We start from the raw sequence: 72,089 nt of genomic DNA, 5'->3' as shown, positions 1-72,089 counted from the left end.
TATTATTAGTGCCAGTATGTATATATATATATATATACATACATACATACATACATACATACATACATACACACATATCCTATTTTAAATTATATTTCCCTTCATTACTTTCCAACCCCACCACCCCTTCCCTAATTGGAGTAAACTAGTGAACAACAATGCTATCTATTGGTAGCAAGAATTTTGTATAATAATTTAAATTGAAAAATTATAAGTTTTGAATCCAGCGTCGTTTTGCGTATCAATTCATAAACACTATGCCATGGAATCGGTACGTCAAAAATCTCTTCCCAACTATTTTGCAATCTATATGGGACGGCAGTCAATCCTTTGGTCCTTAAATGAAACTGGTATACTTTTTTATTAATCACAATTAGTTGACAGTTACGTTAACAGTGTGTCATGAGAGACTTACGTACACACTGCAAAACATTGCGTCAACTATTCTATGACATCATCAGTATGTGCCCGGTTACCAAGGTAAATAGTCATATAATCTTTCACTGTCAGTCACAAAACTAACCACTAGATGTCGTACCTTACCAGTTTTTATCTGGTGAGACAAGTTGTAGCTTTGGCCGCCTTCCACATCTCCAGGCACGATGTGTGAGTGGGTTTGAGAAAGACTGACCACTTCTTTCCACACAGACACATACACAAACACAGACAGACACAGACACACACACACTCACACACACAATCACACACACATACTCACAGACACACACACACTCACACACACAATCACACACACACATACTCACAGACACACACACACTCACACACACAATCACACACACACACATACTCACACACACACACACACACACACACACACACACACACACACACACACACACACACACACACACACACACACACCCTTAATTGTCAGTTGTTTGGAAACTAAATGAATTCGTTTTCCCCCTATGGCACAATAACATATCCAATGAGACTGCGTAAACTGAGAGACTGTTTGTGTTCTTGTGACAATCAAAGATAAACGATAAAATGTATGTTTCCTCCGTGGTGCCACTCGGATACATATCCGCCGTGTCAGAGCCCTGCCAAAAAGAATGATCCATTGTGCTGTTGTGTATGGAAACACAATGATGGGGACTGACATGGGATAAGTGGCTGAAGGAGGCCTAGGACCTACAGATGTAGAATCTTAATTTGATCACTCTTTTGTTGCGAGAATCTTCCTGCACGGCAGGAAATGTAAACTTGCAGTGTATATCGAGGTTTAAAAAGGCTTCTAAAGTTTGTAATTTCCACTTTAAAATGTCAGACTTGATTTGCCCTGACAAAAAATTTTATCAGCTCCTACAAAGAATGTCCATTAATTATGATTCACATAATAATTCACATTTCCAGTTGCTGCAGGATTATTTTCCTGCTGTAGCAAACTGGCTCAAATTAAGATCCTACATCTGTAGGCCACAGACTGGGCACAGGACTGCCAACATGGGCAGGAGCAGGAACCAGGCAGCAGGAGAGGTCAGCCTTAGCCCCGCCATATTGTATAAACACCATTTCTGTCTCTGAGACTGTGTTTCATTCCCTGGAAATCAAAGGTCCACTTTGAGACATTGTGTCATTCTGAGGGTCCTGCCCTGTTCTGTTCTGTTCAGCTCTGTTCTCAGTTGTTTTCCCACGGTTAATTAATAGAATGTTAAGAATGTTTCCATTTTTGTTTTATAATGGGACATAGGGAGAGAGAAGAGGAGATCATCAACGTTGCCACTCATCAAGATAAATAGAAGTGATTGAAACGTGGAAACTTGGGCCCGTATCCACAAAGCTTCTCAGTGTAAGTGCTGATCTAGGATCAGTTTAGCCTTTTACGTCATAATGAATGAGATTATATGGACAGATCCTAGATCCCCACTCCTACCCTGAGACACTTTGTGGATACGGGCCCTGACAGCAGATTGCCCTTTCACCAAAGTCCTTCTACCGACTGAGGGTATGTGTGTGTTTGTGTGTGTGTGTGTGTGTGTGTGTGTGTGTGTGTGTGTGTGTGTGTGTGTGTGTGTGTGTGTGTATTGCGTGGTAGAGGACAATGCAGGGATGTGCTCTTACTGTGGCCATTCCCACGGACCATGGCCATGGAGAGAAGAGGGTTAAAGTCTTATCTCACTGTTCTCACACCAGTCAGGCTAAAGGTCAGCTTCCTTCTCTAGCCTGACCTTTCCCTCTTCCCTTCGGACAAATGTACATGTTATGTTATTTTAACATGGCTGTGGTGTTCATTTATCAAATGGGTGTGACATTCATGATGGAGGGTGTATGGATGGTGTATTTGGCAGTACTAAAACGTTACATCATTACAAAGATAATTTTTAAATGTTTTTTAGACGCTATCTTGATACCCAACAGACGTATCAACAGAATGTTGTTTGTTGTCCCATTACTTCTTGAGAAATTGTCACGCCCTGGCTCTGGGGACACTGTTATGTTGAGCCAGGGTGTGTAGATCTATGTACTCTATTTCTATGTTGGCCTGAGTGACTCCCAATCAGAGGCAACGAGTGTCAGCTGTTTGCTGGTTGTCTCTGATTGGGAGCCATATTTAAACTGTCGGTTTTTCCTTTGTTTTTGTGGGTTCTTGTTCGTGTTGGTTTGTGTTGTAACCATAGACGTCACGTTTTTCGTTTGTTGTTTTGATCGTGTGATCATTAAATAAATATAATATGTTCACCTTCAACGCTGCGCATTGGTCCGCCTCATTAGACGTTCGTGACAGAAGAACCCACCAGAACTGGACCAAGCAGCCTAGTGAGGAGCAGAGTGGGTGGACTTGGCAACAGTGGAGGCAGAGCTTCGACTGGGTCAAGCCGAATGAGGAGCTGAATGGCGGAGATTGGAAGCAGAAGAGCGAGAGTTGGGCGAGAATTATCGAGGCCTGGCCCACGGGGAGGAGAGACTCCCAGAACATTTTTAGGGGGGGGCTCACGACGTCGGACCAGCAGGAGGCCGCGATAGAGCGGCCCAGCGAGTTGCCAGAGGAGGCCGCCAGGTTACGGGGGCCACTGGTCGAAGAGGGGATGGAGGATGTAGAGGCACGGCGAGAGGTACTGGCGTGTGTTGCCAGTCCGGTCCGGCCCGTTCCAGATCCCGGTGTAGGGCCAGTGGTGTGTGTCCCCAGTACGGTCCGGTCCATTCCTGCTCCCCGCACCAAGTCTGTGGTGCGTTTCGTCAGCCCTGTCCGGCCCGTTCCTGCTCTCCGCACCAAGTCTGTGGTGCGCGTCGCCAGCCCAGTCCGGCCCATTCCTGCTCTCCGCACCAAGTCTGTGGTGCGCGTCGCCAGCCCAGTCCGGCCCATTCCTGCTCTCCGCACCAAGTCTGTGGTGCGCGTCGCCAGCCCAGTCCGACCCATTCCTGCTCCCCGCACCAAGTCTGTGGTGCGTTTCGTCAGCCCTGTCCGGCCCGTTCCTGCTCTCCGCACCAAGTCTGTGGTGCGCGTCGCCAGCCCAGTCCGGCCCATTCCTGCTCCCCGCACCAAGTCTGTGGTGCGTTTCGTCAGCCCTGTCCGGCCCGTTCCTGCTCTCCGCACCAAGTCTGTGGTGCGCGTCGCCAGCCCAGTCCGGCCTGTCCCTGCTCGACGCACCAAGCCTATGGTGTGCGTCGCCAGCCCAGTCCGGCCTGTTCCTGCTCCACGCACCAAGTCTACGGTGCGCGTCGCCAGCCCGGCCCGGCCTGTTCCTGCCACTCGCACCAAGTCTACGGTGCGCGTCGCCAGCCCGGCCCGGCCTGTTCCTGCCACTCGCACCAAGCCTATGGTGCGCGTCGCCAGCCCGGCTCGGCCTGTTCCTGCCACTCGCACCAAGCCAGGGGTGCGCGTCGCCAGCCCGGCCCGGCCTGTTCCTGCTACTCGCACCAAGCCAGGGGTGCGAGTCGTCAGCCTGGTCCAGCCCGTTCCTGCCACTCGCACCAAGCCAGGGGTGCGAGTCGTCAGCCCGGTCCGGTCCATTCCTGCTCCACGCACCAAGCCAGGGGTGCGTATCGTCAGCCCGGCTCGGCCCGTTCCTCCTCCACGCACCAAGCCAGGGGTGCGCATCGTCAGCCCGGTCCGGTCCATTCCTGCTCCACGCACCAAGCCAGGGGTGTGTATCGTCAGCCCGGTCCGGTCCGTTCCTGCTCCACGCACCAAGCCAGGGGTGCGTGTCGTCAGTCCGGCTCCGGCCAGCGGGGCCAGACCGGACCAGGGGTACTTTGGGGGGTTGGAGAGGGAGTGGGGATCAGGCCCGGAGCCGGATCCGCCGCCAAGGCGGAGTGCCCACCCGGTCCCTCCCCTGTGGTATTTAGTTGGCGCGGTCGGAGTCCACGCCTTTAGGGGGGGGTACTGTCACGCCCTGGCTCTGGGGACACTGTTATGTTGAGCCAGGGTGTGTAGATCTATGTACTCTATTTCTATGTTGGCCTGAGTGACTCCCAATCAGAGGCAACGAGTGTCAGCTGTTTGCTGGTTGTCTCTGATTGGGAGCCATATTTAAACTGTCGGTTTTTCCTTTGTTGTTTGTGGGTTCTTGTTCGTGTTGGTTTGTGTTGTAACCATAGACGTCACGTTTTTCGTTTGTTGTTTTGATCGTGTGATCATTAAATAAATATAATATGTTCACCTTCAACGCTGCGCATTGGTCCGCCTCATTAGACGTTCGTGACAGAAATGTTTGTGTTTTTTTCTCAGCGAAGACATAACGTACTGTAGAATCTTATCACAGCAGTTAACAGATAACTCTTTCTGTTATCTTCCAACAGAAGATGGTGTATGTTTTCTAGGAATACTACAGTACAGTATATCTCCTGTTTTAGCCGGCTGAAGTCAGTTGAGTCAGAATCTCCCAAATAAATGAGTATATTCATCAGACAGTTAAAAGGCAAATCGTTGACTCCCAACCCAACAGGGGTAAAAGAGCTCCAATTAGTAGTGTTATCTTCCCTCAATCCTGATGAGTTTCATGTTTGCAGGGCTCACATTTGAATCATGAAAAGCTGGTGAACTATTGAAGATGATTTTCAATTCTGTCTGCTTGAAAATGTCCTTTTGGCAATACGGTACACTCATGACACAGTATTAGGTCACACGTTCACAACCCTCCAAGGTCTTTGAGGGAGCCCCTATCTAACCTTCAAACATCCTTTATTTACTAGACTAGCAGGTCAATATTCACTGTTTATCCATTCATCTTTCTAAGTGGTGGTTTGTTTCCAGGTTAAACACTTCTAGAGTATTGAGGTTGGCTCTAAAAATACTGAACATTAATTATTACTCCCAGATGAGCCTGGTCTCATAGAGTAGACGTAAAATAGTAAACACTCAAAATAGTATGATATGTTACGTTTGGTATGGTTACTTAAGACAGAAGGTCACTTAAGAAGGCTAAGGAAGGCTAAAACAAAAGTAGGGTGGTTGGTCGGGATGAATGGGTAGGCGTATAACGCGAATGTCTAGCAACCCAAAGGTTGCATTTTCAAATCTCATCACGGACAACTTTAGCTAATTAGCAACTTTGCAACTACTTACTACATTTGAGCTACTTTGCAACTACTTAGCATGTTATCTAACCCTGCCCCTAACCCTAACTCTAACTTTAACCCTTTAACTCTTAACCCTAACCCTAACCTTAACCTTAACCTTAACCTTAACCCCTAACCCTAACCCCTAGCCTAGCTAATGTTAGCCACCTAGCTAACGTTAGCCACTTAGCCACCTAATTAACGTTACCACAACAAATTGGAATTCATAACATATCATAGGTTTTGCAAATTCGTAACATTTTGTACAAATTGCGATTCGTAACATATCATATGAATTGTAATAGTAACATGTCATACGAAATGGATGATGGACAGTCACAAATGAATACATACCAAACGAAACGTAACATATTATACTAAATGCAGTGTCCCGGATTTACATTGACTATGCTATGTCTACCCCTGAGTCCAGGTTGCCCAGTCCAGTTATTATTCCCATGCCCCTACTCTGCCTGCCTGGCTGGCTGGGTGGAAGGCGTGAGAATGTGGCAGCCTGATAGTGGCATTGTTTACTGTGCCAGCCCCAGCGTGTGAGCACTCACCCCTGCTTGTGAGGCCCTGGCCGTCACTGTGTTCGCCTGGAGCCAATGGCGTTCCCTCAGCCTCCTGGAATGGAGTTTCCATCCAGGGGCCTCCCTGGCACCAGAGTGATGCCAGCCCAGATCGCTCAACTTTGACTGAGGACTCACCCATGGTTTTGCCAGGCTCTCGCTGGGATTTTTATTGTGTTGATTTATTGTGTGTAAGTTTACACTGTCATTCATCTCCATGCCTGCCCTCTTTCCCCATTCTTTTACATTGAGATAAATATATATATGGACCATAATACCATGTCCAGTGCTCTCCAGAAACAGCTTTGATCCATTTAGAGATGAAAGGACGTTTGACTTAAAGGATGATGCTTACTGGTGCTTCCTGTGAGTGGCTCCTAAATAGCTCCTCTCACATACTGCTGTGTCGTCTGGCCCTAAACTTCTGTCTCTGTTTGTGTCTGTATACCTCAGACCACTCTGTGGAACGGCTTACAGTATTTTGAGTCAGAGGGCCTCTTTTTATTTGATTTTAAGATCAGTTCAGATTGTGGGATATCCTCCTATAGGCAGCCTAGGGGCTTTGAGAACAACACACCATCTGAAAAGAAACTGAAGGATTTTCCTCTCCGACCTTTAAAAACAAAAGACTATTGTATTGTTGAAGATTTTCCATATTACATGTTTTGCAAAATAGGTAAAGAAACCCTCTGAGTCACACAAAACAGAGAGTGTGGAGGCAGTTTGACTTTATATTACTTTGTGCCTTAACACCCTTCAGGCAGAGTCACACACGACCCACCGCTGGGCAAACAAGAGATTAGACAATCATGCTGTATCCTTGACTAATGGTATTAATGCTCAAACATGTTGAACCGGTAATTAAAAGGGATATTTGCTTATGTCCACCATGTTGCTTGTTCTGCGGTGATAGTGAAAGACGGGTGGGTTTTGGGTAATATACTTAAGCAGATAGTACACAGAGCAAAGAAGATCAGCATTGACTGACTGAAAGACTGACAGACTGACAGACTGACTGACAGAAAATCTGGTTGCTGACCATTGAGGAAGTCACATGATTTATCTGCTTTATATGTTTGGGTTTACTGAATAAAAATGTCCTCAGTTGAGACTCTTCTCTGAGATTTATAATGATGGATTGGTACAACGTAGTATTTTACAACGTTTGGATGTAGATGCAATCTGAAAGTGTCTGCTACTGACAACATTTGGGGAGAGGAATTTCAACCCAAGAGCAAAATAGTTCCTTCTGGTTATTTATATATTCTACGTTTTTTGTTTAACCAAATTAATCTTAATTTACATATTCTAAACATATAGACAAAACCTAATTTAGTAAGATAAACTGTGTGTGTTTGGATAAGCCCTCTCTCTCTCTTTATCTCTTTCTCCTTCAGAGAAAACAAGTAAAACATCATCTTCATGTTTCCTTAACCTCTCCTTTGTCATTTGCTTCTGTTGCTATTTTGGATGCTTGCTGAGACCTGCGGCATTCAGAGTATGCTTCATAAATCATTGTTTTCTTACTGCAATGCTTCATTCTTCTTTTGTGAATCAATTATAATGTGTGGTCAGAAGAACATATTCAGGGAAACAAAGAGTGGATTGTTTTCTCTTTTGACCTGTCAGTGAAAGTTTATTTGATCATGTGATTTTCATTTTCCTTGTCTGCTGGTTAATGTCAGAACACACTTGACCCACTCATCAGAAGCTGACTGGTAAGAGCTCAGTGCTAATTGTCAAGGGTTTAAGCCATCTTACTTTCTGAAGTAAATCCTAGTAAATCTTTGATAAATCCATCATAGAAACTCCCTTAATTGGGACGTTTTGCAGCTTCTACGGGTCACTGCAGGGTCAAAAAGCAGAGTGATTAGAAAAAACTCAACGATTCTGGATGAAGAGAAAACAATCCTTCCTGAGTTGATAGCACATGATAGATTGGCTAGATTGTGTGGCGTGCTAAAGTCTTTCCCAAGATGGTTGTGCTTCTTACCTTACTCCAGACTTGTTTTTCTTTACAGCACAAGGAAGTGTGTGACATGTTTAAGTGTTCCCCAATATTGTTACGCATCTTATTTTAAGTTCTAGGAGATGTCTGTGAAATGCATCAGGGCCACCGAAGCACTGCCCTAACCTGTCCTGTCTGGCTCCAAATGTGATTGAAAGGAAGATCATTTATTTTTACCACACCGTGGTGGGTTTAGGTTTGGGTTGATTTTAGCCTCTGTGTGACAATGGGGTTCCGGTGGCTTCATTAAGGAGATCAAACACAGAAGGATGACTGTGTGTAGGTCCTCTCCCTTCATCTCCTTTCCTCTCCCTTCCTCTCCTTTCCTTTCCTCTCCCTTCCTCTCCTTTCCTCTCCCTTCCTCTCCCTTCCTCTCCCTTCCTTTCCTTTCCTTTCCTCTCCCTTCCTCTCCCTTCCTCTCCTTTCCTCTCCCTTCCTCTCCCTTCCTCTCCCTTCCTCTCCCTTCCTCTCCCTTCCTCTCCTTTCCTCTCCCTTCCTCTCCCTTCCTCTCTCTGCCTCTCCTTTCCTCTCCCTTCCTCTCCTTTCCTCTCCCTTCCTCTCCTTTCCTCTCCCTTCCTCTCTATGCCTCTCCTTTCCTCTCCCTTCCTCTCCCTTCCTCTCCTTTCCTCTCCCTTCCTCTCCTTTCCTCTCCCTTCCTCTCCCTTCCTCTCCTTTCCTTTCCTCTCCCTTCCTATCTCATCCTCTCTTGCTGTTAGGAAATATTGTAAGCACAGACCAGGGTTTCCTCTACTTACTCTGTCTTACTAATGGAAAACAGAGGGACATGAACACAGAGGCTTGATGTTGTAAGCGAATTGCTGTTTTATGAGGGGGGTCTGATATTAAATGGATGATAGCTTGATCTTCTTATTGTGTTATTGAAAACGTCATTGTTTACGGGGAGGCAACACACACTAGCTGTATTCTGACAAATCTGAAGTAACTAAAAGCAATAGGGCTTTAGTAAGGACATGTACATGTGTTGTCCATGAAAAATAAAAACAAACTGCTTTCTGGTCTCCACCCTTCACTGTCCGTGCATCATAAATAAACATTAAAGTCTGTTTGCCTGTATACTTGTAGTTTAACTACCAACAGGCCTGGGTGGATGGAACTGATCTGCTCTGAACTGAGCTGTCCTCTAGAGGCATGCTGTATGAGGGTCTGCCAGTCCTGTTCTGCACACTGCACAGAGCTGTGACTGGACTCTGATGGTGGGACCACCAAGGGCCAACAAGCCAGGGGAGCTGCACCCCCTAATGTTTCTATTTATTTGTTGATCAAGAAACCAAACTGACTCCTCTGGAAATTCCTTCCTGGAACTTGGATTTTTGGTTTACTTTAAATTAGTGGAATTGTTGGATCCAGAGTATAGCAAATAAGGTTAACTGCGAGTGAATGAAATGACCACTAAACGTATTTTCCCCATATTTATTGTGCATTTTATGTCTATTTCCCTTCCTTTTTAAAAATTGGCAAACAATTAGAGGCTTTCTACTTGGCTGTTGAATTGTGTGTCTGTCAGCGAACCACTAATCAACTGCACTGTGTGTGACTAAACCGTTACATAAAACATGTCAATATCCTCTACTATATTTGTTAAATATAGTGCTTTTACAATCTAAAACCATTGCCTTTTACTGTCTTTTTGTTCTACTGACATTGTCTGTAAGGTCTGTAAACATCTTTAAATGGTTGGTTTTCTATGTTTGAACACTGTAAAGCCCCATGATGAAATAGTTTATGTTTGAACACTGTAACGGCCCATAAAGAAATAGACGGAAGGAATTCATTTGGGAAAGCTTAATAGCTCTCAGCACTGGTAGAAACACAACACTGACTATGCCTGGCTTTCAGATAAGAGCTCGATACATGAGGCGATGAGAGAAAATGTCTGGACAAATTAGGAAATTAAATATTGCTTTTGTAGCAACATAATGAACACATTTCATCGTTGTTGTTTTTTTTTTACCACCAGGCACATTGCCAGCATTAGCTCATCTATTTTGAACCTTTTCAACCCACCTCTGAGCTCTCAAAAGGGAATGTGACCAATAAATGTTATATCCATAACACTACATATCCGTATATCCATTATATCCATTATAACTATGTAATAATAACGTACGACATTTAAGTGCTGTCATGACTATATGTCAAGTAAGCTAACCGATACCCCACTGCATCCTCAATGGGCCAATCAACACATCTCCTCAATACACCCCCTTGATCCAGCGTATCCTCTGGCAGTAAACTCCTGACAGACAGACACATATAGGAAACACTTACTAACACTCACTAACCTGGTCATTGAAGTGTCTATGGTAGTTAATGCCCCTGGTCTAACCTGGTCATTGAAGTGTACAGTGCCTTGCAAAAGTATTCATCCCCCTTGGCATTTTTCCTATTTTGTTGCATTACAACCTGTAATTTAAATGGATTTTTATTTGGATTTCATGTAATGGACATACACAAAATAGTCCAAATGGTGAAGTGAAATGAAAAAAATAACTTGTTTCAAGAAATTCTAAAAAATAAATAATGGAAAAGTGGTGCGTGCATATGTATTCTTTGCTATGAAGCCCCTAAAAAGATCTGGTGCAACCAATTACCTTCAGAAGTCACATAATTAGTTAAATAAAGTTCACCTGTGTGCAATCTAAGTGTCACATGATCTGTCACATGATCTCAGTATATGTACACCTGTTCTGAAAGGCCCCAGAGTCTGCAACACCACTAAGCAAGGGGCACCATCTAGCAAGCGGCACCATGAAGACCAAGGAGCTCTCCAAACAGGTCAGGGACAAAGTTGTGGAGAAGTACAGATCAGGGTTGGGTTATAAAAAAATATCAGAAACTTTGAACATCCCACGGAGCATCCATTATTAAGAAATGGAAAGAATATTGCACCACAACAAACCTGCCAAGAGAGGGCCGCCCACCAAAACTCACGGACCAGGCAAGAAGGGCATTAATCAGAGAGGCAACAAAGAGACCAGAGATAACCCTGAAGGAGCGGCAAAGCTCCACAGCGGAGATTGGAGTGTCTGTCCATAGGACCACTTTAAGACATACACTCCACAGAGCTGGGCTTATCGGAAGAGTGGCCAGAAAAAAGCCATTGCTTAAAGAAAAAAATATGCAAACACGTCTGGTGTTTGTCAAAAGGCATGTGGGAGACTCCCCCAAACATATGGAAGAAGGTAATCTGGTCAGATGAGACTAAAATTGAGCTTTTTGGCCATCAAGGAAAACGCTATGTTTGGAGCAAACCCAACACCTCTCATCACCCCGAGAACACCATCCCCACAGTGAAGCATGGTGGTGGCAGCATCATGCTGTGGGGATGTTTTTCATCAGCAGGGACTGGGAAACTGGTCAGAATTGAAGGAATGATGGATGGCGCTAAATACAGGGAAATTCTTGAGGGAAACCTGTTTCAGTCTTCCAGAGATTTGAGACTGGGACGGAGGTTCACCTTCCAGCAGGACAATGACCCTAAGCATACTGCTAAAGCAACACTCAAGTGGTTTAAGGGGAAACATTGAAATGTCTTGGAATGGCCTAGTCAAAGCCCAGACCTTAATCCAATTGAGAATCTGTGGTATGGCTTAAAGATTGCTGTACACCAGCGGAACCCATCCATCTTGAAGGAGCTGGAGCAGTTTTGCCTTGAAGAATGGGCAAAAATCCCAGTGGCTAGATGTGCCAAGCTTATAGAGACATACCCCAAGAGACTTACAGCTGTAATTGCTACAAAAGTTGTTTGTCTTATTTCTTGTTTGTTTCAAATTAAAAATTATTTTGCATCTTCAAAGTGGTAGGCATGTTGTGTAAATCAAATGATACATACCCACCAAAAATCCATTTTAATTCCAGGTTGTAAGGCAGCAAAATAGGAAAAATGCCAAGGGGGGTGAATATTTTCGCAAGCCTATGGTAGTTAATGTGGTCCTCTGTAGCTCAGCTGGTAGAGCACGGCGCTTGTAACGCCAAGGTAGTGGGTTCGATCCCCGGGACCACCCATACACGAAAAATGTATGCACGCATGACTGTAAGTCGCTTTGGATAAAAGCGTCTGCTAAATGGCATATTATTATTATTATTATTATTATAATGCCCCTGGTCTAACCTGGTCATTGAAGTATCTATGGTAGTTAATGCCCCTGGTCTAACCTGGTCATTGAAGTGTACAGTGCCTTGCAAAAGTATTCATCCCCCTTGGCATTTTTCCTATTTTGTTGCATTACAACCTGTAATTTCAATGGATTTTTATTAGTTAATGCATAGTGGCAGCAGTATAGAGACCAATATCCAATGGCTGTCCCACCTCTAATGGTACTTAGACTGACAGCCTGGCTCCACTCTGTGTTTACAGACCCAGAGCCCTCTCTTTAGACCCTATAGTATGGTTGCTACAGTGACATGGGATTGATCGGTAGCAGAGAGCTGAAAAGAGACTGGGCAGAACGTTTGAGTTGGACTGGCCTTATTCTACACGACCTGGGTGGTGTTAATGGTAGTCAACTGAAAGTCCAGACAGTCTCAAATGCCAGTTAGATTATATAAAATATCTGAACAATAGCTTCCTCAACAGGCTTTGAGCCCCACACATACCCTTCACCCAATCAGTCTGAACCAGTCGCTTACAAAAGCCAGAGAAAGTTCCTTGTGGCAAGTGTTAGGAGGTGTCATCTCAGATGTTGAAGAGGTGTCAGGTTGAGTTTCCTCAGTGTGTTGGTGCTGGTTCACATTAGTGGTATAGTCAGGCCACCGCCACTACAGACGCTAGATGTGGTTCTTCTTAATCAGGACCCCTATCGGGTTTCTCTGTGGTGAGGCAAGGCACCACACACGCACATACACACACACACACATACACGCACACACGCACACATACACGCACTCACACACACACACACACACACACACACACACACACACACACACACACACACACACACACACACACACACACACACACACACACACACACACACACACACATACTTCCTCCATCCATCCCCTTCTCCAACGACCGCTGACTGGCTCGCTGTGTGTGGCTGTGTGTGGCTGTGTGTGGGTGTGTGTGATGATGAATGAGAATATGTATGGCCCGAGGACCTTTTCTCCATTCCTTTCTCCTCCAACAGGGTTTTTTATAGGTGTCCTATCGAGCCATGGTTTGAGGATGGCTGGGTGGTTGAGTCTAGAGACAGTTATGGATGGGGCCATGCGAGACCCTATTAGCCTACTGTTATTCATTACCGGCTAAGAGAACAGACGAGTGAGAGAAAGTCCACCGAGCCAGGGAGAGACAAGTAGAGTTAATGATGACGGCCTCCCTTGACTGGGCTGAGATGGGCCACTTCATTCTCTGATGGGTGGCTGGGTTTAATGTGTTTAATGTTGAGGTTTACAGTTTGGGGGGTTAATGTTGCTCCTAGATATAAAGCTGGTAAATGGAAAATGTGATGCTTTGTGCTGCTGAGATCTTTTGATGGATTTCAAATAGAGGGAATAAACACGTAAAATGATGAATGGGTATTCTCCATAGAGTGTCTCCTACCAGGAAGACAGAAGGGTACAGAATCCTGAGACAAATGAAACGGCAAAGGGGTAATAACTTCCACCTGCGTTTTCCACCCGAGGTCTGCCATCAACTAACCCTAACCCTAGCTTCATATCCACATCCTGGTTCAACCCTAACCTTAGCCTCAAACCTAACCCTAGCTTCATATCCACATCCCGGTTCAACCCTAACCTTAGCCTCAAACCTAACCCTAGCTTCATATCCACATCCCGGTTCAACCCTAACCTTAGCCTCAAACCTAACCCTAGCCTCATATCCACATCCCGGTTCAACCCTAACCTTAGCCTCAAACCTAACCCTAGCTTCATATCCACATCCCGGTTCAACCCTAACCTTAGCCTCAAACCTAACCCTAGCTTCATATCCACATCCCGGTTCAACCCTAACCTTAGCCTCAAACCTAACCCTAGCTTCATATCCACATCCCGGTTCAACCCTAACCTTAGCCTCAAACCTAACCCTAGCTTCATATCCACATCCCGGTTCAACCCTAACCTTAGCCTCAAACCTAACCCTAGCTTCATATCCACATCCCGGTTCAACCCTAACCTTAGCCTCAAGCCTAACCCTAGCTTCATATCCACATCCCGGTTCAACCCTAACCTTGGCCTCAATTCTAACCCTAACCCTAGCTTCATATCCACATCCCGGTTCAACCCTAACCTTAGCCTCAAACCTAACCCTAGTTTCATATCCACATTCCGGTTCAACCTAACCTTGGCCTCAATCCTAACCCTAACCCTAGCTTCAAATCCACATCCCGGTTCAACCCTAACTTTAGCTTAAATCAGCTCCTACATTTGTTTTGCTAAGTATACTGTTTGGCAACAGAATATCATACCCAGAGAAGCATTAGAATTAAAGCAACATATTTTCTCAGTATCATAGAATGTTTCAGGATTAGTCTGTGGCCAGTGTTTGTACCATTGTTTGTACCATTGTTGTTTGCACTATTCTAGAATGTAGGATTATTTTCTAAGAGAATTCTAGTATTTTAGTGTAATATAAGACTCAATACCATAGTAGCCTATAGTGTTCATGTCAAGGTTCAGGAAGAGTTTTACAGTGTTTAGTATAGAAGCTCTTTACAAGTTCCCAGTCATATCTCACAAGATATACCAAAGCAAGGACCCGTATTCAGACACATACCAGTATTCAGGAAAATAACTCAAGGCCAGTTGTCTGATCATCCTTACCCCTCGGTCAGCTGAAACATGCCTGTGATGAGAAGAGAGTAAAAAGGAGCAATGCTATGCCCATCCACGTTTCAGCACTATGGTGCTGTTTGTTTGGGCTGTCTGAGAGACAGACTGTGGAATGCAGAATGCTGTGTTTCCTCTGGTCCATTTCCATCCTATAGAGGAAGACTGACAGACAAGCACATCTCCAGGGTGTAGTGTCATGGCAACGCTGCCTCGACGCGTTCAGTAAATAGGGGTGTCATTTGTCAATCTGAGTTACACCGTCACAAAACAGATATCACGTTTGTGCATTTGTCTCTATGTGACAGGAAGTCACAATGGAAGTCGGACCCCAGGTCAATTCCACATCATAATGTCGCTGTCCCCAGGTCTATGAGTGACCCTGGTGAGTGACAGAGTTCAGGACCCCCAAACACACACAGACACACACACACTGCCGTCAGCTGGCCTTGTGTGCTCAGCGGCCCCTCACGCTACACACAGAGAGAGAGAGAGAGAGAGATGGGGGGGGGGGGGGTCAACAAAAGACCCCAGCATCGTCCAGTTCATTTGACTATACTGACCGTCTGAACGTCATCTTCCAGTCTCACCCAAACATACTGTACTATAGCTGAGCCTTGAAGACAAGACAGCACATTGACACCACCTTGATAAATGAACTAAAACACTGAAGCCTTTAGAACTGAACATAGTCATTTTGATAAATGAACCACTGAGTTCATCACACCACAGAGGCCCTCAGACAGGATGAGGTAGCTAAACCATTTGATGCATTTGTCTAGTTCATCACACCACAGAGGCCCTCAGACAGGATGAGGTAGCTAAACCATTTGATGCATTTGTCTAGTTCATCACACCACAGAGGCCCTCAGACAGGATGAGGTAGCTAAACCATTTGATGCATTTGTCTAGTTCATCACACCACAGAGGCCCTCAGACAGGATGAGGTAGCTAAACCATTTGATGCATTTGTCTAGTTCATCACACCACAGAGGCCCTCAGACAGGATGAGGTAGCTAAACCATTTGATGCATTTGTCTAGTTCATCACACCACAGAGGCCCTCAGACAGGATGAGGTAGCTAAACCATTTGATGCATTTGTCTAGTTCATCACACCACAGAGGCCCTCAGACAGGATGAGGTAGCTAAACCATTTGATGCATTTGTCTAGTTCATCACACCACAGAGGCCCTCAGACAGGATGAGGTAGCTAAACCATTTGATGCATTTGTCTAGTTCATCACACCACAGAGGCCCTCAGACAGGATGAGGTAGCTAAACCATTTGATGCATTTGTCTAGTTCATCACACCACAGAGGCCCTCAGACAGGATGAGGTAGCTAAACCATTTGATGCATTTGTCTAATATCTCTCATTTTTCACTGCAGCTGTCTCCGCCATTGTGGAGCTTTAATTTCTCTGTTTGTCAGTTTAATAAGGGATACACTCATTCACACATCTTCAGTAGTAAGACTCATGCAGGTGCGTTGGAGACGTTCCCCAAAACAGATTGCTAGCCAAGTTTGACCTTTTTATTGAAAATAAAGTCATTGTTTCGGTCTAATGAGCATGAAAGGCTATAACAGAGGTTGGTAGACCAAAACATAACTCCAATTATTTTATACAATACACACACATTAGCAAATGCTTTACAACAGATGTTCAATAGGACCTGTTTAGATTTTCCTTGTGTTATGGTAATCGCACTTTCCCAGCTGTGAGGTTTCTCTGTGGCTTACGCATGTCATACGATAGATGGGTGTCCTACTGTAATTACTACTAACCATTCCTAAAACCAAAACCAAAAGAGAGCAGCGAGGCAGGACTAAGACAACCCGCTGGCCAGCCAGGCTTTTGTGAACAAGGCATGTTACTTAGCGGAGGCGTGTTTTGTTTGCCAACACTGACATGCCCACATTTCACAGGCTCATCCATCATACTAAACTCTGCCCTTTAAAGTGAACAAGTGAAGGGAGAAATATTAAGTACACATCGCCCTTCTTCTTCTTCTTCTTCTTCTTCACAGAGGGCACGCCAAAACATACAATGACCGTTTACGATTCAAAAGAATAGGAGCATGATTATTTTGAGGGAGCTAAAGTACTAGGCCTACTGGAACAACCAGTCAAATACATCTGGCCTCAGCCAATGAGGCTCTTAAACACTGTCGTCCTGGAGACATTTAGTCTAGGGCTCCATGCTGGAAGGGGAGGTCAGTGAAGCATGTCGTGAGGTTTGACCCCAACGCCAGTTCCTATTGGCCCAGGTCAGGATTCTGGAATGTGTGGAGCTGGTGCTCTCTTCGTTTCACACCTGCTCTCTGTAAACATGACCTCTGTGGATCTAAAGGTTAACTGCCTACCCCTTTCTTAATTAGTTATGTGGTGTTTAGAGCAGGTGGCTTGTTTTGGGTGTAGGGATGTCCATTGTAAGATGCACTCTGGGTAACAGCGCATGCTATGACTAAAATGTAAACGTAAGATCGCCTTAATTAAGTTTCTCTAACAGTGTTGTATTTCCGTGTTATGCATTACGAATGTCATTATAGGGATTAATGCTGTTATAAAGGCTAATATAAGGAGCTATGAGCTGTTATGAATGCTTATAACAGGTCTTAGAATACATTATGATCTGATGGAAGGCTATATGATGGTTTATTAGGGGGTTCATTTGAATGATGTGATTGGCATAGATCCACCTCATACACACTTGATGTATGTTTCTGGAACTAGTTGTTGAAAGAATATCGTGACAGTCAATCATGCCTGATGATTTTCAGTCCCAGTTGAAAGGGTTACAGTGCTGATAAAGCTCAAACACAGCATGAGTATAGAATGTCAGTCACATAAAGCAGGGTTTGTTTTTATAAGATATTTCTATTGAGGCTTTTTCTTGGCAGTCGTTTCCCAGTCTGTATCAGAATGAACATACCAGGGAAGGATTGTTTCAATTAAATTGAAATTAAACTTAAGTACATATCATCACAGCGATTTAAATCTCGGAACACTGAGCTATCCTTTATTTACTGATTCATGGTACATGTTATCTGAACTCTGGGACATGGTTCTATTTTGATATGTCACGTCTCACTCTCACAGCATATTTAGCTCTTTAACCAATATACATTTAGGTTTCCGCTCCCAGAGACTGTAATTGTGAACTCCTTTTCTGGCCAAAGCTGTCTGAGTGATCTTAGTAGGACTACTATCAAATGCACCTTGTACATAACCCTGTAACTGTTAATGCTAAAAGCAGCAATCAAAATGGAGACGAAACTCATCAACATGCTGGGATTTCTTTTAGGTCAGAGGTCAAGGAAGGTTCACTTCTGTGTGTATAGATTACTTGTTGTCACAGATATGATGACATATTATGGCATTCTTGCACGCCATAGGTTGGGGTGTTTGGAAATGCAAGAAGGTATGAAGGGGACCATTTCTCAGTCTCAGATGGGTTATCTTTGTCCCAAGCCCATTCTCTTCTTCTGATTCCATTCAGACCTCGACATGGTTTAGAAACTCGATCCAGCATTGGATGACAAGGTAATATAAAAGATATCCAGCTTTCATGTCAAAAGAGATTTTTATTTGATTCAACTTCCATTTCCCACAATAATGTCTCAATGTTGTTTGTTCTGTAGGCTATATTCAGTTAGTTATGTAGGCTATATCCAGTTAGTTCTGTAGGCTATATCCAGTTAGTTATGTAGGCTATATCCAGTTAGTTATGTAGGCTATATTCAGTTAGTTCTGTAGGCTATATCCAGTTAGTTCTGTAGGCTATATTAATTTAGTTCTGTGGGCTATATTCAGTTAGTTATGTAGGCTATATCCAGTTAGTTATGTAGGCTATATTCAGTTAGTTCTGTAGGCTATATCCAGTTAGTTCTGTAGGCTAGATCCAGTTAGTTCTATAGGCTATATCCAGTTAGTTCCGTAGGCTAGATCCAGTTAGTTCTGTAGGCTATATTCAGTTAGTTCTGTAGGCTATATCCAGTTAGTTATGTAGGCTATATTCAGTTTGTTCTGTAGGCTATATCCAGTTAGTTCTGTAGGCTATATTCAGTTAGTTATGTAGGCTATATCCAGTTAGTTCTATAGGCTATATCCAGTTAGTTCTGTAGGCTATATCCAGTTAGTTCTATAGGCTATATCCAGTTAGTTATGTAGGCTATATCCAGTTAGTTCTGTAGGCTATATCCAGTTAGTTCTGTAGGCTATATTCAGTTAGTTCTGTAGGCTATATTCAGTTAGTTCTGTAGGCTATATTCAGTTAGTTCTGTAGGCTATATTCAGTTAGTTCTGTAGGCTATATCCAGTTAGTTCTGTAGGCTATATCCAGTTAGTTCTATAGGCTATATCCAGTTAGTTCTGTAGGCTATATCCATTTAGTTCTGTAGGCTATATCCAGTTAGTTCTGTAGGCTATATCCAGTTAGTTATGTAGGCTATATCCAGTTAGTTCTGTAGGCTATATCCAGTTAGTTCTGTAGGCTATATTCAGTTAGTTCTGTAGGCTACATAAAGTTAGTTCTGTAGGCTATATTCAGTTAGTTCTATAGGCTATATCCAGTTAGTTCTGTAGGCTATATTCAGTTAGTGTCACGGTTTCGGCCGAGGCTGCCTCTCTTCCTTGCTCGGGCAGGCTTCCGCGGTCGTCGTCCCCGGAGTACTAGCTGCCACCGTTTGTTTCGTTGTTCGTTTGGTTTTGTCTGTTTGTTGTACACCTGTTATCGTTTAGTGTTCATTATTGTGTCCTATAAGTTGTCGTTGTGGTTGTCATGTGTTGTGTATGATTGAACCTACTGTCGTTAGTCTGTGCTTCGTTTTTCCTCCTCTGTGTTTGGAGAGGGTTTTCGCACGTTTTGTGCGCATTTTGTGATTACTGTTGTTTTACGCCTGTGTGCGTAACGATCGTCTCCGGCCTCGTTTGGCTCATATTTTGAGTTGTGTTTACTAAAGTCTGTTGGACTAAGTTTCTGCGTCCTGCGCCTGATTCCTGCACCACACCCACCTACAGCACCTACTGACAGTTAGTTCTGTAGGCTATATTCAGTTAGTTCTGTAGGCTATATCCAGTTAGTTCTGTAGGCTATATCCAGTTAGTTCTGTAGGCTATATCCATTTAGTTCTGTAGGCTATATCCAGTTAGTTCTGTAGGCTATATCCAGTTAGCTCTGTAGGCTATATCCAGTTAGTTCTGTAGGCTATATCCAGTTAGTTCTGTAGGCTATATCCAGTTAGTTATGTAGGCTATATCCAGTTAGTTCTGTAGGCTATATCCAGTTAGTTCTGTAGGCTATATTCAGTTAGTTCTGTAGGCTATATTCAGTTAGTTCTGTAGGCTATATTCAGTTAGTTCTGTAGGCTATATTCAGTTAGTTCTGTAGGCTATATCCATTTAGTTCTGTAGGCTATATCCAGTTAGTTCTGTAGGCTATATCCAGTTAGTTATGTAGGCTATATCCAGTTAGTTCTGTAGGCTATATCCAGTTAGTTCTGTAGGCTATATTCAGTTAGTTCTGTAGGCTACATAAAGTTAGTTCTGTAGGCTATATTCAGTTAGTTCTATAGGCTATATCCAGTTAGTTCTGTAGGCTATATTCAGTTAGTGTCACGGTTTCGGCCGAGGCTGCCTCTCTTCCTTGCTCGGGCAGGCTTCCGCGGTCGTCGTCCCCGGAGTACTAGCTGCCACCGTTTGTTTCGTTGTTCGTTTGGTTTTGTCTGTTTGTTGTACACCTGTTATCGTTTAGTGTTCATTATTGTGTCCTATAAGTTGTCGTTGTGGTTGTCATGTGTTGTGTATGATTGAACCTACTGTCGTTAGTCTGTGCTTCGTTTTTCCTCCTCTGTGTTTGGAGAGGGTTTTGTGCGCATTTTGTGATTACTGTTGTTTTACGCCTGTGTGCGTAACGATCGTCTCCGGCCTCGTTTGGCTCATATTTTGAGTTGTGTTTACTAAAGTCTGTTGGACTAAGTTTCTGCGTCCTGCGCCTGATTCCTGCACCACACCCACCTACAGCACCTACTGACAGTTAGTTCTGTAGGCTATATTCAGTTAGTTCTGTAGGCTATATCCAGTTAGTTCTGTAGGCTATATCCAGTTAGTTCTGTAGGCTATATCCATTTAGTTCTGTAGGCTATATCCAGTTAGTTCTGTAGGCTATATCCAGTTAGCTCTGTAGGCTATATCCAGTTAGTTCTGTAGGCTATATCCAGTTAGTTCTGTAGGCTATATCCAGTTAGTGTCACGCCCTGGCTCTGGGGACACTGTTATGTTGAGCCAGGGTGTGTAGATCATGTGTTTTGTTTCTATGGGTGCTATTTCTATGTTGGCCAGAGTGGCTCCCAATCAGAGGCAACGAGTGTCAGGTGGTGCTGGTTGTCTCTGATTGGGAGCCATATTTAAACAGTCTGTTTTTCATTCGTGTTTGTGGGATTTTGTTTCTAGTCTGTTCGTGTTAGACCGTGAACTGTCACGTTATCGTTTTGTTGGTTTTGATCGTGTCTCTAAATAAAGAGTATGTTTGCCTGCAACGCTGCGCATTGGTCCTCCTCTGTCACGATCGTCGTATACAGAGGAGGACCAAGGCGCAGCGTTGCAGGCAAACATACTCTTTATTTAGAGACACAATCAAAACCAACAAAACGATAACGTGACAGTTCACGGTCTAACACGAACAGACTAGAAACAAAATCCCACAAACACGAATGAAAAACAGACTGTTTAAATATGGCTCCCAATCAGAGACAACCAGCACCACCTGACACTCGTTGCCTCTGATTGGGAGCCACTCTGGCCAACATAGAAATAGCACCCATAGAAACAAAACACATGATCTACACACCCTGGCTCAACATAACAGTGTCCCCAGAGCCAGGGCGTGACAGTTAGTTCTATAGGCTATATCCAGTTAGTTCTGTAGGCTATATCCAGTTAGTTCTATAGGCTATATCCAGTTAGTTATGTAGGCTATATCCAGTTAGTTCTATAGGCTATATCCAGTTAGTTCTGTAGGCTATATCCAGTTAGTTCTGTAGGCTATATCCAGTTAGTTCTGTAGGCTATATCCAGTTAGTTCTGTAGGCTATATCCAGTTAGTTCTGTAGGCTATATCCAGTTAGTTCTGTAGGCTATATCCAGTTATTTATTTAGGCTATATCCAGTTTGTTCTGTAGGCTATATCCAGTTAGTTCTGTAGGCTATATCCAGTTAGTTCTGTAGGCTATATCCAGTTAGTTCTGTAGGCTATATTCAGTTAGTTCTGTAGGTTATATCCAGTTAGTTCTGTAGGCTATATTCAGTTAGTTCTGTAGGCTATATCCAGTTAGTTCTGTAGGCTATATTCAGTTAGTTCTGTAGGCTATATCCAGTTAGTTCTGTAGGCTATATTCAGTTAGTTCTGTAGGCTATATCCAGTTAGTTCTGTAGGCTATATCCAGTTAGTTCTGTAGGCTATATCTAGTTAGTTATGTAGGCTATATTCAGTTAGTTCTTTCTTTCAGTCTAGTTGTGAGGTAGTGACAGACAGCAGTAGCTTTTATACTTTTCTTACTTTCTTTGCAAGGCTAGAGGTAGATCAGCTAGATTAGCTAGATCAGTGTGTGATTCCAACACCACATCTCCAGGTTGTCTACTCATTTCTCCTCCTCTGAAAGGAAAGTATGCTGGGCTGGAGGAGGTATGGCCACCTTTGGGACAACATTCCAAGGACAGAGACACAGCCTGTGTGGGCTCCATTATCCCAACAGCACCATCAGTGTGAATGCAGGCGCCTGCGGTGGGACTGAGCTAAGTCAAATACGATCTTCATGTTTCACCACGGTAGAAAGCAAGACCACCTTACCTTGAACCCAGAAGGGGCCCTGCTCCTGCCAAAAACTGCAATGGGAAGAATTTTGATGCTACTTTGTGGGTTTTGGAGGGATGGTTTCGGATAGGTTTTTAAAATTATGGACAGCAATTTGGTCGAGTCTGCTGGCTCAGTCAATTTCTATGGGACTATTTATCTCTAACCATAATCCAGCAATAAGAGAATCTCTGGGAGATTGTTTCAATTTGTAACTTTAGAAAAGTAAAAATGTTTAGCCATCTTTCAGTTTCCTCACAAACACTGTCCAAACACGCAAAAAATACCTCTCCAAAACCATTCAGCAGTTTGATTTAACCACTCGGAAAAGGGTTTAACTGCTACTGCATAAATATTTTAGATTTTGAAGGTTTGAGGAATTTATCCCTACTTATAGGATGCAGCAACTGCATAAAATATCCAATATACTAGGGGTTCTAAAGATGCATGTGTTTTAAACGCAATGATGTGTATCTCACTCTGCTTTATCCCCTCTTCCCTCACCCTTATCTGACAGCCCCTTGCTGTGCTGGAGTGTCGGTGGCGTATTAGTGACGCATCGTTCCCTAATGACACTGAATACAATCCCCAGTAGATAACCCAGGCCTAGCCAGGCCTAGCCAGGGACAATGGTCCTCACAATGGGCGGCTGAGCTGTAATGTAAATCTGAGCTGCCACTGTTTGGCCAGGACAGATAAGCCTTACTGAGTCCCTGCTAGCTTCAACTGATGAGCAGAGACATGAATCCTCACTACAAATGGACCAGACTGGCCAGAGGAGGAACTCCTATCGGAAGGGGTGTGTGAGTGTGTGTGTGTGTGTGAGAGTGTGTGTGTGTGTGTGTGTGTGTGTGTGTGTGTGTGTGTGTGTGTGTGTGTGTGTGTGTGTGTGTGTGTGTGTGTGTGTGTGTGTGTGTGTGTGTGTGTGTGTGTGTGTGTGTGTGTGAGTGTGTGTGTGTTTGTGAGTGTGTGTGTGTGTGTGTGTGTGTGTGTGTGTGTGTGTGAGTCTGTAGGCAAAGTATGAAAATCATTTATTTTTCCTTTCTTTCTTTTCAGTAACATTGTCCTCACGCAGGAGGGCAGGGAAGGGAATGCTCTGTCTGTCTTCCCCTCGCTGTGTGTGTGTGTGTGTGTGTGTGTGTGTGTGTGTGTGTGTGTGTGTGTGTGTGTGTGTGTGTGTGTGTGTGTGTGTGTGTGTGTGCTTGTCTAGCTCACGGAATTCAATGAATTGGTCAATGCGCTGGTCACGTTCTCTTTGGAGCTGAAAGCTGTGGATTGTGTGTCTATGAAAGATGTGTGTCTTTGAGTTAGAATGCGGATTTACTGTGCCATTGTGTATGCATTATTAGATCATTTGAATATGAATGAAAGAGACCTGCATCTCGACCATGAAGAGAAACCCTTTCGAGGTTCTCACACAGAGCCGTCAATCACACAGAAGTAGCCCTGGCCCTCTCTTTTTCCACCCTCTCTCCCTCTCCCCTGCCTGTACAGCGGTTACAGGGTGCTATAGGCTTCTTTGAAACCTCTCTTTCTTTTCAACAGAAGACTTGGCCCTGCCCTTACTCACTCACACTCACACTACTCCGCCCATGTCTCTGAAGGACAGAAGAGAGAGAGGCCTAACTGACTAACTAAGTAACTTCTGCCTCAGTAACAGACAGGCCTGGGCACCATGCTGTAGTAGGGGGTTGAAGGGACAGAATGTCTATGATACCCCTAGATCACACAGAAACATTCTGTTCAGCACAACTGTCTGCACGCGATGAACTAACACACAGAAAGAAGGACCTTTTATGGAATACTGCATCTCAATACAGTGTTGTGTAATGTTTCAACCATTTTGGGGTGTGTCTAACTGATAACTAGGTAAAGAGCTTAGACTGAGGAGTAGACGTTCTGTCTATGCAAATCATCGATATTACTTTCTGACAATAACACTGTAGATTTCCATTGCAATAGACTAGTTGCTATAGAGAGCGGTTAGATCTAAGAAGCTAACCTTTTAAGTTGTCCAGGCTACTGAGCCATGACCCACAATGCCGAGCGCTAGCTGCAACCCTCCTCCCTTGTCGAGGGGATGTCGGCTTGTTTTCATCTCAGCGGGAGAAACATGAATTATGGATTTCACTGTTTGAAAGGGGAAAACCAGGCCAAGGCTTTCCAATTAGTGAATCTAGCTGAATACCAAGTACAGTTTGTTGCCCTAGTATCTTGTTTAAATGGGAGCCTTTTATATATAACCCCACTGATCTAAAAAATTATATTATAATAATGCACTCAAATGTCTGTTTAAAAGGCTGCAAACATTCCTTTTGTAGTCCTGACATCAATCAGCTCAGCAGTTGGTTATTATTGAATCAAAGGTTAAATCCTATGTAGGCAAAGTATGAAAATCATTTATTTTTCCTTTCTTTCTTTTCAGTAACATTGTCCTCACGCAGGAGGGCAGGGAAGGGAATGCTCTGTCTGTCTTCCCCTCGTTGTGTGTGTGTGTGTGTGTGTGTGTGTGTGTGTGTGTGTGTGTGTGTGTGTGTGTGTGTGTGTGTGTGTGTGTGTGTGTGTGTGTCTTCCCCTCTCTGTCCTAGACACATTTTGCTGCAGATAACTCTTCTATAAACATTACTGTTGATATTTTCACAATTTACAGAGAATAGAAGCAACACCACCACCCTGTAAAAATAATCACCAAACCCATCTCTTCCCAGCATTACATGCCTGTTTTCCCATCATGGTGTCCCCTGACAGGAACAAAGGAGGGTTTTCTTCCATTTTGGACTGGCCCAGGAAGATCCCATTTGGAGAAAAAAAATGATGTGGTCTCTGTGCCCAGTTGACCCGATAGACCGAAGGTTGTCCATTCCCCAATGCCCCGTCTCCACTGATCCTTGTCCCAGTTAGCCTCACCTTTCTCTGGGTTAGGAATGGGATGTCCTCCCCTCACTGGATAAAGACTGACCAATAAGCTAACCTATAACCAGTCCAGGGACCCCCCCATGAGAGAACCACTATGTCTATTTTCACTTTACAAGCTGATTACCAAACAATGGAGCAGGGTGAAAGTTAGTTTACTAGCAGCTCAGACCGTGTATACACAGGAAGCTGTTGAATGGCCCATTAGCGCTATGCTAACAGCTAACAGCAGAAGTAGAGGCCCCACAGGGTGGTGGCCAGTGAAACATGCAAATCCACTGACCTCCGCCCTTTCCCACATGACCTCTGCAGGTGTTCACTGATTGGCCTAGGATGCTCTGTTCCAATGTTCATAGCGTACCAATTAGAAGCAATGTATTGGACATGCATTCTAAATGGTATTCTGGTATGCATATTGGAACATAGACTTTTGTCTTGGTGAATGCACTGACTACTCCTCGTGATACCAATGAAGAGTCTTATCTACCCAATATTGTTTCAGCTCTGTCCGGTCTGATTGTTATGCTGGACAGGTTTCCTTCTACAAGGGGAAACACCCTCACATACATTATGTTATGGTAATGACACTCAGACTTCGACATTTGGTACAGTGCAATTGATATCCATTTCAGTGTCATGGTTTGGAAAGTGAATCAGATATGTACAGAGCTTGTTCCCTGTTACCCCAACGGAGAGGTCAATTACCTAGATGCAGCCTATATGCAATCCATGTGTATTCATCTGTTAATTCATGTGTATAAATCTGTTCCAAGGAATCCACTGACAATCCGACACTAGCAAGAACAGGTTCCTCCAGTCTACACTGATATGGCAGCTCTCTCCAACAGTTCAACTCCAGTGCCACTCCAGAAAGACTTTCAATTGGTGGGAATTAAGATTCAGCACAGGATGGTCTGACGATTCTACTCATGTTTGTCATGGCCAGATCAGTCCGTCAGACGTCAGCGCTGCTTCACGCTCCCGCCTTCTAACAGAACAGGGGGATGAGGGAGGATGGGAGGATGAGGGAGGATGAGGGAGGATGGGAGGATGAGGGAGGGGGTGATAATGAGCCCATAACTCCTGGGCGACTGATCTGACAGCGGATCAGATCGCTGTCTCACGGCCACATTCATGGCCGTGAGAACGAGGAATCCACACACACAACCACTCATACATACACTCATACACACACACACACATACATACACACGCCTGATTTTCTGTGTCCCCGTAGGAATGAGGATATGGTGAAAGGCTATTTGTTCGGCTACATGGCTGTGCCGCCACGGAGACCTTTGGTATTCAGACGCACACTGCTCCCACGATCCGTCCATTCAGCCGGCCCTCACACAGGAGAGGGTGCGCTGCTCTTAGACCTCTCTGCCGTTGTTCTGGAAATCCCCATTGATGTTTGGACGGGAGAGTGAAACAGAGAAATAGCACAGGGATTCGTCTTAGCTGTTGTCTTACTGGATTTGTCTTACTGTCCTGACCGTCATGCCTCTTTCTATACGTTCTCCTATAGAATCCAATACACAGTGGAGAGTGCTTGATTGGGACAGGCTGGGTAGATGCCCAAACTAGTTAACCCTGAAAACCAGCTGGATACCAGATACTCATGTCTTTGAATTTCATTGACTGGACTCCCCAGATAGCCAATATCCCTAAACCAGCTTCTGAGTCAACACTCATAACAATCCATGTAACAGCTAACCTGTAAGCTTTCAAACATCATGCTGTCTCCTGTTATGCGGGATGGCCCAGAACGGCCTCTCTGCCTACCTGCTACTTCACATAACAAACATAGCCTGAGGCCCCTGGGGCAGGGGACAAGTTTAGACAGGGCTGGAGGATTCTTCCAGGAGCCATTCAGGAGCCACTGTCAGTCTGTCTGTTGCCCCATGGATCATCACACTCCACTGGGCTAATGTGGATGGGACTGCCCCTGACACAGGGGACAACCCTGCTGGAAGAGCACTGTTCCCACCAGGGAGGTGGTTTGTTTGTGTGTTTATTAAATATAATGTATTGGTTGTTGTTAGATGGAGGTTATTGGAGAAATATGATTTATTGTGATTTCAATATTTATTCTTTCATGTCCTGAATCTGCAGCAGCTAAACATATAAACTACCCCATATATACAGAGTTCTTTGGGATAAACAAGGTTTGAACAAGATTACTGTTTGTTGTGGAAAAGAAGGGATGTGTTCAATAACTTCCATGCTGTGATATCCATTAGGTTTCTTTATTTTCTTCCCATCAGCTGGTAAAACAGGTTCTACCAGGACAACAGGGTTCTACCAGGACATCAGGGTTATACCAGGACAATAGGGTTCTACCAGGACAACAGGGTTCTACCAGGACAATAGTGTTCTACCAGGACAACAGTGTTCTACCAGGACAACAGGGTTCTACCAGGACAACAGTGTTCTACCAGGACAACAGGGTTCTACCAGGACAGCAGGGTTCTAGCAGGACAACAGTGTTCTAGCAGGACAACAGGGTTCTACCAGGACAGTGCCATTTACACACATTTGGTGCGGCTTCAGACCATGGTGGGTAGAACGGTCTCTCATTGACACGGTTAGCTGACTCTGTGAACACTTGGGGTTTCTCTTCATCCAGAGACAAACTACAGGGAATAACTGGGCTGGAGCACAGTTGGTACTGATTAGGTTCTGCCACGCACGCACAGACACATGTTGTTCTAGAAGAGAACACAACCCATACAGTCTAGAACACACACAGACACGTTGTTCTAGAAGAGAACACAACCCATACAGTCTAGAACACACACAGACACATGTTGTTCTAGAAGAGAACACAACCCATACAGTCTAGAACACACACAGACACATGTTGTTCTAGAAGAGAACACAACCCATACAGTCTAGAACACACACAGACACGTTGTTCTAGAAGAGAACACAACCCATACAGTCTAGAACACACACAGACATGTTGTTCTAGAAGAGAACACAACTCATACAGTCTAGAACACACACAGACACATGTTGTTCTAGAAGAGAACACAACCCATTCATTCTAGAACACACAGACACATGTATATATATATATATATATATATATTTTTTTTTTTTGGGGGGGGTCATTTAGCAGACGCTCTAATCCAGAGCGACTTACAGTTCTAGAAGAACATTCCATACATTCCAAAACACAAATATTCCCCTCTCAGACAGAGAAGTGTGAGGCAATAATAAACTGTTTTGTGCATTTATTTGTTATTTTACACAAGAGCGTAAAAACATCAACTGACTGGCAAGAAATATGCGTTTGCATATTCAAAAAAAGTTGCAAATTATTTGCAGGTTGTGACTGAAATGTACACACAATGGCTCTTTTGTATTTATTTAGTTTAGTGAAATAAATGCAAACAAGTTGAATAAAAAGAATAATGTAACTAAAATATAACAAATTGTATATTATTTTTAACATTAGCATAACTGCCATTTATTTTTTACATTACACAGAAAGCACACCTTCATTGATTCCATTTCACACCTGTACTGTACAAAACTTCACAAAATCACTTCACCTACAGATCAACGAATATATAAATATGATATTTACAGAATAAACAATTATCTAATATTGTGGATTTGAAAGTATACTCCTGCATTCTACATAAAAAGCACCAACACTTTCTAAATGCGTCATCTAGATGAGTGTTTGGGGCTCGCTGGATCCTCCTGGCTTTATATTGAAACATACCTCAATAACCAACATACATACATCAACATAGATACATCTACTTCTCAAATTCTACAGATTGGCTTTCGTGTTCGTAATGTCTTTTTTATGGCCCCAGTGAAGACTAGAAGTTGCTTAAAGTAATAAGGATTGAAATAAAGGCTATAAAATATAGCTATAGTGTTTTCACTCTGGTCTCGGCTGTCAGTCCATTTGACATTCCTGATTTCCCTGTAAACACAGTGGCAGGTCCTTCTGCCTGTCCCTTCAGCTCTCAGGGTAATGGAGTCTGGTTGACTGACTGCCTGCTCCACATAAACACTGACAGGGAGAGCACCTCGTCTCCCTCTGCTGTGGCTCCGACCAGGGCAGGGGGAAGGGTGGGTGGGTGTGTCTGTGTTTGTTTGTTTGTTTGTTTGTTTGTTTGTTTGTTTGTGTGTGTGTGTGTGTGTGTGTGTGTGTGTGTGTGTGTGTGTGTGTGTGTGTGTGTGTGTGTGTGTGTGCGTCCGTGCGTGCGTGCGTGCGTTTACGGTGTCATTGACCCATCTGTTTGGGTGACAGCAAGTCTCCAGTTCAGAAGAAGTGCTTTCTCAAGAAGACCCCCCACCCCTGTTACTAAGCAAGGGGGAAGTTAACCAAACTCACTCAAAAAGGGGGAAATACTACAAAACGAAATGTGTAAATGAAACAGAACTTGTGTATTTGGTCTTGGTTTTTAACAGTGCGTCTGATGTGCTTGAGATGTCCTTCCCAGGGACTGCATGCAGTCAGTTAACTGTTCAGCCTGTTCAGCACGCCTTTAATAGAGTCCGTTTGGTAGAGAGTCAGTTCTCTGTGGGTTGTGTGACATCACCTCTGTGTGTCCAAGAACATTTTCCCCTCAGGGACAATAAAGTGTATCCTATCTGATCTTGTCACAGCGGCCAATCACACATTATTCTCCACCGCCGCCACGGCCGAGTACTCCGTCTCGGACACATGTGATGCGTCAATGAGCTTGGCCAGGCCCGTCTTGGTGGAATACTTGAAGATGAAGGCCTTCATGAGGTCGTAACGGTAGTTCCTGTTGATGAAGTTATAGATGATGGGGTTGATGCAGCAGTGGATGAGGCTGAAGCACTGGGTCAGGTGGAGGGACACATACAGGAAGTTCTCCAGCCTGCAGCTGAAGGGCAGGACGTTGAGGAGAGATAGAGTGTCGACCAATAGGACTCCGTGGTAGGGCAGCCAGCAGACCAGGAACACCACAATGTAGGTTAGGATGATCTTCCGGCTGATAATAAAAATAATCATTGATTAATCATTGATCATTGATTGGATTTATAAAGCGTAAGTGTGTGTGTGCGTGTGTGTGTGTGTGCACAGGGTGCGTGTGTGTAAGGGAGACACTCACCTGATGCAGCGCTCCTGATTTGAGTTGGCGCTGGAGCCGGGCGGGTTGGCGTTGGTGATGGCGCCTGCTAATAACAGGTAGAAGACGGCGATGATCGGGAACGGGATGGCGAAGCCCAGGATGATGAAGCTAAGCTGGATGCCCACCATCCACTCCCGGGGGTTGTCGGTGGGGTAGACGGGCCGGCACAGGGTGGCGTCAGAGTGTGTGGACTTGACCGCCTGGAGAAAGTAAGTGTCTGGGACAGAGGCGGCCAGCGCCAGCAGCCACACCAGGATACAGATCACCCTCCGCACCACCTTCTTCCTACGGCTGTTCCCTCCGTCTCCGAACAGCACCACGGACAGGTAGCGGTCCACGCTCATACAGGTGAGGAAGAAGATACTCCCGAAGAGGTTGACGCTGAACACCAGGTGGGTGACCTTACAGACGGCCTCGCCGAAGGGCCAGTGGCCGCGCTGTAGCAGCGAGCTGACCCAGACAGGGAGGGTAGCCACCACACAGAGGTCAGCCACAGCCAGGTTGAGGATGTACAGGTGGGTCTCATAGCGGTCTCTCTCTGAGCGGAGGTTGACCCACACCACCAGGGAGTTGGCGGCCAGGCCCACCAGGAAGATGAAGATGTAGAGGACAGAGAGGGTGTAGAGCACCGCCCCATGGCTGAACCCGGCCGGGCACAGCAGAGCCTCCACGTGGTGGGATGACATGTTGTCTCCATATTGTTCCCCCGTGAAGTTAAGCTCCTCCCACATCTCCATCAGCTCCGTCAGCTCGTTCACGCTCAGACTCATGGTGGCGCTCGCCGCAGTAGGAGGAAGGCCGTGTTGTGAAAAAGCTGGAATCCGCAATCTGTAAAACAAGAAGTTCGCTGGTTAGAGTTCGCACAAAACAAATGGATCAATTGAGGGGTTGTATGAGCTGAAATATGTCAATTTGCCAAACAAGAAATTTGCTGGGTGATCACACAAACATATGGACCAAATATGTCAAACAATCATTTGTTTAGAGGGACAACAGGCGTTATCTAAAACATCTCAAGAGGCGTCAATGACCCCAAAAATCTGAGGGGGTACAAAGTATGTGAGGACGGCTGGGGGGTGGTCCGGAGGGCGGCTAGGTGGTCCTGAAGTTGGAGAATTTTGCATTTTTCAAACACCTGAAACAGCTTTTGCCTGCAATCTACAGCCATAATCATTATGCTTCATTCTATGTAAAAATAAATATGTTTATTTTTCTGCATATCTAATCATACCTCTTGATCTGTCTGTATCCTCCTGAATGGTGGTTCTTTTTTTAAAGAAACAAAATATGCTTCTCAGCATTTCTGCTAAAATCTGGGTAAAAGATTGAAAGGAATGTGTCTTATTCAGTACATTTAGTTATTGCTTGCTTTTCTAAAGTCTACCAACCTTACAGGCATTCCAGCTAAGATAGTTAGACAAGCTAGCTACTCTAACTTGATTGATAGCCTGAAATGGCTTCTTGGTAGCTGGTTATCAGGTTGGGAGATTGGGAACCTATCTGGACTAGCTAAAGCCAACTTCATAAAATTGCAAGGTGGCTAACAGTATTACAGATTCTTTTTTGTATTTTTTATTACAGGACAAATCTGAGGGTCATGTCCCCTGTGCCCCCTATGGGCATGCCCAGAGGCGGCATGGTGGGATGCCAGGGGGTTAGATCGACCGCATGCTGTGTCCAGGAATGTTCTCAATGTTTTCCGTCTAGTTCATTAGACAGAGACATTCCTCAGGACTCCCGGGTTCCTCCTAGTCCATCAATAACAAGCAGAGTTCCTCCTAGACTCATCTGACTACTGCAAGCTGGGAGCTGAGCCACTATTTCAACTATGCCTGTATTACCACTGAATTATGAACTGAAGTAAGCCAGTAAATGGCATATTACTAAATCAAAATAAAGGGTTTTTCAGATTATACAGTTTTCAAATGTAAATGTGGAGATTTTAAAATTCACTCAAAATTTAGCATGGTCCATTTTAAGCTAAATCAAATAAATGTCACTAAATACTGTAGGTAAATGTGGAGCATGGCCATTTATGATTCCATTGTATTTGTGTACATCCATTTTTATGACCCTGAAATATGGACCTCCCAACCTCACAAGGACCTCTCAACGACATTCACTTAGCCTTGAGCACGAAGAGAGTGAAGAGAGTACTGATGCTTTCAATGTGAACCAGGAATACCTCAAGGTGATAGCGTCACGGACACTAGAACACAGCCTGCGATTGAGATATGGACAGGACGGAATGTGTGTGTGTGTGTGTGTGTGTGTGTGTGTGTGTGTGTGTGTGTGTGTGTGTGTGTGTGTGTGTGTGTGTGTGTGTGTGTGTGTGTGTGTGTGTGTGTGTGTGTGTGTGTGTGTGTGTGTGTGTGTGTGTGTGTGTGTGTGTGTGTGTGTGTGTGTGTTATGGAAGGTGAACGGTCCATCACACACTGATAAAACCTCTCACTACTTGGCTTTTACTGCAGGTCTTCATGGAATAGAGCACTTTATAAGACATGTTCAGAGTTTATACTTTATGTCTGTAAAACAAATAGCACTAATATAAATGCAATTGAAACGGATTAACTGGACTTAGCCATCAAACAACTTAATTGTTTGTTTATTTGCTTATAACATTAGCCAGATGTTTGTTCACCTAACAAAATTACTATATAGCCTTAAAAGCTTTGTGGGTAACATGAGTAGACAGACAGCTGTCTTTAAGATGACCTTAAATCACTGACAGATGAAAACTGACAGCCTGCCCCATTTGGGAGAGGGAGGGTACATCAAAACAAAAGCTGCAGAGAGCTGGATGTTTTTACTGCTATCAATCCCACCATTTGGGAATGGATAACATTAAATGCTGTGCCAGTCCTTGTAAATCTGTTTTGTTTTCACTGGTCAAACAGAGTGGCGCTTCACCTGGTTCCCTGGTCCTCCCTCTAGCCCCCCCCCCGACCCCAGGGCAGCTAGCACCGTCTGGGGCACAAAGAGCTGCCCGTGTGGACACAGCGGCTGTCACCACCACACCTCAATCCTACATCCTACCACAGACACACACACATACACACCTCCTCTCTTTCTCGCTCCTGGTCTCTCACTCATTCTCTCGCTGTGTCTTTCTGTCTTTCTCACTGTCTTTCTGTCTTTTCTGCTTTTTCCTCTCAACATACTACACCCCTTCTCTCTCTCTCCATCCCCCTCCCCCTCTCCAGACTCCATCCCCCTTCCCCTCTCCAGCCTCCCTCTCCCTTCACCTCTCCCTTCCCCTCTCCCTTCCACTCTCCCTCTCCCTCTCCCTCTCCCTTCCCCTCCCCCTCTCCCACCCCTCTCCCTCTCCATCTTCCTTTTATCTCTGGTCTCAGCAGAAACCCTGCAACTTTATATTGTTTCCCTCCTCCTCCAAGGAACTACCTCCCTTTCTCTCTCTCTCTCTCTCTCACTCTCTCTCTCTCACTCTCTCTCTCTCTCTCTCTCTTTCTCTCTCTCTCTCTCTCCTCTCTCTCTCTCTCTCTCTCTCTCTCTCTCTCTCTCTCTCTCTCTCTCTCTCCTCTCTCTCTCTCTCTCTCTCTCTCCCTCTCAATTTCAATTCAATTCAATTTAAGGGCTTTATCTCGCTCTCTCCCCCTCACTCTTTTTCACAGTGAAAATTCTACAACCATCTGTAGTAAATAAATGCATTGAAAGGTAGCCTATAGATGGTATACATCCAGCATATAGCCTGCTGAATATGTGAACGACCAAAATGGGTCAGTCTTTAGTGGAATTTTAGTGATAGTGCATAAGTCTTCTGAAGATACAGTAGATGAATGTTGTACTACTATAAACTACTTTTGTTAACGGAAATACACACTAAAACTACAGGACTTTTCCATGAATTATTTGATGTGTGATTTATTCACATAAACAGACCCACAGTTCCTAAACACGCTCCACCTCTACCTGTCAGCTATAATGTATTATGTTAAGATTTTAAAAAATAACGTTATTGTGTGCAATTTAGGTGCGTCCATCCATTGCTGTATCAATTGCTTACATACAGGGCAATCTAGAGCTGATTGGATGTAGACCAGTCTGCGGGGATATAACCCACTGTTAATCCGATAGAACCTACTGTTAATCCACACCCCCAACTGTGAGTCCCGGGGGCGCTTTTACAAATGTATGACAACTTCAGGGCACAACAAATCTCAGTGCCATGGTATGGTTGAGTAATGTCAAAGCATTCGTTTTCTAAACTCAAGAAAAACTAACAAATAACAAACATATAACAACATACAAGTTAGGAAAACTATAACTGCCTATGAAAACGAAATGTATTTTATTTTCTGTCAGTGAAAAAGTAGGATAAAATGCGCTATGGGTATTCAAAGTGTTATTTAGAAGTTACTTACAAAATGCCTTTATGTGTCCTTCGTAACTCCTTCAATCCAGAACTTGCACAAAATGTCTCCGTGAATGCTTTTGAGAGTCCCTAGACTCAATATTGAGGTTATAGTAGGCCTAATGAAGTCTGTAGGTAATACGCAAATTGACTGAGGAACTCTCCCGTTCCTGCTCTGTCGAGACTACCTCGCTTGGTCAGGGTGCACTTGTTAAATACTGCAAAGAGCAACGCCTACTAGGGTAACTAGGCAACTTGGTAAACTGATTCATTGAGGTTTCAATAAAACAACAATGGAATCAACGGACGTGCGAAACATCGGATTTCCACTCCCAACAACATAATAGAAATATAAACAGTAGTTACAGTTATTTGTGTCCGAGTACTGAAAAGTCTGACGTCCAATTAGAAAGTCAGTCGACAACGGAGCGCGTTGCTGCTATGCATTCCATCACCTTCCGGATACTATACTGATGGTGCATTGGTGCTGAATTCTTTAGGGGAAATTTCTGATAATAGATTTACGAGATTTTCTGTAGGACCATATTATCAGGATGTCATTACGGTGTAATTTAGTAGCCTATGCTAAATTCATTAAAATATTGGTAGATACTTGCCCAAATTTAATGTAAAATAGCTGCAAGAAACTGTTAGCCAGTAGGCTATGTTTTACCTGTAGACGGTTGCAGCCAACCATCCAGTCACATGCTAGCAGTCATTGCGCTAGCGCTAGTTAGCATCGGGTCACTAAACTACCTCTAACTACCTTCATTCTGGATGCAGAGCCATAAAACTGGTATCCAGGGCGGCAGGTAGCCTAGCGGTTAAGAGCGTTGGGCCACTAACCGAAAGGTCGGTGGTTCGAATCCCCGAGCCGATTAGGAGAAACTTAACCCTAATTGCTCTGGATAAGAGCGTCTGCTAAATGACTGAAATGTAGGAACTTAAATGCAATCCACAAATTCATCTGATGTAGATAAAGGGCTTCTTAACCAAATTCCCTAATAAGGCTGTCTATCAAACCAAATCCCATTTGGAGTGACCTGAGTGCGCGCATAAAAGAAAGATTGGTGTGAAAATAAGATTAGTTTGCGCTTCTAGGCAAGATGTGGATGATGGAAGGCATGAAAACAGACCAGAAGAGACACATTCCTTTATTTGACCTGCAAGTGGTTAAAGTTGAACACTTCGTAGATGAATGTATTTAGTGTTGAACTGTGTTTAATCTCTCTTGGAACAAACTAAAAGGTTTGGCGTTCTTTAGGAGCTCACCTGTTCACCTGCATGCCTTACTGGGATGAGTTTATACCCAAACATATAGGCCCTATGCCACGCTTGGCACTTGTTATCTTGATTTTGCTAAGACATCTTACCATATGCCATGCCATATAAAAACAGCACAATGTGAAATCTCATTCATTGAAATATTTGCCAATGTATTGTCTAATTTTAGGAGGGAAGGATGGACGTTTGTTTGCCAGGGAATTTGATACAGTAGATAGATTGTGTCTGACTGACAAAGCCAGGGTGCTGCACCTGGTTGAACAATGCATGTCCATCCTCACTGCATCTGACAGAACCATCGGGGCCAGTCTCTGATGTCCTGCAAGCCAACACCAGATTCGGGTACTTTCTGAGGTTGTTCCCACCGAGCCTGTGCCCATCAGAGGCAAATCCAGTGAGATTTGGTATAAAACACTCCTCTCCCCTCCACCTTATGAGCTTACAGTTGGCTACATAACTGCCCATGTTGTGTCCTTAAACCTCTCTTTTAATGATATAAAACATGTCATTGGAATATGAAAGTGCACTGTGGATCATTGATAAGTACCGTTCAAAAGTTTGTGGTCACTTAGAAATGTCCTTCTTTTCGAAAGAAAAGCAATTTTTTTGTCCATTAAAACAACCTCAAATTAATCCGAAATACAGTGTAGACATTGTTAATGTTGTAAATGGCTATTGTAGCTGGAAACGGCAGATTTTAAATGAAATATCTACATAGGCATATAGAGGCCCATTATCAGCAACCATCAGTCCTGTGTTCCAATGGCATGTTGTGTTTGCTAATCCATGTTTATCATTTTAAAAGGCAAATTGATCATTAGAAAACCCTTTTGCAATTATGTTATTACAGCTGAAAACTGTTGTGCTGATTAAAGAAGCAATAAAACTGGCCTTCTTGAGACCAGTTGAGTATCTAGAGCATCAGCAATTGTGGGTTCGATTAAAGGCTCAAAATGGTCAGAAACAAATAACTTTCTTCTGAAACTCGTCAGTCTATTCTTGTTCGGAGAAATTAAGGCTATTCCATGCGAGAAATTGCCAAGAAACTGAAGATCTCGTACAACGCTGTGTACTACTCCCTTCACAGAACTGCGCAAACTGGCTCTAACCAGAATAGAAAGAGGAGTGGGAGGCCCAGGTGCACAACTGAGCAAGAGGAAAAATACATTAGAGTGTCTAGTTTGAGAAACAGGCGCCTCACAGGTCCTCAACTGGCAGCTTCATTAAATTGTACCCGCAAAACATCAGTCTCAACGTCAACAGTGAAGAGGCGACTCCGGGATGCTGACCTAGGCAGAGTGATGGAGTGCTGCATCAGATGACCTGGCCTCCACAATCCCCCGACCTCAACCAAATTGAGATGGTTTAGGATGAGTCGGACCACAGAGTGAAGGAAAAGCAGCCAACAAGTGCTCAGCATATGTGGGAACACCTTCAATACAGTTGGAAAAGCATTCCAGGTGAAGCTGGTTTAGAGAATGCCAAGAGTGTGCAAAGCTGTCATCAAGGCAAAATGTTCTAAAACTTTTGACTGGTAGTATATAAATATATATATATATATACAAGTTATCTGAAATACTGTTCCACTTCAAACATTATAGGCCTAACTGCCAGTTTTTATGTATCCATTAGTGAACCCGTGGAAAGTTCATTTCAACAGGCTGTAGCACCTGTGTGTCACTGTCACTCTCACCATTCAGTTATTCAATATACCAGGCAAGCATGACGGATCATATAGCACTCATAATATGCCTTTGTGTTGGGGGACCACCAGGATAAAGGAAGTCCTTTGGATCTATTGATGCATTCACTGCAAATTGAATTTTACAGTATGCTGATTTTGCACATTAGAAAGCCATTAATCTATATTCAGCCAGCTCATTTGCCTAAGTGTGCATAGAGTGATGTGTGTCTGTCTTTACATGTGCTGGTACTGTTGACTAAATATTGTCAACAACTTTAGAAAAACAACTTGTGAAAATGTAGACTGAAAAAAGAGAAAGGAATGCTCTGTATAAATTCGCTTGCTGCCCGTAAAGTGAGTGCAACATCTCTTCTGCAGTAGTTCTAATCGACAGGAGCGGTCGTTTGGTCAAATCCAGTGGCAAGTCTCATTGCGCAGGCGTGGCGTTTCGTTGCTAGACACTCTGGCGCACACACAGCAAGAAAGCAAACACGCTTCAGTCGATGGGAAGCGCATCACTTTTTTGGCCAACTCTTTTAGGTACAGTATGACATCTTCAGTGTGATTGTATTGATAAAATATTCCCAAATTATTAATGTTTAAAATTATAATCTTAGTCTGTGTTATTTGCGAGTATGACGATATTTTCCCACATCAAATGCGATGTTATTGGCTACTGTTTTGTGTGATAGAGATTTTAATCTGGTCTCCCCAGCACCTACCTGTCTGACCCATGTTTTGCCTGCTGAACGGTTTCTGAGAGTCTGGAGATCCCAAGGATGGAACCGATCCAGAACAGCTGTGTTTCCACTATAATAACCTAAATATAGCTATTATCATTAAATACCCTATTTTTAAATTAGGAAATTAAAGTGAGATGTTTTCAATTTGATCAGATCATCAAGAAAAACCGAACTCACAATTCTATTGGAACCATAGCTCGTGGAATTACACGCAAGAATGTCACACAGGTATTCTATTTTGTTTTATCTACATGATGTATATCATATTGTGCAAATTCTGTAACTGTCACGATTCAGACAGACGACCAGAGGACCACAATTGCGTCACACCAGAAAGTTTATTAAACTTAAGGGAAAAGGGAAGTAGGGAGTGAATGAAGGCTCCAGGGGTAACAGGGATCCCGTCCAATGCGCTGGGTCTGTGCCCCCCCCAGTGGCAGCGATGCGTCCTATGAAGCCGGTGGTGGGTGGTCCAGAAGTCCTGGGGGGGGGGAGACACAGACACAACAGGGCGGAATGAAACCAGGCAGCAGTACAGTTCAAGGGAAATCCAAAATACGTAGTAGCAAGGCAGAAGGCTGGTCAGAGTTACCGGGATTGAAGAGTAGTCAGGAGTCGTAATGGCAGAAGCAGGTCTGGATCTCCTGAGGCAGAAGAGTATCCAAAAAACAGGCAGGTCCGGGGTCACAAAACCAGGGTGAGCCAGAAGCGCGAGCAAACAGGTTCCGGGTGTGAGCTTTGCAGACGATCTGACACCGGAGAGCTGAAAGACAGGGCCTTAAATACTGGGAGAGGTAGTGGGTAATGCAGCGCAGCTGGCAGAGTAATTAGAGCAGAGCAGAGCAGGGACAGGTGGAGCTAGTTAGGCTGAGTAGAGAGAGTGGTGAGCAGAGTGGAAGAAAACTAAGGTGGTAACCCGGTGGAGTGAGAGGCCCATGACAGAACCCCCCCCCCAAGGGACGGCCCCAGAAGTCCCAAGAGCAACACCACGCCGGGCGGGAGGAGGGGAGCCGGAGGAGGGCTAGAACTCCTCCGAACGGTCCGAGTGAACGTCCTCATCCTCGGAGGAAGCCGGAGGGCCGTGGTCGGGAGATGGGACAGGTCCCGAGACAGGATCAGGCACAGGACAGGAAGCCGAGCGGGCCGGACGGTTAGGGACCCCTCTGGGGCGGCCCCTACGGATTGCAGGTTGATCAGGATGCCGTTGGTGGAAAGCGGTGATGAGAGTCCTATCCACAATCCGACTAGCTGGCACCCAGGTCCTTTCCTCAGGTCCATAGCCCTCCCAGTCAATGAGGTACTGGAGACCCCTACCCCTCCGTCTGGACCGAAGCAGGCGGCGGACGGTGTAAACCAGACCACCATCGACGAGCCGTGGAGGAGGAGGACCAGGCGCAGCAGGGACCAGCGGACTCTCATGGATGGGCTTAATCTTAGACACATGGAAAGTGGGGTGCACCCTCAGGGAATTAGGCAGTTGGAGCCGGACAGCAGTTGGGCTAATCACTCTTATGATAGGGAATGGGCCAATGAACCGAGGTGCCAGCTTCTGCGACTCCACCCTGAGTGGCAGGTTCTTCGATGACAACCACACCCTCTGACCAACATGGTAGGTGGGAGCAGGAATTCTCCGACGGTTGGCCCCGGTAGTGTAGCTGGCAACGGATCTGAGGAGTGTGGCTCGGGCTTGTGACCAGGTGCGGCGACATCGACGGGCAAAAGCAAGTGCAGATGGGCAAGTAACCTCCTCTTCCTGGCTGGCAAATAGAGGAGGCTGGTATCCATAAACACATTGGAAAGGGGACATACCGATGGCAGAGCAGGTCAGAGAATTGTGTGCGTACTCCACCCATGTCAATTGCTGCGACCAGGAGTGGGGGTTGCGTGAAGTCATGCATCGCAGTGCCTTCTCGAGCTCCTGATTAGCCCGCTCTGACTGCCCATTGGATTGGGGATGGAATCCGGAAGTCAGACTGACTGTGGCTCCCAGCAGGTGACAGAACTCCTTCCAAAAAGCGGAGGAGAATTGTGGACCACGGTCAGAAACTACATCCTTTGGCAGTCCGTGGATCCGGAAGACGTGTTCCAGGACCACCTGGGCGGTCTCCTTGGCGGTTGGGAGCTTGGGGAGGGGAATGAAGTGTGCCATCTTGCTGAAACGGTCAACGATGGTGAGAATGACGGTCATGCCACTTGAAGGGGGCAGCCCCGTGACAAAGTCAAGGGCGATGTGAGACCAGGGACGTCTGGGCACAGGCAGGGGCTGCAGCAATCCGGCTGGGGGCTGGCAGGACGACTTGTGTTGGTTGCAGATGGGGCAGGCTTGGACGAATTCCCGTACATCCTTCCTCAGAGAGGGCCACCAGAACCTCTGGGCGAGCAGGTTGTAAGTGCGGGTGGAGCCAGGGTGACAAGCTAGGCGGGAGTCATGTCCCCACTGAACGACCTGGGACCTCAGGTCTTCGGGGACAAAAAGGCGGTCAGCTGGGCAAGTGCTGGGACCTGGCTGGTTACGGAGAGCCTCCAGCACCTGTTCCTCAACAGCCCAGGTCAGAGCTGCAACGATGCAGGGACTTGGCAGAATCGACACAGGGTCCTTGGAGGGGGTGTCATCCTTCTGGAATTGACGGGAGAGGGCGTCTGGCTTGGTGTTGCGTGATCCAGGCCGGTATGACAGAGTGAAATTAAACCTGGTGAAGAACAGGGCCCAGCGGGACTGCCTGGAGTTCAACCGTTTGGCCGTGCGGATGTACTCCAAGTTCTTATGATCGGTCCAAACGAGAAATGGAATGGTGGACCCCTCCAGCCAGTGACGCCACTCCTCCAAGGCAAGCTTCACAGCCAGCAGCTCACGGTTCCCTATGTCGTAATTGCACTCAGAGGGGGACAACCGACGTGAGAAAAAGGCACAGGGATGGAGCTTCCTATCCTCCGCAGCCCACTGAGAAATCACAGCACCAACTCCCACATCCGAGGCGTCCACCTCCACAATGAATTGCCGGTCCACATCAGGCATCTGGAGGATGGGAGCGGAGGTGAACCTCACCTTGAGGGTACTGAAGGCCTTGTCGGCTGCTGGGGTCCAGGTGAAGGGTTGCTTGGTGCTGGTTAGAGCAGTGAGAGGGGCAGCAACGGTACTGTAGTTCCGGATAAACTTCCTATAGAAGTTAGCAAACCCCAGAAACTGTTGCAGCTTCTTTCTGTTCTCCGGAACTGGCCATGAAGTGACTGCTGATACTTTGGCAGGATCCATTTGGATACTTCCCTCTGCCACTATGTACCCCAGGAAGGCCACTGTCTTGACGTGAAACTCACATTTCTCTGCCTTGGCGTAGAGGGAATTCTCCAGAAGACGATGAAGGACTTGCTGGACATGGCGGGTGTGTTCAGACAGGTTTCTGGAGTAGATTAAGATGTCATCCAGGTAAACGAAGACAAACTTGTTTAACATGTCCCGCAGTACATCATTCACTAGAGCCTGGAACACAGCAGGAGCATTGGTGAGGCCAAAAGGCATAACCAGATACTCGTAGTGGCCTGTTGGTGTATTGAATGCGGTTTTCCATTCATCTCCCTCCCGGATCCGCACTAGGTGGTAAGCGTTTCTGAGATCCAACTTGGTAAAAATAGTGGCTCCCTGGAGCAACTCAAAAGCAGAGGTGAGCAGAGGCAGAGGGTAACGGTTCTTCACTGTGATGTCGTTGAGTCCCCTGTAGTCGATGCAGGGGCGAAGAGATCCGTCCTTCTTCCCCACAAAGAAGAAGCCAGCACCAGCAGGAGATGAAGATGAACGGATTAATCCTGCGGACAGAGAGCCATTGATGTAGTCCTCCATGGACTTTCTTTCAGGAGCAGACAACGAATAAAGACGACCCTTTGGAGGAGCTGTTCCAGGGAGGAGGTCGATGGCACAGTCGTACGGTCGGTGAGGGGGCAGAGATGTGGCTCTTGCTTTGTTAAACACCTCTCTGAGACCATGGTAGCATTCTGGGACATTGGAGAGGTCAGGAGCGGAGTTAGTAGGTACTGGCCGAGGGGGTAGTGCGGCAGCAAGCAGGCAGGTTCGGTGGCAGTCCTCTCCCCACTCCCTGATCACCCCGGTCACCCAGTCGAGCTGAGGGTTGTGCCGGCGGAGCCATGGGTAACCCAGGATGAGGGGTTGGCCTGGAGAGGGGAGCAGGTGAAACTGGATAGTTTCTTGATGGTTTCCGGACAGACCCATCGAGACCGGGGCCGTGACATGAGTGACCGATCCGAGTAAGTGTCCGTCCAGTGCCCGGGCAGGAATAGGAGGTGTCAAACGGAGGTTCTCCAGTCCCAGTTGGCGTGCCAGCTTGATGTCCATTATGTTGGCTTCGGCGCCAGAATCCACCAGAGCAGCCAGGGTGTGAGTTGAGTCAGAGAGGCGGAGGTGAACTTGCAGCAGGGGTTTGCGGTCGGAGGACTGGATGGTCATTGAACTCAACCGGACTCCCCCTATGCCCGGTGAGCTTCGGCCCTTTAAAGGGCAGGTTACCACACGATGTCCATCACCTCCACAATAGAGGCAGAGGTTTGAGGTGAAGCGGCGCTGGCGCTCTGCAGGAGTGAGGGAGGCTCGCCCAATCTCCATAGGCTCAGACTGATCAAGCTGACCTGGGTGAGTGGCAGTAGATGACAGGAGCCCAGTCGGATCTCTCCGAATGCCGGTAGTAGGTGGACCTTGGCGCCCCCTCTCACGACGACGGGTCTGTATCCTTCTGTCGATCCTGACAGTCAGTGCGATGGCTTCATCAAGAGTGGAAGGCAGTTCATGGGAGACCAACTCGTCCTTGATATAGTCAGCCAAACTATGGAAGAACGCGTCCACCAACGATGGTGTGTTCCAAGAACTTCGTCTAGCCAGGGTTCGGAAGTCGATGGAATGGTCTGCGACTGTACGTCTGCCTTGTCGAATACTGAACAGTTCACGAGACGCCTCTGCGGTGGGTGAATCCAGGTCAAACACCTTCAGCATCTCCTCAGCAAACAGGTCGAAGGTTGCACATGCGGGGGTTTGACGTTCGAACTCTGCTGTTCCCCAGAGTCGAGCTCGGCCCGTCAGGTGAGTGATGGCATACCCAACTTTAGCCCCCTCCGTGGCGAAGGTCCTTGGCTGCAAGGAGAACTGAAGTCGGCAGCTAGTCAGGAATGGCCGGACCTGGGTTGAATCGCCGTTGAACCGCTCGGGGTTTCCAATCTTGGGTTCCGGAGCAGCGGCTGCAATGACCGGGGCAGGTAACTCGGGGGCTGGGCTGGTGGGCAGACTGGCTGGGGTAAGGTTGGTGAGGAGTTGAATGATCATGGCGAGTTGTTGTTGCTGCTGCTGGAACTGCTGCTCATGCTCATCGGTTTCCATGTCGGGGAAAGTGTGCGCTGAGTCCATAATGGTCAGATCGTACTGTCACGATTCAGACAGACGACCAGAGGACCACAATTGCGTCACACCAGAAAGTTTATTAAACTTAAGGGAAAAGGGAAGTAGGGAGTGAATGAAGGCTCCAGGGGTAACAGGGATCCCGTCCAATGCGCTGGGTCTGTGCCCCCCCCAGTGGCAGCGATGCGTCCTATGAAGCCGGTGGTGGGTGGTCCAGAAGTCCTGGGGGGGGGGAGACACAGACACAACAGGGCGGAATGAAACCAGGCAGCAGTACAGTTCAAGGGAAATCCAAAATACGTAGTAGCAAGGCAGAAGGCTGGTCAGAGTTACCGGGATTGAAGAGTAGTCAGGAGTCGTAATGGCAGAAGCAGGTCTGGATCTCCTGAGGCAGAAGAGTATCCAAAAAACAGGCAGGTCCGGGGTCACAAAACCAGGGTGAGCCAGAAGCGCGAGCAAACAGGTTCCGGGTGTGAGCTTTGCAGACGATCTGACACCGGAGAGCTGAAAGACAGGGCCTTAAATACTGGGAGAGGTAGTGGGTAATGCAGCGCAGCTGGCAGAGTAATTAGAGCAGAGCAGAGCAGGGACAGGTGGAGCTAGTTAGGCTGAGTAGAGAGAGTGGTGAGCAGAGTGGAAGAAAACTAAGGTGGTAACCCGGTGGAGTGAGAGGCCCATGACAGTAACCAATGTTGTGGCTAGACTATATAGGCCTATAGGACACTTGGACTTGAAAAATCCAAATTACATCCACATTTACAGACTAATATTTCCAGGAGATGCACAGCACAACCCCAAACAGAGTAAACAACTTACTCAGAGTCAGTTGTGGTCCTACTTCCTGTATGATTTCCTAACTATTAGAAGGGCTATGGGAGAGCAGCAGTTTGCAAAAGAGAGAGGAAGTCTACATTGTGTTTTGCTGTTCCCATAACAACAGACAGGCATGCTTGTATCAACCTGGCTAAGCCTTTCAAAAGCAGTTAGTCTGAGCAATATTACCCATCCCTAGATGTCATTACTGGAATGTTACCACACAGCTGTATTCACAGAAATATGTCTAGTCACTGAAGACCTGAAACAAATGAAACAAAATAGAGCCTAATCCTTTATGTACTGGTCCCCTGACCGGTATAAGCCTTTGTGATTTGTTGACCCTGTCGTTTTTTGTGTTTCAATGGTGGTACTTTGAATTATTTTGACTTAACAGCTTTGTTGCCTGGGCACTAGTTGGGTATCTGGTTGAATTGCCCGACACCCTCTCATTTTATTGTAATGTCCCCCTCAGAAATGTCCTCTCAGCCTAGTCCTCACTACTCCTCCCCCATTCCCACCCACTCTCCCCTGGCAGCTTTGATTCAACCAGTTCCCTAACAAGAGTTCCTCTGGGCCATAGAAATGCTGTCTTTAGGGTAATGACATAGGCCTCATAGGAATATGAAAGGAGCATGGTTTCACCATTGTAAGCCTCAGCTCTTTTAGATTTACCAAGGCAGCAACTATGTTAAAAGTTCAAAGAGAAAATAATTACATGTATACAGATGTAGGAGCTTAATTTGATCACTCTTTTGTGGCTGAGAATTTTCCTGCACCGCAGGAAATGCAGATGAGCTTCGTGATTCACATACATTCACTGAAAACCGACATTAACACACAGTTATATTAACAGTATTGCACTTTTCATGTAGCCTACCTTTGGCCAGCTAAAAGCTTAACCACCGATCAAGCAACATTATGGACTAAATGTTAAAATCTGTTAAAATCCTGTTGCTGCAGGATTATGTTGCTGTAACATTATAGGTCAAATTAAGATCCAACATCTGTAGGCCTATAATGGTTATTTATTGATGGCTGTTAGGGAGTGACATTAGGGATATCTAGCAGTCATTTTAGTTTTCTTCTATGGAATTGATAGTTCTATGTGTCAACAAACTCTTAGTCATTTTTCCAACAGCTAGGCTGAGGTAGGAAAGTATTTTTATACCTACAGTAGATGTAAACTATGACCAAGTAGACAAGTGCACCCCTCTCATTCCCAGGTGTTTTAGCCAGGTGGTGTTAGGCTTGTTTGAAGGTTTTGACTGACAGACCACCTGTCAGTTACTACATGACAAAGAGAGGGTTATTGACGTTCTAGTGCAAAGTGCGAGAAATAAGTGTTAGAGTCCTTCAAACCTTTTAATGGTACTTATCAGACATTACCTGGAGAGATAGCTCTGCCATCTGCCAAGGATAGCTATCCTGAAACAGGTGAGGATTCTACCTTGGCCTTGGTTCGTCGAGAAAAGTAAGATAGAAGAAAGTGATAAAGAGCCAGAAATAGGAAGAAAGAGAACCCTCCCCTCGAAATATGGCCAGTGAACTTGATCTGGATGGCTTAGTTAGTCTGGTCATTCACGTTTCCATTCACATGCAGCATGCCCCTCTCCTTCTCTCCCCCTTCTCCTTCTCTCCTCCTTTTTCTCCTTCTCCTTCTCCTTTCTGTTTCCCCTTCCCATTCCCCTCCTCCTTCACCTCCTCCTTCACCTCCTCCTCCTCCTCCACTCTCCATTCCCCTCCTCCTGCTCCTCCTGTCCTCCTTCTCCTCCTCCTTCTCATTCTCTCCTCCTTCCCCTCCTCCTGCTCCTCCTTCTCTCTCCTCCTCCTCCTCCTCTCTCCTCCTTCTCCTCCTTCTTCTTCTCTCTCCTCCTTCTCCTTCTCCCTCCTCCTTCTCCTCCTCCTTCTCCTTCTCTCTCCTCCTGCTCCTCCTTCCCCTCCTCCTTCTCCTTCTCTCTCCTCCTTCTCCTCCTCCTTCTCTCTCTCTCCTCCTCCTCCTTCCCCTCTGCCTTCTCCTTCTCTCTCTCTCCTCCTCCTCCTTCCCCTCCTCCTTCTCCTTCTCTCTCTCTCCTCCTCCTCCTTCCCCTCCTCCTTCTCCTTCTCTCTCTCTCCTCCTCCTCCTTCCCCTCCTCCTTCTCCTCCTCCTTCTCATTCTCTCTCCTCCTTCTCCTCCTCCTTCTCCTTCTCTTTCCTCCTTCTCTCCTCCTTCTCTCCCTTCTCCTCCTTCTCGTTCCCCTTCTCCTCCATCTCCTTGTCCTTCTCCTCAGCTCCTACACCAGGATGTGGGTCCAGGCCCATGGAGCCTTGGAGGACCTCCTGGTGGATGAGTTCCCTCCCACTGCCCCTCGGCCGCTGAAGGACCGGCTGCAGGTCTTCCAGGGCCTGGCCACCTTCTACCTGAAGTACCTGCAGATCTTCCGCGGCCTGGAGGCAGTCTACGACCAGATAGTTCACCCCCAGAAGAGGCGCATGGTCAGGCACGTGTTGGACGGCGTGATTGGTAGACTCCTGGAGCTCAAGAACGAGATGGTGGAGCTGGAGTTCTCAGAGTTCCACTACTTTGATGATGTGCTGCAGGACCTCAAGCTGACACCTGTGAGTCAGTGGTACTGTACCTGGGACTGAGTGATAGGACGTGAAGGGGGAGTGAGGAAAATGAGATGTGGTCCTCAAAAGGTTCAACAACAATTCCGTTTCTGTATCCTGATAGTAATTTTCAAAGTATTTGGAACATGTCTCACCCCTTTAACTCAGAGATTCTACCTATTGAATCACACACAACGACAGAGAAAGATTTATGCAATATGATATTTTGCAGGAGGACCTGGAGGTGCCCATCCCTCAGTATTTTGTGAGAGAGAAGATGCGTGTGCTGCGGGACAGAGAGAAGATGCTGGCGCATGTCATGGCTAAAGGGGGACACATTGAACAGGTTGAGCAGGTTAGAGAAACACACACTAGTTACAATCAGACTCCCTTATGTAAGCAAATATTACTACAATTGTTTCCATGGAATTCATTAAATAAATACCAGGTTACCTCAGCCTAAATAGATAGTGGGGATGTAAAATAAAGTATAAAACTAAAACATTGCTCTGGTCTCACACAGCAGATGCTTCCTCCCCAAGTTATATGCCTGGGGGACAAGGTTAACATTGCTCTGGTCTCACACATCAGATGCTTCCTCCCCAAGTTATATGCCTGGGGGACGAGGTTAACATTACTCTGGTCTCACACAGCAGATGCTTCCTCCCCAAGTTATATGCCTGGAGGACAAGGTTAACATTGCTCTGGTCTCACACATCAGATGCTTCCTCCCCAAGTTATATGCCTGGAGGACAAGGTTAACATTACTCTGGTCTCACACAGCAGATGCTTCCTCCCCAAGTTATATGCCTGGAGGACAAGGTTAACATTACTCTGGTCTCACACAGCAGATGCTTCCTCCCCAAGTTATATGCCTGGAGGACAAGGTTAACATTACTCTGGTCTCACACAGCAGATGCTTCCTCCCCAAGTTATATGCCTGGAGGACAAGGTTAACATTGCTCTGGTCTCACACATCAGATGCTTCCTCCCCAAGTTATATGCCTGGAGGACAAGGTTAACATTACTCTGGTCTCACACAGCAGATGCTTCCTCCCCAAGTTATATGCCTGGAGGACAAGGTTAACATTACTCTGGTCTCACACAGCAGATGCTTCCTCCCCAAGTTATATGCCTGGAGGACAAGGTTAACATTACTCTGGTCTCACACAGCAGATGCTTCCTCCCCAAGTTATATGCCTGGGGGACAAGGTTAACATTACTCTGGTCTCACACACCAAATGCTTCCTCCCCAAGTTATATGCCTGGAGGACAAGGTTAACATTACTCTGGTCTCACACAGCAGATGCTTCCTCCCCAAGTTATATGCCTGGAGGACAAGGTTAACATTACTCTGGTCTCACACAGCAGATGCTTCCTCCCCAAGTTATATGCCTGGAGGACAAGGTTAACATTACTCTGGTCTCACACACCAAATGCTTCCTCCCCAAGTTATATGCCTGGGGGACGAGGTTAACATTACTCTGGTCTCACACACCAAATGCTTCCTCCCCAAGTTATATGCCTGGGGGACAAGGTTAACATTACTCTGGTCTCACACAGCAGATGCTTCCTCCCCAAGTTATATGCCTGGAGGACAAGGTTAACATTACTCTGGTCTCACACAGCAGATGCTTCCTCCCCAAGTTATATGCCTGGAGGACAAGGTTAACATTACTCTGGTCTCACACACCAAATGCTTCCTCCCCAAGTTATATGCCTGGGGGACGAGGTTAACATTACTCTGGTCTCACACACCAAATGCTTCCTCCCCAAGTTATATGCCTGGGGGACGAGGTTAACATTGCTCTCATAGTGTTCTTGTCCCTCCTATGTCTATACTGCTGTCTGTGTCAGGAGGTGTCGGTTCAGACCATGTGTCTGGAGGAAGCTGTTCGGGTCCTTCAGGTTTGTGAGCGGGCACGGCAGGGACGGCTCAGGCACCGCTTCATGAAGGAGATACGGCAGGCTGAGGAAGAGGGGAGCCAGGCCACGAGCCAAACACCCACCAGCACCATGGACCCCGACCAGGCTGCCACACGCATTCAGAAGGTATGGAGTGTATAATTATTGTTTTGTTTCTCATATTTTGTCCGCAAACTTTACTTTCAATACCAGGCCCACATTTCCAATTGCTGTTGAACAGTACTAAGTAATGTTTTAATACGAGTGAACCACTAAAGACATAGCCACAAGTCAGGGAAGCTGATTCACGGGGTTAAAGTAACTCTCCAGTATTTCCAGATTTCTATGAAATATGACCTGTAATTAATTACAATATGTGTGAAATAGTTTTCCTTCCAATTTTTAAAGTATGTTAAAAAGCAGCTTTTCTGTTTTGGAATGGTTTGGGCATAAAAAATATTAATGCAGGTAGACAGACCACTGACTGGCCAGCTAATTTTCCTCAGGAGGATGACATCATCCTCTATGAGGAAATAATAAGCATTTTTGAAATGGTCTGTTTGAGATACAAGTTTGAGTTTGGTTTTTTAAAAGTGTTTTCCCCCCAATTTATGCTTTGTCCACAAAATATGAATATTGGATGAGTTAACAACATTATTTGGGTATGAGTTAACAGAATATGAACTTTTAAAAGTGAGATTTCCACTGGACATTTACTTTGATATGGTCACTCTCTCTAGTCAGAGGGTTTCCCCTGTAACTATTCCCTAGGTCGTTTCTGTAAATGAGAATGTGTTCTCAGTCAACTTACCTGGTAAAATAAGGGTAAAATAGTTAATTCCACTCTCTCCAGTCAGAGGGTTGTGGTTCATCCCACTCTCTCTAGTCAGAGCCAAACCACCTCTTGATGAATTGCACAAAGATGGGTAACAGAATTCCATCTCCATTAAACTCTGCTATACACTTGGACTGAGTCCAAGTCCAAAACGATGGCTGCTTTTACTTTGTATGGAGAAATGGGTCCAGCTATGGACTGCAGTTTATATAGTTTTCTGCCTGCATTGCAAAAAGGCACAAGAAGTTTGTCTCAACAATGTTATCTCAATGTCACCTCTCTGCTGTTGGTTGGTTCATAACCATAGCACCACCTAGATGTTCTAGGACACACACCCAGATGTCAAAACGCTGGGTTATCACATTACATGATTAGTGAGGCCATGGAAACGAACACCTAAAATCCAGACTCACTTTCAGTTCCCCCCGACCCTGCTCTCTCATCGGCCCAAGTGTTAACCATCTCTGGCCTAACAAAGCCCCATGGGCACATTGCTTTCACAGAGGAATCGGGTGTGTAGCTATTTTATGGATAGGTTGGATCATATATCATTATACCATGGCTGAGGTAATGACAAGTGGTTCTATTTACCTGACATGTTAGGGTTCATGTTCAGGCGGAGCACTGGGTGAATGTTAATCCCTGTCTTGCACAAGGGACGGTATCGATCAAACACTGTTAGACGAACCTGACTTTGTAAGCAGTACATTGGTAAAATAGGACAATACTTTTATATCAGATGTCACCAGTACTGTGACTGATCCGTAGGCTCATTCCTCTCTGCAGTAGAGCATTCCATTCCTCGTCTATGTGAGTGGGAGATATCATTGGAGCAGGCCAGCCAAAGAGAGGGGTCTCTTCTGTGTTAAAAATGCCAGATGTTATCATGAGTAGCGTCTGTCTCCTGGATGTTAGCTGCCTGCCAGCCCCCAGGTCCTGAGTGTTTGGCATTTGTTGGGCTCTGCTCAGCTCTCAGCTGTTCGTGTAATGCAGTATGGGCATGCTGGTTATAAAATCCCCTTTTATCTGGTGTGTCCTGTGTTGTGTTCTACGTGTCTCCTTTTATGTTCTAGGTTTCCTGTTTTTCTGTTGTTTTCTAGGTGTCTTGTTTTTCTGTTGTTTTCTAGGTGTCCTTTTTTTCTGGTGTGTTCTAGGTGTCCTTTTTTTCTGGTGTGTTCTAGGTGTCCTTTTTTTCTGGTGTGTTCTAGGTGTCCTGTGTTGTGTTCTAGCTGTCCTGTTTTTCTGGTGTGTTCTAGGTGTCCTTTTTTTCTGGAGTGTTCTAGGTGTCCTGTTTTTCTGGAGTGTTCTAGGTGTCCTGTTTTTCTGGTGTGTTCTAGGTGTCCTGTTTTTCCGGTGTGTTCTAGGTATCCTGTGTTGTGTTCTAGTTGTCCTGTTTTTCTGGTGTGTTCTAGGTGTCCTGTTTTTCTGGTGTATTCTAGGTGTCCTGTCTTTCTGGTGTGTTCTAGGTGTCCTGTTCTTCTGTTGTGTTCTAGGTGTCCTGATTTTCTGGTGTGTTCTAGGTTTGGCGGGGCTACAGTCAGAGGAAGAGGACCAGGAGAGAACGGCTGGAGGAGATGATATTCCTGGGAATGGTGGGTGTCCTCATTCACTGTTAACTGTTCCCTCTACCAGGACTGTGTTGGGTAACAAAGGAGCAGGGTTACTCTGAGTCAGTAAACACAGACAATCACAGACACGTCTGTATTGTGAAGGTCAGCCAATCAGTACCAGTGGTGATAACCAGACAAGTCTTGGTGCCATGGTAATTTTGTTTATCTTCCCTTTGTGCTACATCTGTTTTCTCTCTCTCTCTCTCTCTCTCTCTCTCTCTCTCTCTCTCTCTCTCTCTCTCTCTCTCTCTCTCTCTCTCTCTCTCTCTCTCTCTCTCTCTCTCTCTCTCTCTCGAGATTCAATTTCAATTTAATTTAAGGGGCTTTATTGGCATGGGAAACATGTTAACATTGCCAAAGCAAGTGAAATAGATAATAAACAAAAGTGAAATAAACAATCAATATTAACAGTAAACATTACACTCACAAAAGTTCCAAAGGAATAGAGACATTTCAAATCTCATATTATGTCTACAGTGGCTTGCGAAAGTATTCACCCCCCTTGGCATTTTTCCTATTTTGTTGCCTTACAACCTGGAATTAAAATTGATTTTTTGGGGGTTTGTATCATTTGATTTACACAACATGCCGACCACTTTGAAGATGAAAGATATGTTTTATTGTGAAACAAACAAGAAATAAGAGAAACAGAAAACTTGAGCGTACAAAACTATTCACCCCCCCCCAAAGTCAATTACAGCTGCAAGTCTCTTGGGGTATGTCTCTATAAGCTTGGCACATCTAGCCACTGGGATTTTTGCCCATTCTTCAAGGCAAAACTGCTCCAGCTCCTTCAAGATGGATGGGTTCCGCTGGTGTACAGCAATCTTTAAGTCATACCACAGATTCTCAATTGGATTAAGGTCTGGGCTTTGACTAGGCCATTCCAAGACATTTCAATGTTTCCCCTTAAACCACTTGAGTGTTGCTTTAGCAGTATGCTTAGGGTCATTGTCCTGCTGGAAGGTGAACCTCCGTCCCAGTCTCAAATCTCTGGAAGACTGAAACAGGTTTCCCTCAAGAATTTCCCTGTATTTAGCAACATCCATCATTCCTTCAATTCTGACCAGTTTCCCAGTCCCTGCCGATGGAAAAACATCCCCACAGCATGATGCTGCCACCACCATGCTTCACTGTGGGGATGGTGTTCTCGGGGTGATGAGAGGCGTTGGGTTTGCGCCAGACATAGTGTTTTCCTTGATGGCCAAAAAGCTCAATTTTAGTCTCATCTGGCCAGAGTACCTGCTTCCATATGTTTGGGGAGTCTCCCACATTTACATTTACATTTTAGTCATTTAGCAGACACTCTTATCCAGAGCAACTTACAGTTAGCAAGTGCATACATTTATTCATACTGACCCCCCGTGGGAATCGAACCCACAATCCTGGCGTTGCAAGCGCCATGCTCTACCAACTGAGCTACAGGAGGCCACTACATGCCTTTTGGCGAACACCAAATGTGTTTGCTTATTTTTTTCTTTAAGCAATTGCTTTTCTCTGGCCACTCTTCCATAAAGCCCAGCTCTGTGGAGTGTACTGCTTAAAGTGGTCCTATGGACAGATACTCCAATCTCCGCTATGGAGCTTTGCAGCTCCTTCAGGGTTATCTTTGGTCTCTTTGTTGCCTCTCTGATTAATGCCCTCCTTGCCTGGTCCGTGAGTTTTGGTGGGCGGCCCTCTCTTGGCAGCTTTGTTGTGGTGCCATATTCCTTTCCATTATTTAAATGGATTTAATGGTGCTCCGTGGGATGTTCAAAGTTTCAGATATTTTTTTATAACCCAACCCTGATCTGTACTTCTCCACAACTTTGTCCCTGACCTGTTTGGAGAGCTCCTTGGTCTTCATGGTGCCGCTTGCTTGGTGGTGCCCCTTGCTTAGTGGTGTTGCAGACTCTGGGGCCTTTCAGAACAGGTGTATATATACTGAGATCATGTGCCAGATCATGTGACACTTAGATTGCACACAGGTGGACTTTATTTAACTAATTATGTGACTTCTGAAGGCAATTGTTTGCACCAGATCTTATTTAGGGGCTTCATAGCAAAGGGGGTGAATACATATGCACGCACCACTTTTCCGTTATTTATTTATTAAAATTTTATGAAACAAGTGATTTTTTGTATTTCACTTCACCAATTTGGACTATTTTGTGTTTGTCCATTACATGAAATCCAAATAAAAAATATAAGTGTTGTAACGATGTACAAATAGTTAAAGTACAAAAGGGAAAATAAATAAGCATAAATATGGGTTGTATTTACAATGGTGTTTGTTCTTCACTGGTTGCCCTTTTCTTGTGGCAAAAGGTCACAAATCTTGCTGCTGTGATTGCACAATGTGGTATTTCACCAATTGATATGGGAGTTTATCAAAATTAGATTTGTTTTCAAATTCTTTGTGGGTCTGTGTAATCTGAGGGAAATATGTGTCTCTAATATGGTCATACATTTGGCAGGAGGTTAGGAAGTGCAGCTCAGTTTCCACCTCATTTTGTGGGCAGTGTGCACATAGCCTGTCTTCTCTTGAGAGCCATGTCTGCCTACGGCGGCCTTTCTCAATAGCAAGGCTATGCTCACTGAGTCTGTACATAGTCAAAGCTTTCCTTATGTTTGGGTCAGTCACAGCGGTCAGGTATTCTGCCACTGTGTACTCTCTATTTAGGGCCAAATAGTGTTCTAGTTTGCTCAGTTCTTTTGTTAATTCTTTCCAATGTGTCAAGTAATTATCTTTTTGTTTTGTCATCATTTGGTTGGGTCTAATTGTGTTGTGTCCTGAGGCTCTGTGGGGTCTGTTTGTGAACAGAGCCCCAGGACCAGCTTGCTTAGGGGACTCTTCTCCAGGTTCATCTCTCTGTAGGTGATGGCTTTGTTATGGAAGGTTTGGGAATCGCTTCCTTTTAGGTGGTTGTAGAATTTAATGGCTCTTTTCTGGATTTTGATAATTAGTGGGTATTGGCCTAATTCTGCTCTGTATGAATTACTTGGTGTTTTACACAGAATATATTTTTGCAGAATTCTGCATGCAGAGTCTCAATTTAGTGTTTATCCCATTTTGTGAATTCTTGGTTTGTGAGCGGACCCCAGACCTCACAACCATAAAGGACAATGGGTTCTATAACTGATTCAAGTATTTTTAGCCAGATCCTAATTGGTATGTCAAATGTTATGTTCTTTTTGATGGCATAGAAGGCCCTTGTTGCCTTGTCTCTCAGATCGTTCACAGCTTTGTGGAAGTTACCTGTGGCGCTGATGTTTAGGCCGAGGTATGTATCGTTTTTTTGTGTGCTCTAGGGCAACGGTGTCTGGTGGAATTTGTATTTGTGGTCCTGGCAACTGGACCTCTCTCTCTCTCTCGCTCTCTGTCTGTCATAGTGGTTGGGCAGCACTCACAATTACTTAACATGCTGGCTCATCCAAACTCACTGTAAGCTAATTGTAACGGTCTTGACTGATCTTATCATGATCTAATCTCTATATCTGTGTCTGATCTGCCTGGTCCTCAGGTCCCTCCAGAGCAGCAGCAGCAGAGGCCCAGCGTGGCCCAGCTGAAGGCCCAGCAGGTGGAGGCGACTCGCAGGCTGGTCCAGGAGGAGAATGAGGCTGAGTACCAGAGGGCCCTGGTCAGCATCAAGGAGTCTGTGTGTGCCGTGGACGGCCCTGACCTACGGGAAACCCTGCAGGAGCAGATCAGACAGTGGTTTATTGAGTGCCGGTGAGACAGGCAGGCAACGGGGAAGTCCATCTTCTTTCACAGTAGCTGTATCTTTTCTATTCGATCCTCTCTTTCCCAACCCGACTCTCCCTGTTTCACTGTCATGCTGCTGAGGTTACCACACCCATAGACTCCTTTCCTGGCTCCGGCCAAACCCATCACCACCAGTATGTATCTATCTCTGTTCCTGTCATGAAGAGGGGCTTGGAATGGAAAAGGGGAGGGGGGAGGACAACAGCAAAAAAAAGAGTGTGTTAGTGTGAGGCCTAATGGCTGTTAGTGTGAGGCCTAATGGCTGTTAGTGTGAGGCCTAATGGCTGATAGTGTGAGGCCTAATGGCTGTTAGTGTGAGGCCTAATGGCTGATAGTGTGAGGCCTAATGGCTGTTAGTGTGAGGCCTAATGGCTGTTAGTGTGAGGCCTAATGGCTGTTAGTGTGAGGCCTAATGGCTGTTAGTGTGAGGCCTAATGGCTGTTAGTGTGAGGCCTAATGGCTGTTAGTGTGAGGCCTAATGGCTGTTAGTGTGAGGCCTAATGGCTGTTAGTGTGAGGCCTAATGGCTGTTAGGTGCAGGATATGGCCGGAGGAAATGAGCGACAGTCAGTGTCTGTGTGTGCACATGCATGTGTGTGTGTGTCTTCCCCTCCATGTGTGTGTCTTCCCCTCCATGCGTGTGTGTGTGGAGCCCTGGGGAGTGAACAGAGAGAGAACAGCTCCCATGGGAAGGAAACAATGACCCACAATGGCCCTGGTCTCCACATTCTGCGTCCCAAATGGCACCCTATTCCCTATATAGTGTACTACTTTTGACCAGAGCCTTATGGGCCCATTTGGGACGCAACCCCAGTGTCTCAGGCCCCAGCCTGGCCTCCACGGCCCTGCCCTCTGCTGTGACCTCGGCTGAGCTGCTGACAATAATATAAGCACTGTGACGGATGGATAAGGAGGTCACACCCTCCAGGGTAGTCTAAACTCTAAACCCTGTCGGTACAGCTTCCTCAACCTGCCTGATGAGAATCTAAACCCTGTTGATACAGCTTCCTCAACCTGCCTGATGAGAATCCAAGTATTCTGGGGCCAAGAGGAGAGGGCCAGATTTGAAGGAAGTTGGAAGCTAAACGTTGGTTCACAGGGTTACTCTAAGGTTTAGGATAATGAGAGCTGGAAGGGAGGGATACATAGTTTGGCCTCCCGAAGAGCAATTCCTGTTCCAGTCATTATTTTCTCTCCACATTGAGATAACTGCTCCGTGACATGGACAACCCCTAATTAGTGGAAGTATCTGAGGCATTTCAAAAACAATTAGGAGGGTGTGCCCTCTGGTGACCTAGTTGGAGGTCTGCCATCTAACTCTCAGTGTGACATAGTACAATACATCAAGAATTATGTGTATATATCTGTAATGAAAATATTCATTTAAGAAAAGGAAATATCCCAGATTGTGCCTTTTTAAAACATGCTATATATTGTAGAGACGCCACTGGAAAGTTTCCTGACTTCCCCAATGCCGAGAATGGGGGATCAACAGCCATATTTGCACAGAAGACACCTGACCAGGTAGACTAATGACCCATGGTCCTCATCTAACCTACAGACAGTTAACAAACACTCCATTTCTTTTTCTATGCTCATGTCATTTTGTTCCTGATAGGTTGCTGCAGAATTAGCAGCGAAAGAGGAAGAGAAGAAGAGGAAAGGCAAATTAAATAAAGACCAGAAGGGTGGGAAGGACCGCAAGGATCAGAAGAAAGACAAGAAGGGGAAGAACAAACGGAAGAAAGGAGGAAAAGAAGAAGGAAAGGTAGGCTCAGACAAGGCTTGGCCAATAGTGGCTCATGCTATTAAACAGACAAGGCTTGGCCAATAGTGGCTCATGTTATTAAACAGACAAGGCTTGGTGGCAAATAGTGGCTCATGCTATTTAACAGACAAGGCTTGGCCAATAGTGGCTCATGTTATTAAACAGACAAGGCTTGGCAAATGATGGCTCATGTTATTAAACAGACAAGGGTCAGTGGCCAATAGTGGCTCATGCTATTAAACAGACAAGGGTTGGTGGCCAATAGTGGCTCATGTTATTAAACAGAAAAGGCTTGGTGGCAAATAGTGGCTCATGTTATTAAACAGACAAGGGTTTGGTGGCCAATAGTGGCTCATGCTATTAAACAGACAAGGCTTGGCCAATAGTGGCTCATGCTATTAAACAGACAAGGCTTGGTGGCCAATAGTGGCTCATGTTATTAAACAGACAAGGGTTGGTTGCCAATAGTGGCTTATGTTATTAAACAGACAAGGCTTGGCCAATAGTGGCTCATGCTATTAAACAGACAAGGCTTGGCCAATAGTAGCTCATGTTATCAAACAGACAAGGCTTGGCCAATAGTGGCTCATGTTATTAAACAGACAAGGGTTGGTGGCCAATAGTGGCTCATGTTATTAAACAGACAAGGCTTGGCCAATAGTGGCTCATGTTATTAAACAGACAAGGCTTGGCCAATAGTGGCTCATGTTATTAAACAGACAAGGCTTGGTGGCAAATAGTGGCTCATGCTATTTAACAGACAAGGCTTGGCCAATAGTGGCTCATGTTATTAAACAGACAAGGCTTGGCAAATGATGGCTCATGTTATTAAACAGACAAGGGTCAGTGGCCAATAGTGGCTCATGCTATTAAACAGACAAGGGTTGGTGGCCAATAGTGGCTCATGTTATTAAACAGAAAAGGCTTGGTGGCAAATAGTGGCTCATGTTATTAAACAGACAAGGGTTTGGTGGCCAATAGTGGCTCATGCTATTAAACAGACAAGGCTTGGCCAATAGTGGCTCATGCTATTAAACAGACAAGGCTTGGTGGCCAATAGTGGCTCATGTTATTAAACAGACAAGGGTTGGTTGCCAATAGTGGCTCATGTTATTAAACAGACAAGGCTTGGCCAATAGTGGCTCATGCTATTAAACAGACAAGGCTTGGCCAATAGTAGCTCATGTTATCAAACAGACAAGGCTTGGCCAATAGTGGCTCATGTTATTAAACAGACAAGGGTTGGTGGCCAATAGTGGCTCATGTTATTAAACAGACAAGGCTTGGCCAATAGTGGCTCATGTTATTAAACAGACAAGGCTTGGCCAATAGTGGCTCATGCTATTAAACAGACAAGGCTTGGCCAATAGTAGCTCATGTTATCAAACAGACAAGGCTTGGCCAATAGTGGCTCATGTTATTAAACAGACAGGGGTTGGTGGCCAATAGTGGCTCATGTTATTAAACAGACAAGGCTTGGCCAATAGTGGCTCATGTTATTAAACAGACAAGGCTTGGTGGCAAATAGTGGCTCATGTTATTAAACAGACAAGGCTTGGTGGCCAATAGTGGCTCATGTTATTAAACAGACAGGGCTTGGTGGCCAATAGTGGCTCATGCTATTAAACAGACAATGCTTGGTGGCCAATAGTGGCTCATGTTATTAAACAGACAGGGCTTGGTGGCCAATAGTTGCTTCAGAATTGCTTTATCCAGGCTTTTGATAAGAAGAGCTCAGTTTATTTTCTTCCCCTGAAACATAACTGATCTCAGTCTGACCTTAATGCCATTCTTCCCAAACCTTCATAAGACCGCAGCGTCTCATAACCAAACCAATAGAACGAAAGTGTAGGTGACGGGCAATAATCTTCAGTCGTATGCTTTTCCTCTTAAGTGAATTGAAGTAGACGCTTTACTGCAGCCTCTCCACCTGTTTTCCTCATGAAGGCCCAATCCCACTGCACATGCACAATTAAGACCATGAAATACACCACTCTACTAAATCAGAAGCTAAGCGGTAGAGCTTTGTCCCATGGTCTTCTCAGATGATTGAGGGTGTGGTGGAATGATGGAGACGTTTACTATGTATTTATTTAACCGCTGAAGACTGTGAAGACTGTGAGGAAACGTTTCTGATTCCAGTCAAGTATTCCTCAAAGGGTTTGTTCAAGCCAAGGATTCAGTCCCAGTCCACATCTCCCTTCCATGAACATACCCTGTGGAACAACAATATGTATCTCCCTGTCCCACCTCAAGCCAATAATACTAAGGGCTCTATTCAATCTGTATCGCTGAAGCGTTACAGATTGCTCAATATAAATGTAAAGGCAAATTCCGATTGAGCTGACATATGCAGCGTTTACCGTGAATGCAGTCTCCGCTAATGCGGGAACATTGCCTTTAAATTTAAATCACGCTCTAACACTGTACTTCCAGGATATGGATTGAATAGAGCACTAAGAGTATTCATGACTATTTTGTTGAATGATTTCTCTATGACTTTAATTGTCTTATTGAAGTAGCTAATATGTGTTCCTGAACAGAATAGCAACAGCTATTGGATAAGGAGGTCACTTTTTTCCAATCATAGTCTTTTTAACCGGGTTTACCGTACAGTCCTGGACACCCGGTTACAGAGTTTGCTTGAATAGGGTCCATAGAATAGCTTTGATAATTGTTGAGGGTGATAATGTAGGATTAAAGCCAAAAGAACTGATAAGAGATGTTGAGGAGAACAGAGCTGAGCTTTGGCAGGGCTTCTTTCCTTTGTAGTTGGGAGTCACTTTAGCCTCTCAGACAGAATGGCACAGTGTGCTTCTGAGTGAGGCGTGTGTGATTAAACTAGCACTCTGTAGTCTGTCAGAGAGTCTGAAAGCAGACTGACTGTCTCCGAGATAAGGGCCAATGTGTCTTGGTCTGTCACTCACACCTTTACCAGAGATGGATAGAGTAAAAAGAGGGCATGATACTTCTCGTTTTACAGTAAGGATAAGCCTACACACTGGGGACCTTACACTGTTCTAGAATCAATATGATGGCGTGACTAGTGGTTACTATGCAACAGGCATGACTAGTGGTTACTATGCAACAGTATCACTCATATCGACTGGCTCTGACCCCACAGACTAGAATGGAAGCATTGTTCACGTAAAACCAAGAAATGCCCCTTTCATTTGCGGTGGAGGAACATGTCACATCCACCTGACCACGTCCGAGACAGCTCATGAACCGGAGAAATACCATGGCTAGAAAGGGACATCACTTTACAGACTTCGTTCTTAGAGGAGTATTCCAGATGTGCTTGGTATGGGATGGTCGAACTCATCAAATAGACACTTGATCTCTTGGAGTTTTATAGTGCTTTCTGGTATTGTGAGTGACTGGCAGTATTATGTCTGTATCGGAGGTTAAGTTCAACATTGACTCATGGTGGTGTGAACGGTTATATTTGAAAGTCTATGGTTGTGGTCTGATTTGTTATGGGACTGCCTTAATCTTGTCCTGAACAATCCTGAACAGTCCTATAAAGATAAAGAATGAAGTGTTGTCTATAGATGAACCCCCCCCCCCCCCCACTCTTAAGCACGATGATCGACATCAGTTCCTCACTACCTGATCTGTCTCTATTAAAACCCTAGTGCGTTTTCACAGCCCTGAAACTGAACATCTGATATTCTGATCATGCCTGTTCTGGTCTTGGTCCTGGTCCTGGTTCTAGATCTGACCTGGTGTCACATCATAGATAGTCCTGGATCTGACCTGGTGTCACAGCATAGATAGTTCTGGATCTGACCTGGTGTCACATCATAGATAGTTCTGGATCTGACCTGGTGTCACAGCATAGATAGTTCTGGATCTGACCTGGTGTCACAGCATAGATAGTTCTGGATCTGACCTGGTGTCACAGCACAGATAGTTCTGGATATGACCTGGTGTCACATCATAGATAGTTCTGGATCTGACCTGGTGTCACATCATAGATAGTTCTGGATCTGACCTGGTGTCACATCATAGATAGTTCTGGATCTGACCTGGTGTCACAGCATAGATAGTTCTGGATCTGACTTGGTGTCACATCATAGATAGTTCTGGATCTGACCTGGTGTCACATCATAGATAGTTCTGGATCTGACCTGGTGTCACATCATAGATAGTTCTGGATCTGACCTGGTGTCACATCATAGATAGTTCTGGATCTGACCTGGTGTCACAGCACAGTGGAGGGCAGGTCATCTGTAGAGCAGCTTTGAACTCTATCCAAGTCATGTGGAGTCTCTGAAAACATCCACTCTCTCCACTAAATTAGCCATAAGACCCGAGACCCCTATCATTACCTTAAACAACAAGGTGCTAAAAATACAATTTCCTTTCTGCCTAGCTTAGATTGCATCTATCCTAAAATACATATAATATACATGGGACTTTGAGAAAATAATGCGAAATGAAACTACTTATAAAGCTTTAAAACTGTGTCCAGCTGTAATACATGTAATGTAATGTAATTATTTATTTCCTGTCTCTTGAAGGAGGAGGAGAAGGGCTGGAAAATGCCCCCGAGCAACTTCCTCCCTACTGTTCTGGAGGGAAACAAAATGTACAAAGGTGAGTTAGAGAGTAGGTATGAGGACCATATACATGTACAAAGATCAGTTAGAGAGTAGACATGAGGACCATAGAAATGTGGTGATTAGAGGCAATTATGAACTATTTACACAGCATTGCTAAATGGTCGAGCTGATAGGCACAGATCGGAAGGCTTCCTTCCACAGTGTTTCTCTCTGTGATGGTTCATGCTGTCTCACTGAAGACAGCGTTGTCTCTGACATTATCAACTGTTGTATAATGACAGGAGTCACAGCTTCAGTGGAGAGGGTGGTGGTTTCTGGATCTTTACCAAGGGTCTGTTGTTGGTGCTTTGACTCAGTGTGGGACCACAAATCAATCTGATCACCAGACAGACTTCCTGTCTCCCATGGTGCCCTGGGCCCTTAACGAGGAAGTGATGCGTGCCGCCCAGGCTCCTGTCTCTCAGTGACCCGTGGAGGGGTGTGTGTCCAAACCCCATGGCTGCCTTTACGCAATGACTCAGTGAGGAGCAGTTGGACCTGGAGCCTCCAAATTGTTGTTTCAAGTCAACCACCCTGCTTCCTCCAAATCCAATGGAGATTGATGAGTGACTTTGTTTTGGTGTTTTAGCTTTTTGCAGGTTTAGTCATTATCCCTTTGACAGCTATCCCCTCTTCTAGTTAAGTCAGTTTCACTCTTTTCACATTTTGATAGGTGACCAAGGGAGATTTCAACACAATGTTGAGTACTGAAGTCTGTGTTGACTGACTCCAGCTGTCTCCCCTAATGGAGAAACAATGCAGAGAAATGACAAAAGCTGCTGCTTTCCTCCTGTCGCTGCTAGATACAGGTCAGACATCCAGGAGGAACTCCACCTATCACCATATGAGCTCGTCTGGCTTCACTCTTTTACTCCTTAAAGACTTCAACCCTTTCAACAACGTTTCAGCAACCAGATGAAGATCTTGATCCTGAGTAGGGAGGGATCTGTCGGTCTGGAGGAGTCTGCATCCTCCGACCACATATATCCTGGGTCTCATCACTCCTTTCCTTATCTGACCCAGTCACCTGAGGTGGAAGGTTCTAGGTGGAATGGTGGAATGCTTCTCAGGGGGCAGCATGTGGTTTACAGCTTCTCATGTGTTATTTGGCTTCTCGTCAGTCGGTTCCACTGCTGCACAAACACCCCACAAATCACTGAGGGAAATATGGGGAATCAGTCACCACTGCTCTCCGGGCGTGTCTCGAAGGTCTACATGGTTGGTGCCAAAACAACAAACATTATTCAGAGGAGTAATGGCGTGATTATTATATTATACAGGCTTGTCCCCCAAAGCTGTGAGGAGTATTACGGATAGCACAGTAGTTTCATTTAAACGTATATGAACTCAATAGTACATATTTGGACCAGAGTTAGGGTCAGTTCCATTCTGAATTCCAGGCAGTTTAGTAATTGAAATGGAATTGACTCGGCTCATTGAACGTTCATGGGCCTGTGATATCCTTGGATGAAAGGTAACTGAATGAGGCTGAAGGGAAGTGTGTGAATAGTCGCTGTGTGTATATCTGTGCCACCGTGTCAAATTCAGCCCTTTCAAGCTGCTCTGCTACTTCCTAATCTACACAATGGGAGCATTGGAGTCAAATCACTGGGATATCCTGTTGACATCCCTATGGAGGACATAGATACGGCTTTCTCAGTGTTCCCAGCTTAATTAGATTTGTCATAACAACACAATAACACCTTTATTCAAAGATACCCATAGTTTTACACACACATATTCAGGGCATGTGGCCCATGTGGGAATTCAATTGAACCCACAACATTGGTCTTGCCAGCACTCACTGATTTTTCAAACTCAACTTTTTGGGGGGAGAGCTCAATTGTCTTTTGATCAGCATCATGCTCCAACCAACAGAACCAGCTGGAGAAATCATTACAACACTCATAGAGACTTCCATCTTACCTGTGTCTAACCCTACTCTATCAGTGACCATAGAACGGTCTCTGCTCCACCTCTGCTCTGCGTCACCTTTAATTCAGCGTTGAGAGGGTGAAGGAGAGGGTAACAGAACCTAGAACCAATAGTCAGGCAGCAGCTGTAGAGTTAGCAGGAAGTAATTCTATTCCCAGTCAACGGTGTTTAATTCTCTCCTCGTTATGATTCACCTCAGAATGTCAACTGGTACAACACAGGGCTTTAGGTTACATTCCTGTTAGAAGCAACACACACACAGACCTTTGAGATGTAATGAAGACCAGACGCTGGCCCAGCACTCTACACCTCGACAGCTCACCTCCACAACGTTTATCACGTTATGTGTGTGTGTGCGTGTGTGTGCGTATGCGTGCATGTGTGCACTGTGTAGTGAGGTCAGCAGTTTCTACAAGGCCATAGGGTGGCTTTGCCTATATCAGGGGCCAGTCTCTCTCATTACCCCAAACTAGCCCCGGTCTGAGTTAGCTGTAGGTTGACTGTGTCTAGACTCCAATATGAGGAGGAGTGATTGATTTGGAGGTTTTTATTAGGAGTGACCTCTCCTTATAGTGCCTCACAGTAATGGGAAAGGACAGGGAATAAAACACTGCAGCTGGTCCTCCTCCCACTCTCTCTCCTCCCTCTCCTCCTCTCTCTCCTCCCTCTCCTCCTCCCTCCCTCCTCACTCCTCCTCCTCCCTCCCTCATCTCTTCTCCTCCTTCATCTCCCTCTCCTCCCTCTCTCTCTTCTCCCTCTCCTCCTCCCTCCCTCCTCACTCCTCCTCCTCCCTCCCTCATCTCTTCTCCTCCTCCTTCATCTCCCTCTCCTCTCTCTCTTCTCCCTCTCCTCCCTCCCTCCCTCCTCACTCCTCCTCCCTCCCTCATCTCTTCTCCTCCTCCTTCATCTCCCTCTCCTCCTTTCTCTCTTTCACCCGTTCATCTCCCTTCAACCTCGGCATTAAAGATCCTAAAACACAGTTTGTCATTAACATTCATGGATAGCAGAATATAGCTCTTAAACCCATGTAAAACATCCAGCCTGTCAAAGGCCTGATTAAAAATAATAATAATAAACGTCAGGGTGCTTTGTAAACGGTGGTCCTGTCACATCAGCTCTGTTTTATCAGGTGTGTGTAATTGGAAAATGATTTAATGATTGGCTCGTTAGGTTGATTTAGATGTAATGAAGCGGAAAAGGTGAAGCAAATATTTACCCAGAATTCAGTGAGGGTTCAGGTCTATAGGTCCGTTCCTCTGAGAGTTTGTGTTTGTTGGGAAAACAAAAGACGGTTGACTTTCTTGCTAGTCTGACTGTTTTACTTTGACATCTTGTCCTTACACTAGTCACGGCTAAGTGTTTCATTGAGGTGATAGTCCATTGTGTGGTACTTTAGTCCTGTTATTTTGGTTTGGTTTTGTTTCCGTCCCTCTCGTTGGGTACTTTTAAAAGTTTTTTATCACTTTTTCCCACTACCTCCTCTCCTTCCCCCCATACAGCCCAGCTGGGCTGGGGGCTGGAAGGGAACCATGGACAGACAAACCCTGGGAGCGTGATTGGAACTGGAACTCTCTTCCTGTGTGCTCAGGCAAGCCAGGGCCAGCGTCACGGAGTAGCGGTTGGATGTGAACCATGGATTTAATTTCAATTTCCTGGCCAGAGGATCGTGCAATAGGAAGCGCTCATTACTTAGTAGACTCACTCTTCCTGTTCGCAGCTCAGCTCAAAACACCTTGTTTTCCCAGAGTGAAAAAGGAGAAAAAAGGACTGTGGTAGAAAGGTGTGCACCAGCATACTAATGGCTAGATATATATTGGAAGCCGAAGCACATACTGTGGGTGTAGCAGACAGAAAACCGTGGCCTTGGCAAAGGAAAACGCTGTTGATCACACTTCAGTTGAAGTGCTAGTCTTTGTCTTTCACCAACCAGGTGGTATATATATATATATATATATATATATATATAACACAGTGTATCCAATGACAGAGCAGCCTGTTCTTATGTGTGTGTGTGTGTGTGTGTGTGTGTGTGTGTGGCCGATATGTGTCGTGAGGAATCATTATATTGGATAAGCTTGACGTAAGCCAGTTTGGTCAAGTGAACTGATTAAATTGCCATTGGCTTAAATTCTCCTAATGGCAATATAGTGGACTTGAAACGCTGACCTGGCTTTTCTACCACTCACACCACTGCTTTCTCTTCAAGCCCTGTTCAGAGGCATAGCAAGGATGCCCTCTTTAAACAAACAGACAGATTGAGTTTTGAGAACACACACGAGAGAAGAGAAAAGGTAATTATATGTATCAGATTGCCTGGGGGATGTTTTGAAACGGGGGACATTAAAAAGGGGGCCTTGTGGAGGAGGAGAGGAAAGGTTGATCTCTGACCTTCCGAGAAGATCCTATTTCAAAGAGACACCGTATATGGAGGTGCCACCGGATCAAGCTGTTAAACCAATGGCCTTTGACTCCTGCCTGAACTTGACAGGTCTTCATCCGAAGGAGGGGGGGGGGGATTATCTGTCAAATGCGAAAACAAGTCGGATGTTGATAAATATCTTGTGATGGCTCTATTGCATACCATGTTAACAAAAAGGTCTCACAAAATGACACGTAAATGACCACAACCATTATCATGCCAATGCAGAGACCAAAGGAGGTCAGAGATGTTTTAGAAGAGAGATGGCAGGGCAGTTGGGGTCTTCTGACTGTAATGGCCTTTGGCTGTACCAGTGTTTTGTTCTGTCTGGCATTTTGAGTGGTTGTTATGAAGGCTCAGATCCCAATCATCCCACCTGTCTGGCTTGATGTGGAAATCTCTGCTTGGAGTTGTGCCAGGCCGGTGGCAGGAACAGGAAGTTCATTTCCTTACCAGGAAGTGGTGCCTGAGAGCGGACAGAGCAACTTGGAGAGGACAATATGCACTGCCTTAGTCACACACACACACACACACACACACACATATACAGTCAAACTCCTCCACCTGCACGTCCCTCTCTCTCTCTGGTCCTGTCTGGGAAACTTGGAGCTCCAGAGGAGACGAAGCATCAGAGTTCTGTTTTCTCTACTGACCACTCCAACATGCTTCCTCATGCTCTACTGTCAGTGATGGATGATGATATGTTTGTGTGTGTCTGTGTGTGTGTGTGTGTGTGTGTGTGTGTGTGTGTGTGTGTGTGTGTGTGTGTGTGTGTGTGTGTGTGTGTGTGTGTGTGTGTGTGTAGATGTGTGGCAGGGGCGTGATGAGACACAGAACTTCCTGCAGCGGTTTGATGCCCAGCTGGTGCGTGAGGAGAAGAGGTTGGAGGTGGAGGAGGAGGTCAGAGTTCAGGTGAGCGACTGGGCCATTGGTCTCAACACACACTCACACACAAACACACACACACTTCAATCATATGTGACCGACCGCCTCGATTCGGTCTTATGTTGCAACATTTGAAATTGTGTTTTTTACATTGGATAAAAGTAGATGACTCAGAGCTAGAACATTGTATATCATACACTGCAGTTGAGAAACAATGGGAAAGTAATTCTGCTTTGAAAGTTCATAAAAGTTCAAAACCCCACTTTTGAGAAAATGGCCCTTGAATGTCTTGGTACACCTACTGGAGAGCTCTTCTTTGTCTACACCCATTCAGCATCGTTCACCCTAGGCCCACCCATCTCTTTAAGGATTCACATGAGGTCATTTGCTAAACAGTGTGTGTAGTTTAATAAACAACCAAAGTAGTAGCCTACAATAAGGAAAAAGTCCAGATAAAAATACACTTTATCTAGTCCTTGGCCTATATCCTAATCTGACTTTGGTGCAGGTCAAGTTGTTCTTCACATTACCGTCTCTGGTAAACACACACTATATCAAATACAATCCATGCACAGGATACAGAAGGTGTCAACGGTACAGTGAAATGGTTACTTGCATATTTGTATAGTAGTAATGTCAAAAAAAGAAAGTGTCCAGATAAAAATATTGTATAAATATTTTATATTTATTAGATGATGCTTAGTGCTTACCCAGACACACTTGTCTAAATTGATGGGTCATGTGAAGGAAATGCTGTAACCAACCCCCGGCCACATCTAGCTAAGTGGATGGGTCACTATTGTTCACACATGTTCATGAAATACAACAGATGGCCGTAATCACCCCCTGACACACCTGGCTAACTTGATGGGTCATGTAATCATCTGGCGAAGTGGAGTCTTTTGTTTAGACATGTAGCAATTAACCATAATCCCAAACAATACTACTGGCAATACAAACAGATTGTCATAGCTAGCCACCATTAATGAAATGCTGTAGTATGAATCTGCAGGTAGCTAAAGCTAACCAATTAGCTTCAATGTAAGCTAGCTAGCTAACAAGCAACTCGCTGTTGGCTGGGCTCCCTGCCTGTGCCATTAAACCCCTACAACTCATCCAGAATGCCGCAGCCCGTCTGGTGTTCAACCTTCCCAAGTTCTCTCACGTCACCCCCCTCCTCCGCACACTCCACTGGCTTCCAGTTGAAGCTCGCATCCGCTACAAGACCATGGTGCTTGCCTATGGAGCAGTGAGGGGAACGGCACCTCTGTACCTTCAGGCTCTGATCAGTCCCTACACCCAAACGAGGACATTGCGTTCATCCACCTCTGGCCTGCTGGCTCCCCTTCCTCTGCGGAAGCATAGCTCCCGCTCAGCCCAGTCAAAACTGTTCGCTGCTCTGGCACCCCAATGGTGGAACAAGCTCCCTCACGACGCCAGGACAGCGGAGTCACTCACCACCTTCCGGAGACATTTGAAACCCCACCTCTTTAAGGAATACCTGGGATAGGATAAAGTATTCCTTCTAACCCCCCCCCCCCCCCCCCCCCCAAATTGTAAAGTGGTTATCCCACTGGCTATAGGGTGAACGCACCAATTTGTGAGTCGCTCTGGCTAAGAGCGTCTGCTAAATGACGTTAATGTGCCCTTGAGCAAGGCACTTAACCCTAATTGCTCCTGTAAGTCGCTCTGGTTAAGAGCGTCTGCTAAATGACTAAAATGTAAAATGTAAATGTAAACATTAGGCTATAACTAGCAATGCAAATCGATTTCTGAGATACAAATAATATTACTACACAGATCATACACATACAGTGAGGGAAAGAAGTATTTGATCCCCTGCTGATTTTGTACGTTTGCCCACTGACAAAGAAATTATCAGTCTATTATTTTAATGGTAGGTTTGGTTTATTTGAACAGTGAGAGACAAAATAACAACAAAAAAATCCAGAAAAATGCATGTCAAAAATGTTATAAATTCATTTGCATTTTAATGAGGGAAATAAGTATTTGACCCCCTCTCAATCAGAAAGATTTCTTGCTCCCAGGTGTCTTTTATACAGGTAACGAGCTGAGATTAGGAGCACACTCTTAAAGGGAGTGCTCCTAATCTCAGCTTGTTACCTGTATAAAAGACACCTGTCCACAGAAGCAATCAATCAATCAGATTCCAAACTCTCCACCATGGCCAAGACCAAAGAGCTCTCCAAGGATGTCAGGGACAAGATTGTAGACCTACACAAGGCTGGAATGGGCTACAAGACCATCGCCAAGCAGCTTGGTGAGAAGGTGACACCAGTTGGTGCGATTATTCGCAAATGGAAGACACACAAAATAACTGTCAATCTCCCTCGGTCTGGGGCTCAATGCAAGATCTCACCTCGTGGAGTTGCAATGATCATGAGAACGGTGAGGAATCAGCTCAGAACTACACGGGAGGATCTTGTCAATGATCTCAAGGCAGCTGGGACCATAGTCACCAAGAAAACAATTGGTTACATACTACGCCGTGAAGGACTGAAATCCTGCAGCGCCCGCAAGGTCCCCTGCTCAAGAAAGCACATATACAGGCCCGTCTGATGTTTGCCAATGAACATCTGAATGATTCAGAGGAGAACTGGGTGAACGTGTTGTGGTCAGATGAGACCAAAATCGAGCTCTTTGGCATCAACTCAACTCGCCGTTTTTGGAGAAGGAGGAATGCTGCCTATGACCCCAAGAACACCATCCCCACCGTCAAACATGGAGGTGGAAACATTATGCTTTGGGGGTGTTTTTCTGCTAAGGGGACAGGACAACTTCACCGCATCAAAGGGACGATGGACGGGGCCATGTACCGTCAAATCTTGGGTGAGAACCTACTTCCCTCAGCCAGGGCATTGAAAATGGGTCGTGGATGGGTATTCCAGCATGACAATGACCCAAAACACACGGCTAAGTCAACAAAGGAGTGGCTCAAGAAGAAGCACATTAAGGTCCTGGAGTGGCCTAGCCAGTCTCCAGACCTTAATCCCATAGAAAATCTGTGGAGGGAGCTGAAGGTTCGAGTTGCCAAACGTCAGCCTCGAAACCTTAATGACTTGGAGAAGATCTGCAAAGAGGAGTGGGACAAAATCCCTCCTGAGATGTGTGCAAACCTGGTGGCCAACTACAAGAAACGTCTGACCTCTGTGATTGCCAACAAGGGTTTTGCCACCAAGTACTAAGTCATGTTTTGTAGAGGGGTCAAATACTTATTTCCCTCATTAAAATGCAAAATCAATTTATAACATTTTCAACATGCATTTTTCTGGATTATTTTGTTGTTATTCTGTCTCTCACTGTTCAAATAAACCTACCATTAAAATTATAGACTGATCATGTCTTTGTCAGTGGGCAAACGTACAAAATCAGCAGGGGATCAAATACTTTTTTCCCTCACTGTAACGTTAGCTAGTGAGCCAGCAAGCTAATGTTCGCTAGCTAGCTATCAGTATGCTTTAACTTGCAATGAAAACACAGTTTAGCCCACGCATTCATGTCAGTCCATCCCTATTAATTTTTTTCAACCTTTTTAAATAATTTCATTTGATTGACTTCTCAATCTTTTAAAATAATTTTTAATTCTTCAGTTCATCACTTGAAAATAAAATGTCCTCAAATGAAACAGAATTCACCTTTACCCTGTTGCATACATCAGAAGCGGACTTCAAACGCTGCACGTCTGTGAACGATTTCCAACGACGAGACGAGCTGAGGGTTCGTGGTGACTGGTGAGCGTGCATGTTAACAATCTCTCCTCACAGGTCGATGAGCTGATGAGACAGGAACTGAAGAATCTCAAGCTGGCTGTGGACCGAGAGAAAGGGAAGAAGAAGAAGAATACGAAGAAGAAGGGAAAGAAAGGTGGCAAGAAGGTAAAGGACGGAGGCGCTCTGCTCTGCACGTGTGTGGATATGGGGTCTGGATAGGTTTGGATGGTGATGGTGACATATGGGGTTAATCCAACTCATATGTTCAGACATATGCATACTTGGAATGAAGGATTGCACCTTTCATAGGTAAGCAATAATGGCTTCCCTGTGTCATTTCTAGCATTGCTTAATGTGGGAATAATTTAAAATGGATAACCATCATCTCAAAAGAAAATCACCGCTATGAATTAATATTATGAAAGGAAAGTAATCCGTCATTGGCCTCATTGTCTGTTGGTGTGAATGTCATTTTATTGTACCTCACAGCTGTCTTCTCTGGATTCTGTTTTGTCCATTTCCAAACAAACTAAGTAGATATGAGAACAGTCATTACATTTCTACACTAGTGTCAGTTTATCCCACAATTTGCATATACCCTGCCCATTCCCCTCACCCATATCTCAATTTGTGCCAAATTTTGGAGAGATTTGTGAGAAACCTACATGCCAAGTATAGACCATATATTGTGTTCCCTACAGGTTATAGATAAGACCAGAAACGCTGAACCTATCCGTTCAGATCCCAGTCCTACCTACCTACAGGTTATGGAAAATATGTTGTTTTAGTATTTGTCCAGTAGGTTTCCTCAAGGAGAAAGCCCCCTACTTCTATGTCAAAGATAATAAATCAAAAACACTATAGTAAATACTACAGTAGTCCACAAAACACTACAGTAATTACTACAGTATATACTACTTTTTTACTACAGTATTTATACTATAGTAAACTGTAAATACTACAGTATACTACAGCGAATAC

General features: G+C 45.2%; 2 protein-coding genes across 2 annotated transcripts; one reads left to right on the top strand and one right to left on the bottom strand.

The window, feature by feature from the left end:
• Positions 1 to 28,771: 28,771 nt before the first annotated feature.
• On the bottom strand, positions 28,772 to 35,352 carry ackr3b (atypical chemokine receptor 3b). The gene is made up of 3 exons (XM_084191824.1): positions 35,172 to 35,352; positions 30,769 to 31,617; positions 28,772 to 30,648 (listed from the first exon to the last, which is right to left on the bottom strand). Exons 2-3 carry the CDS (start codon positions 31,557 to 31,559, stop codon positions 30,303 to 30,305), a joined length of 1,137 nt encoding a protein of 378 aa, XP_084047950.1. The 5' UTR covers positions 31,560 to 31,617; positions 35,172 to 35,352; the 3' UTR covers positions 28,772 to 30,302.
• Positions 35,353 to 38,844: 3,492 nt separating this feature from the next.
• On the top strand, positions 38,845 to 71,273 carry drc11 (dynein regulatory complex subunit 11; the record flags this gene model as incomplete). The annotated part of the gene is made up of 11 exons (XM_084191822.1): positions 38,845 to 39,100; positions 47,351 to 47,678; positions 47,902 to 48,024; positions 49,527 to 49,721; positions 51,930 to 52,005; positions 55,533 to 55,731; positions 57,203 to 57,287; positions 57,382 to 57,531; positions 62,058 to 62,133; positions 67,298 to 67,404; positions 71,163 to 71,273. Coding segments are annotated over exons 1-11 (1,461 nt in total), but the record flags the coding sequence as incomplete, so codon positions are not given.
• Positions 71,274 to 72,089: the final 816 nt, after the last annotated feature.

Source organism: Coregonus lavaretus (genome assembly GCF_964263955.1).
Source record: "Coregonus lavaretus genome assembly, contig: HAP1_SCAFFOLD_1368, whole genome shotgun sequence".
NCBI classification, from domain to species: Eukaryota; Metazoa; Chordata; class Actinopteri; order Salmoniformes; family Salmonidae; genus Coregonus; species Coregonus lavaretus.
The sequence above is the reverse complement of the archived record's forward strand: the minus strand, read 5'-3'. Positions and strand labels throughout refer to the sequence as shown.

Coding starts and splice junctions, on each gene's coding strand:
- ackr3b (XM_084191824.1), bottom strand. CDS start 31,559: ATGAGTCTGAGCGTGAACGAGCTGACGGAGCTGATGGAGATGTGGGAG. Junction 30,649..30,768: donor AATCAGGAGCGCTGCATCAG/GTGAGTGTCTCC, acceptor TTTTATTATCAG/CCGGAAGATCATCCTAACCT.